This window comes from Battus philenor, unplaced genomic scaffold, assembly GCF_028537555.1.
Source record: "Battus philenor isolate CCGP_79_NKW_IND1 unplaced genomic scaffold, ilBatPhil1.0.hap1 SCAF_35, whole genome shotgun sequence".
In the NCBI taxonomy this organism is placed as follows: Eukaryota; Metazoa; Arthropoda; class Insecta; order Lepidoptera; family Papilionidae; genus Battus; species Battus philenor.
Window position 1 is genome coordinate 342,199 of NW_027181699.1, and position 72,089 is coordinate 414,287.

Below are 72,089 nucleotides of genomic sequence, written 5' to 3' on the forward strand. Positions count from 1 at the left end.
TAGCACCGCTTACGTTTAGTGGTAGGTGGAGCAGGTGGGGTTTCCCAACCATGTACTTCCAATAGCCACCTTTTTACTATTTACGGAATTGCGTTGACGTTGGTTCGATGTTTTTGATGACTTTCAACAAGTTCCGTTGCAAGTTGTCGCAAGAATAGACGCCTCACGTGAGTACGTACATTTTTTTGTGTTCGCTTTGTGAACAACCAATGCATTTATGCATGTAATATTCAAAAAATGAAAAAATAATGCTAATGGCCAACGTTTGGTTCTCCTTCCAACATTATATGTCCCACACAATTGGTCATTAGTATCTACTCTACCCTTTGTGCTATTATTAATAAGTAATTATAGCAGGCTTATTCTTATCACCAGACACTGGGTCAATGTCTGCATTGAAGACAGTAATATCACAGATTTATTTGGCTTTGGTATATAGGATACCATGCTCATTGTTTTTTTGAAATCCAAAGAGGGAACTGGTTGGAATTTTGGTCATCAGGTACATCCAGTAGCCAATGTGCAATACGTTCATCTCTTGCATCCATGTTTGATAACTGAGGAATAAAAAAAGACCTATGTAAATAACATATTTGTACGAAAAATACAAAAAAAAATCTAAACCAGTAAAACGGTAGAAATTATCATTTACTATAATATTTCATTCAAAGTTATATCAATATCTAAATAAAAACAATAGAATATAAAAAGCTTACCTTTCTCAAAACAGTTACGTAAGTACTCGCACGGGGTCACGGCTCAAGAGAGCAGCGGCGTGGTCTTCACCTGCAGCGGCGTAAACGGTACTAAAGTATGTTCTTTAGCGCATATTAGGAGGCTAGCGGGCACACGGGGAGGTTCCAACCGTTGCCAGTGCATTTTTTCGATACGCGAAAATGCGTTGACCCCATGCGAGCAGTTAAGGGTTAAATACATTGATTGCGTTAATAACTATTTTTAATATTTCAGTACATTTCAATAAACCATTGACTCATCAGACAACCAAAATAATAAGAATACGACGATCCCAGTCGTTAAATTTTTATAGTTTATTGCCATATACTGTCAATTAATCTTTAAAGGTCCTATTAACACTTGATCAAGTAGCTTTTACACGTTTATACATAAAGTCGTATTCTTACATCTGTTATTACTTCTAGCCTCATAAAGAGTACTTATAAAAATCCATTATAAATATCACTTAATACATTTAAACCCTAAAACTTATTTATATTTCACACCTCTTGATAATATTATGAGATCTTTACATATAAAAAATATTTCCAATGTAAAATTGTGTAATACAAACATTAATAAAAATTGTAAAACAAAATTATTTGAATGGTTACAGAACAAAACCATCTGTTATATTTGTTTAGATGTGTCTCAAGTGATATTATTGTACGTAATATCGTTTGTCGAAAACGTTCAATGTTAATATTGTTCTAATTTGCATTATCCAGCTCACACAACAAATTATCAAAGGGAACACTGTCAAGTATCTGACCCTATAACTGTAACTATTCCAACAATTTTTTTTAACGACGTTGAGTAAAGGTGATAAAGATTGTGCTCCATTGCTGTTTACCGCTCTTTTAATCGTAGTTGCGATGGCTCCTTTATGAAATAACCATAACATTATAGCATTAACAGTAAACTCTCATTTAATTACTCCAACTTTTTGAGACTGACTGAGGTATGTGGGTGACCGGGGGCGTGACCTATCCGGCGCCTTCGTACCGAATATTCACTTTTAGGTATCACACCGCCGCGTTGGTCACATGTGACCTCATGAGGTTTTTTTAAAATATCTACGGAACCCAGTTGCTGATCAAAACATTTCTCATATCAAAATTCATATTTTGCCCTAACACTTTTATTTCCGTCAAAAAGATTTTTTTGTAATTTTTGTCATTTATACTACCGGCAGAGAACGTGTTAAGAAGTCAATTGTAGTACACGTAAATATAAATAATAATCACAAACCCAGTGTCATCTTAAAACATGCAAGTTCTTTGGATTTAATGATCGAAGCTTATACCTGTTCTAGGTTTTCCGAGAAGGATCTGTCGTAAGAATATGTTGCCAGTATACACTAAGCAATTTCGCTACTAAACTAGAGAGGTTCGAGGTACCGCCGTTCATATTACTCCTTCTTGTATCTTCATGTATACCCGTCATCATGTTAGAATTGATAACGTTGCTCATCTGATCCTGCAACCACTTTTGTCTTTCTCCAGAACTCGATGCTGCAATTGATCCACTAGCTGCAAGTTTTGATTGGTACGTCGGTTTGAATAACGTCATTAACGTTCCATACAGTCTTTCTCGCTTCTTATTCAAAAGCTCTAAATTTTTATGCGCCTCTAACTTTGCCTTCTTCAACTTTTCACACTTCTCTTTCATAAACTCTTTTCTTAATTCCACGTATTCACAGTTTCTACACCTTTTCGGAAACCGATCAGTGTCAGGCTCAATGTCTCGAGAAGTGCTGGGAAAGTTTTCAACTCCCCATGTACGTTTTACGGAAGATGGGCCAGGAGTTATATTATCTCTTTTTTAAGGAAGTGTCCGAACCACCATTTTGCTTGCAGGAATACAACTTATAACTGGCGGTGGCCTTTCAATACTAAAAGGAAGAGGTGGAGGAGGCGTATTAAATATTGATTGCATAGGTGCAGGCACGTCTTCTGGAGGAGGAGGTGGTGGTGGTAAAATATTAACTTTTTTATGATGGGCTAGAGCATGAGGAGGTAGTTCTGCAGTTCTATAAAAATGTTGTTCCTCAAAAACTGAAGCATGAACATATTTGCAATTAGGAAGTGTGCAAACAGAATTTTGAAAATTTCTACAGAATGTATAAACACCAAATAGTTGTGATATTTTTTTTTTTTTTTATTTATTTAGTTGCACCAACAAAGCAATCACTATACATATACAATATTATTCTAACATAAAAATAATTGGTAAGTGTTGCTTCACTTATAGGTACAAACAACATGCATTTTATAAAGCAACAAAATTTTGGAAAAAAAAAAACAAATAACAATATTAATTTAAAATAAATTACATTGCTTAATATACAAATTAAAAAAGTAAAAACAACATCAATTGTGGATAAAATGGGAACATAATTGAAATTTAGTCACAGATAATAATTGATTAATGAAATAAAAATAAAATGGATTAATTAAATAGAATTAAAATTGATTAAAATTTATATCAAATGAAATACAAATATTGAATTTAAATGTGTGCAGACTATTAGAAAATATATCAATAACTTTATCAGATTTTTTTTGTTTATTATTACATAAAGAAGTTTCGAGGCATAGATTATGAATATTGTTATAATTTCTGAGCATTCTGTTAAGAGGAGAGTAATGCCCCAAATTAGTGCGAGCAGGTTTTGCAGAAAATGGCTTATACTTTAATGATCTTGGCATTCTCCTGGGGATAGTAAAATTAATCTGAGACAATAGATGAGGGGCATCAGTTTTACCATTGACTAGCTTATACAGAAACATGTTATCTAATTGCTTTCTTCGATTAAATAAAGATGTTAAGTGAAAGTGTTTCAAACGATCATCATAAGAGGGTAGGGATTTTGCTAAGTTGCAGCTATATGATAGGTGCCACAGAAATCTCTTTTGTATGTTTTCTATGCGTTTTATATATATATCGTAATGTGGGTTCCACACAACGCTACAATATTCTAGGCCACTACGAACAAGAGCAGTGTAGATCACAATTTTAGTGGTTGGTTTTATAAAATCCCTACAGTTTCGCAAGACGAATCCCAAGGCTTTAAATCCTTTTTTAACAACGTGCTCTATGTGTAAGTTAAAACATAGTTTAGTATCGAGAATGACACCTAAGTCCCGGACGTGAGTTGTTTCGTATAGTGGCTCGCTGTTAATATAGTAAGTTGTAGTAAGTGGCTCAATTTTTTTTCTGGTATATCGGACTTTACAACATTTTGATACATTTAAACTCATACCGTTAAAATCACACCATGACACAAGGCTATTTAAATCCTGTTGAAGCAATGATCTATCCTCATCTGTGTCAACCCTTCTAAAAAATTTCAAGTCATCAGCAAACATATAGAATTTCGTATTTTTAAAACAATTACCAATATCATTAATGAAAATATTGAATAAAAGAGGGCCGAAATGGGAGCCTTGTGGGACCCCAGAAATGGCAGTGAATGGCTCCGAACTATGTCCACCTATTACAACTATGGATTTTCTATTCATTAAGTAGGAATTCCACCATTTAAGAAAAACCCCGGCGATTCCTAGCGATGCAAGTTTATTCAGCAACATAATGTGACTCACTCCGTCGAAGGCCTTGCTGAAATCAGTGTATATTGCGTCGTAAGAATGGCCTTTGTCAACTCCCTCAACAAGGTCCTCGACAAAGGAAGTCAAATTTGTTGCCGTAGAACGAGTTTTTATGAATCCATGCTGTTCAGATACTATTTGTTGTTTTATATGCCATGAAAGAGTAGGATACAGTAATTTTTCAAAAACTTTAGCAAATATTGGCTGTAAAGATATGGGTCTATAATTTTTAACGAAGCTAGCATCGCCACTCTTATGCAATGGTATTATTAAAGCGGTCTTCCATGCAGTCGGATACGAGCCAGAGCGTAAAGAGCTATTGAAAATCATGGATAATGGTTCTGCTAATGCGCTAGCACATCGCACGACAAAAATTGAAGGTAAACCATCAGAACCAGCTCCTTTGGTAGCATCAAGTCTTTTTAACACTCTATAGACTTGATCCTTAGTAACCGATGTTATAGTCAAAGAGTTCGGGGCAGAGTCTATATGAGATGGGCTAGGGACCGTGGCAATATTAGGCGCCTTATTGTAGGAAGAGGAAAACTGTGACGCAAAAAGGTTACATATATCTAATCCGGTACTTGCAATAATACCATCGTGGGACATTTCTGCAGGAAAAGTAGTATTGGCTCCTCTTTTGCGTTTAAGGAAGGACCATATTAATTTAGGATTCGATGACACTGATAACTCGAGCCTATCAAGATATGTTTTATAATTAGATTTTAACAGTTTAGTGCTTCTTTCACGCAATAGGTCAAACGTAAGTAAGTCTCGAGGGTTGCTATATTTTCGGTATTTTAATCTGAATTTATTTTTTTCTTTGAGCACTTTAATTAATGAAGATGAGAACCAAAAGGGATACTTGCAATTGTTGTTGCGGGGTCTAACTTTAGGGACATGTTTACTAATTGCTAGCTTAAGTATTTTATAGAACTTAGCGACCATATCGTCCACCGTTATGCACGTCGAGAGTTCGTCTGACCAGGAAGTACCGTTAAGGTCACTTATTATTTTTTGAAAATCTGCTTTGTAGAAGAGAAATTTCTCTTCGCATTTTTCTGGAAGGAGTTTAGTGTACTCGGACGTAAAAAAGAATTCTAGGGGTGGGTGTAGAGGGTCTATTATTGATAATGGATTAGCAGATACTTGTAATTGGGGGATAGATACGTTACTCAATAGAAGATCGAGTATTTTATTTTTATTATTGTTATAACAGTTGTATTGGGATAGATTATTTTGTGACATAAAGTCAATGACCATGTTGTTCAGGTTACTGTTAGAGGTTTCCGCTGCTAATGCAACGGTGTTCGTTCGTTTCCAGCTCAAACTACTCAAGTTGAAGTCGCCCAGAATAATTGTATCGCCACTATGGTTTGATAAAATGCTATTTGTGTTCATGATAAAATGATTAAGTATATTCTGTTGGACAGGCGGAGGTAAGTAAACGCTACAAATATATAAGATCTTGTTTTTTCCCGTTTTATCAAGCATTTCAATCTTAACCCATAAATCTTCGCAATCCGATTCGCTCGAATGTAAGCGATACGATTTGAGGTGTTTAGCAACTGCTATTAATACGCCCCCACCGTCTTTTTTCTTGTGAAATCCACTACTTTCACGATCGCGCCTAAAGACTGTATATCTGTCATCAAACAGCTCATTGTCATGAACGCCACTATTCAACCATGTTTCTGTAAAAACTATTATATCGAAATAACTGCACACAATACTTAAGTAACAAAATGCAATTTTAGCGTAGTTATGACAAACGATTAAGTGTCTCTAAATTTTTCACATAAACATAATTTGACTCTTCATTTTTTCGCATAAAAACTCTTCCATCTCGAATCCATACGAATTTATATTTTAATTCTTTAGCCTTACTACGAGCAGCAGCATGTAAGGCCTTATTTTCAGGTGTGAGGTGTTCTACTACATAGACGGGACTCTTCTTACTTCCGCCTATGCCCAAATGACTGGTGTTTAATTTGTCATCTTTATTGTTTTTATTAAATTTGCTCGTAGCGGCTAAAAACTCGTCGCGCAGCCGTGGGCTGCTAAATTTCACCAAGATAGAGCGAGGTCTAGGACTTGAACGATTTATCTTCGCTAATCTAGAGCAGACATGAATCTCGGCTTCATTCAGTGGACATTTGATTACCTTACCGAGTTGCTGTACCGTTTTAATTAGGTTTTCTTGCTTGCTCTCCGGGACACACTGAATCTCGACGTTGGAGGAGCGTGACTGTTGATCGAAATGCTCCATCCGTGACGCTAATACTAGGTTGGCAGCTCGCAGAGATTCATTTTCTACTCTTATACTCTCAATTTTAGCGGCCTGTGCAGCGGTCTCGTTCTTAACTTTTTCTAGCTCCTCGTTGAAGTAAGAGACAGATGATTCGATAGATGTTAAAGCGATTCGAACATCAGATAGTTGAGGGTTTATTTTGTTCTGAAAGAAGTTATGCAACTCCTCCCTCATTAGGTCGCGAATATCGTCGGCTGAGAGGCACGAGCAGCTAGCGTGACGTGCCTTGCTGCGCTGGGTCACGAAGTCAGGCTGTGGTGAGTAGATGGTGGCCCGAACTGGTGTGTTAGTATTATCTCCACCTTTCCGATCTTTACTCCGACACAGCACACAAATCCAGTGAGATAAGGCCTCATTGCTCATTGCATCGTAATCCGATTGCGTTAAATTCATGCAGTAAAAATGGTACTTCGCACTGCAGCGGGTACATTGCAACGTAGGTATATCTTTTAGAGTACTAAGGCACCCGGCGCAATCATTAGAGCTAGCCATGGTGTGTATAGCCGATTATGAATAGGGCGATACAAAAAAAAAAATACTATAAAAGATTATATGTTCAAGTAGCTGTGAACGCAGCACCGCTTGTTCAAGTCGTCTAAACGATGCACGACGCACGACGCTAGCGCGAGCGGTGACCGATGACTCAACGCTATCGAGCGAACTGCGAGTTGTCGTAGGTCAGGGTTTTCGCCCGTTATTAAAACTATTTTGAACTTTATTTGTTTATATCTTCAAAAGTAGGAAGAATTTTCAAAAACCGTTTTCACTGTATGGTAGCTCTTTCCACTGCTCACAAAAGTTTCACAATTTAATTGCGTGACGAACACTTTTTACTGATTAAAAATTAAAAATTTGCGGAGGTGAGTAAAACAGATGTTGCTTATTCGAGTTACGGACGACGAATCACACTTATGGCTAAACTTGCAGGTTCTAAGTCGCATGCATTTCCCTCTAATGAAATTCCTACATATTGGTCTTGACTTTTCTATTTCTTCATCATCACTTGGTTTGTTATCATTCGAATGATGATTCATGCTCTCTGAGGATTCTTCACTAGGGCTTTGATATTCTATGTCCTCAATTTCCTTCTTCAAAGTTAAGTTCATATTTGGTAGCTTATCTGGTGGAGGTGGATCTATCTAAAGGTAAAGGTGGCTGAACTTCTGGCTTTGCTCTTTCTTGTTTACTTATTTGACAAGGAGCCTCTGATGAAGTAGATGGTGTTCCACGATTTGTTGTTCCATTATGATCTTTTTTGGATTTAATGAATTTTTTCATTTTTTCGGAACCAAGTTGCGTTTCATGCAGGATATCTTCCACACTGTCTTTTGTACACTTTGCCGACCCTGCCTGCGTAACCTTCATTTACTTGGGTTATCCTCAGAACACACAGCGTGTACAAATACATACATACGCGCGCGTCTCACTCCCTCTTGGTCCGGCCGCACATCAACGCACATGCAAGCCCGCCGTAATAAACTCTCGCTCCGACGCGCCTACCTTTGTACAGTGGTTGTGTGAACAATAAATTAGGATTTTCTCAATTGCATCCGTTTATTTCATTTCACCACCACATAGTTATAAGGTAAAAGTTGTAACTAATTTTATATTTCTAAGTTTGTACTTTCTTACTGCCTTTTGTTACTGTTTATCTGCAATAAAGAAAAATAAATAAATAACAAAATTGACGTTCATTTTCAATTTATTTTGCCCCAAAATTTGATTTTCTCTCTGTATACAATTACATACATTACTTTCAAACGTCAAACTTTATTAAGGGAATTTTGTAAGTGAATTATCTGTAAACTTTTGGACATATTATGAGATTCTAAGCTTCCACCTGTAACAGTAATAATTCAAATTTGTTGAATAACGTTGATTTAAACTTTTAGTATCTATAAGATACTAAAATGAAACCTCCAAATTGAAACGCCGTCATGAAGTGGAGCTGAAAAACGGTCTAAAAAAATGCAAAAGAAGATGCTGGCAAAAAACAAGAAGGGGATATTTTAAAATTTCTATCTCCTGTCGATTTAAATCTAGATGATATTGAGGAATCTGAGAATAAAAATGAAGTAAACAAAATAGAAAAAAATATCCATGAGATATGAAAGATTGATATTGAACAAATTAAAATTAAAAAAGTTAAAACTAGTTGTGGTAATGGTGGAGTAAAAATTTCTGATCATCGGCATGTGGCCAACAATATTTACAGATAGCATTAGAATGTATTTAATTGAGATGGGTTCTTCAATGATACAATATATGGATCGTAGTTTTGAAGAAATTACTTTAAAAAATGGAGAGAAAAGAAAACTTACTAAAGGTTGGTTTTTTAAAAAAATGACAAATGGTGAAGCTGTTTCAAGAATGCGGATGTGCTACTCGCCTTCTAAAAAGCCTTTGTATTGTTTCTGTTGCCGCCTTTTCCCACAACAGTCGCAGATGGAAGAAGGAATTAGAAAGAAGTATTCAATGATTAGAAAAGGCTTTCTCCTCGTGTTGCAAATATGAGTCAAGTAATGGTCATCAACAATCGCTAATTATGTGGAAGCAACTGGAACTGCGCCATCGTACAGGAAAATCGATAAATACAATAACGCAAGAGAGAATCAAAAAAGAGAAGAATAAGTGGAGGGAAATTCTCACTCGAATTCTAGATGTTATACGTTTTCTAGCAAAACAAAATCTGGCGCTGCGTGGACACCGGGAATTATATCAAAATGACATTTCTCAGAATAAAGGAAATTTCCTAGAGTTTATTTTATTGTTGTCCAAGTATGACCCTGTACTTAGGGAACATATGCTTCGAATTAATATTGGCGAAAATCGAACAACTTACTGGTCGCCAGAAACTCAAAACGAATTAATTGATTTATTGAGAGGATATGTAAGAAGCCGCATTATAAAGCGTGTGAAAGAGATAAAATATTTTTCTGTAATATTTGACAGCACTCCTGTAGATCAAACTTCACAAGTATTAAGATATGTAGTAATGGAGAACAATCGTGTAACTGTTGAGGAGTCCTTTATTGATTTTTTAGACACTAAGGACAAAAACGCCGCTAATATAACAAAAATGATCTTAGACAAACAAAAGTCAGATGGACTGAACATAATGGATTGTAGAGGTCAAGGATATGACAACGCGGCTGTGATGAGAGGACAACACTCTGGCGTTCAAAAAAGAATATCAGATATAAATTCAAAAGCTCAGTTTATCGCATGTTCCAATTACAGTTTAAATTTGGCCGGGATACATGCTGCTAATGCAGAAGTAAATTCAGTGACTTTCCTTGGCACGTTGGATCGTTTGCACGCATTCTTTTCTACTTCTATTGATCGGTGGGATATATTAACCAATACCACAGGCTTAAGCTAACTAAAACGTTTAATCGAAACCCGCTGGAGCGCAAGAGGAGATGCTGTTAGATTAGTAAAAACAAACTTTATGAAGATATTAGAATCACGTATAATACGAATAAAATAAATTATCTTTCTGTTCAAATTGATTTCAGAAACGAAACCTGATTTTAAAAATATTCAAATCTATGCGGTTTTAATGGTATACTAAAAGTTTATTTTCGCGCTAGTCGGAAAATTAATCCGTCAAATTTATTATTTTTCCAAATATTTTAAGCCAAATCTATTTTAAAAACATCTTTAAATCTTATTCTGTATAACCGAAGTGTAATGTAGCTGACGCGCGTGCGTGTATCAGAGCGTGAATTTGTGTGACGATGGGGTGGGCGTTGCTTCTATTCTGCAGTGCGGCGATGGCCGATTGTGAGTCCGTGTGAATAATTGTGTAATTGTTCGGGTATGTTGAACTGGCCCACGAGCAGGCTTACAAAAACCGAGTGAAGTCTGTATTTTTGGAGGCAGTCTGGCGGCCTTCCACGAAAACAACGAATGCCGCTCCCACTGAGGAGTCCTCAAGCTTGCTCCCATCAGTGTATATATTCAAAGCATGGGGATATAGGTTGGAGTTTAATACGATCTCTAGAGGGGAAAAGAACAAAAATGGATACTCTGGTAGCGGGGTGCAATAATTTGTGTGGTGATGTAGGGCGTTCTAGAATTGTATCACGAGGTAAAAGATGAGAGACGCCGGTATGTTTTGTGAGTTCCAGTGCCTGCACCGCCCGAACTTTGAGGTCGAGTGGGGTGAGTTCTGCGAGTGCTAGAGCGGCTGTGGTGGACATGGTTTTGAACGCCCGTGTGATCTTGTTGGCAAAGCCTCGTTGCATACTTAACAACGGCCTTATTATCCCTTTTTTAGTGCCGCTGGCCTTTACTAAGCGCGGAGTTGGTTAAATCTTGAAGATCATCAACGCGAGTGTGGTGTGTAATGAGCAAGACATAATAGAGTTTTGTTTCTTAAATCTTTCATTCAAAATAAATGTGATGTAATGGACGAGGAAGGGATGATTCGCCTTTGTACTACAGCATTTAAGCCAGAGGATATTTCTGAAGCCAAAAGTTTGCTGTTTAGCTCACTAAAAATAAAGAAGACAAAAGTTAATCGTAAACGAGAGGGAAAAAGTCAACGTGAGTTGGAAGATATTATAAGCACAATAAAAGAAGTAGACCCGGAAGAATTGCCGAAATTTGTAGCTCGAGATTTACAAAAACTGCCGCCTGTAACGTTTGATCATATTGACGTTACTCGCCTGTTAAAGGATTTATTATTATTACGGAACGAGATCGAGAACATTAAAGACAACTGTGTAGATAAGAATACCTTTTTAAAACTACAAGATGAGTTTACGAACGTAAAACAACGTAAGTATCGATAACGATTTTGAGCGCAATAATTACGTGAACAAAATGCGGGGTACTACTAAAGAAGTAGACAGTTTTAATTGTGATAGCGACCCTATAGGCATAATTCATGTACCACAAGAGTCGATGACCCCAAACAAAGGAACATTGGAATCGTCGCTGTTGAATAGTAGTGCAGGTAAGTCGTTACCTATTCATAATAAGCGTTTAGCGTCCCTCCCGCACGCGCAGACCAATGCACTACCTATCCTTTTTCCAAATTCATCAGCACAGTGCGTGGAGGCCGCGACCTTAGTTACGAACGGCGAAACCGCAGTGCGAGCCTCATCGGCCGTAAGAGTATCGGCTACAAAGAAGATAGATACAAATGTTATGGAAAACAGGGAATTAGCGTGTGAGCTGAATACTAATCAGTTAAGTATGGCTGATATATTACGTAAAAAAGGCGATAGTTGGAAGGATAAGGAAAAAAATGAAGGATGGGAAGTTGTGCAACGAAAGAGATATAGAAACCGTTTTATAGGTGAAAAAGGTACATGCATGGATACAGAGCTAAAGTTCCGCGCTGCGGATCTAAAGGTTCCTCTGTTTATAAATAATGTGCACACAGATACGTGCGAAAATGATATTATTACTTACATAAAGGATAAAACAAATATAGATGTTACTTTACAAAAAATTAAGGCCAGACAACAGAAAGAGTACAACTCGTATAAGATTTTTGTTCCTAAACATAAGTTAAGTATGTTTTTGAACTGTAACTTGTGGCCTGACGGTATATCATTCCGCCGCTTTGTTGACTTTCGCCTACGCAGGCAAAACAACAAAGATACGTGTTCAAAGGGAGGCGTTACTGAAACATAAAAATTATGAACGATACGACACTAATTAGTTTTAATTGCCGATCACTGAAACGATCAATGGAGTGCGTTCGATCCCTCTGCCAAAAAGCTGACATCATTGCTCTGCAGGAGACATGGCTTCTACCGAATGAAATTCAGGAACTAAGTACCGTGAACAAGGCTTTTGGATACGCAGGTAAATCTGCGGTAGACACTTCAGCTGGACTTTTACGGGGACGTCCATACGGCGGTGTGGCCCTTTTATGGAATAATTCGAGATTCGAGCGCGTCTCGATTATTGCGTGTGAGAGTGATCGAATCGTTGCAATTAAAGTGAGTGTTATGGGTCGTACCATGCTAGTGTTTTCAGTCTACATGCCGACGGACTCATCAGAAAATCTTGTGGAGTATGTAGAATGTTTAAGTGAGATAGTTGCCGTTGTGGAAACTAACAATATTGAATGTGTGTATGTTTTGGGAGACTTTAATGCACATCCGGGGGAGCCTTTTTATCAGGAATTAATAAGTTTTTGCTCTGAGCAAAACTGGGAGTGCATCGATTTAAACACATTAGGCTCAACATCTAACTCATACACCTTTGTTAGCGATATAAATGGTAGCCGACGTTGGCTCGATCACTGTTTGGTCACCGAGGCCGCGAGTGGTTCCGTAACTCAAGTTAAGATACTTTATGACGTTTACTGGTCGGACCACTTCCCATTGGAAATCCACTGTGATGTGTCCACTTTTCAAAAGACAGCGGAGCCGCCGCGAGCTTCTAAAAACAAAATTGTATGGGGGGAGCGTGATGCTAAGCAGATTGAAAAATACGCCAATTACTGTAATGAAAAGTTGAAATTAATTGACTTTCCTCACGCTCTTCACCACTGTTGTGATTTTATTTGTACAAATAGTAGCACAGAACATACAAAGGCTATTGATGACTTGTATAACAAAATAATAGTGACGTTGCAAAAGGCCGCTAATGTTAGCTTCCGTGCTAGTCAAGGTGGGAATAGCAGAAGCGGGGGCAGGCCCATAGCTGGGTGGAACCAGTATGTTCGTGATGCTCACCGGGATGCCAGGCAAAAGTTCTTAAACTGGGTATGGTACGGACGACCTCAGCAGGGCCGCATATACAATGATATGTATGTCTCTAAAAAAGTATTTAAAGAAAAATTGAAGTATTGTCAAAAAAATAAAGAGTTAATAAAAATGAATATTTTAGCATGTAGTCATAAAAATAAAGATTTTCGAGGATTTTGGAAGCATACAAAAAACATGAGCCCGAAGCTAGGCGTACCGGCGAGCATCGAGGGCATACACGATCCCAAGGAAATAGCTAATCTGTTCAGCTTAAATTTCCAAGTGCAATCGCCTTTAAAAACACAGGTTGAAGATGTTGAAGTCGTCGTGTCCGGTGTGCCGAAACGTATTAGCGCTAAAGAGGTGGAATTATTAGTAAAAGGAATGACGCGAGGCAAGTCACCGGGGCATGATGGCCTCAGCATCGAGCATTTTTTGTATGCCGGGCCCCACCTCCCGAGACTGTTGAGTTTGTTGTATACCATATGTATTAGACATTCGTATCTGCCGGCCGATCTAATGCGTTCGGTCGTGGTTCCCATTATTAAGAATAAGACGGGCGACTTAGGGGATAAGAACAACTATCGGCCGATCACATTGGCTACTACTGCAGCGAAGATACTTGACGGTTTGATTGAGGGACAACTTAAGCGCTACTTAGTCCTGCACGACGCTCAGTTTGGCTTCAGGCCACATTTATCTACAGAGTGTGCTATTTTGACCCTCAAACATACTGTCAAGTATTACACGGATCGGAAAACAGCTGTCTATGCTGCATTCCTGGACTGCTCCAAAGCATTTGATCTGGTTAGGTACGACATTTTATGGCCTAAGTTAGTCGATTCTGGTGTGCCAGGTGAATATATTAACATTTTAAAATTTTGGTATGGCCACCAAACTAACCAGGTCAAATGGCTGGACCAGTTTTCCCGCACGTACAGGTTGGAATGCGGGGTGAGGCAGGGCGGTCTGACCTCGCCCTTGCTTTTTAATCTGTACATAAATCAGCTAATCGTTGGGCTCGGCAGTGCCGGTGTCGGCTGCTATATTGATGGTTGTTGTATAAACAGCATCAGTTATGCGGACGACATGGTGTTGCTGAGTCCGTCGGTGGCTGCTTTGAGAAGGCTGATGGCTATATGTGAGGGGTACGCGAGGTCCCATGGCCTTTCGTACAATGTAAATAAGACAGAACTCCTTGTGTTCCAAACAAAAAATCACAAGGTCACTCAGGTACCGCCCATTAAACTTAATGGCGAACCGTTAAAAAGAGTGTCGTCTTTCAAGTACCTCGGCCATGTGGTTACTGAGGACTTGAAAGATGACAAAGATATTGAAAGAGAGCGGAGGGCGATGGCAGTTCGCTGTAATATGTTGGCCCGCAGATTTGCACGATGTAGCACAGAGGTGAAGATCACCCTGTTTAAGGCGTACTGCCAGACATTGTACACGTGCAATCTGTGGGTCAGCTACACGCAGCGGACTTTCAGTGCCCTCCGTATACAATATAATAATGGTCTTAGGATGTTGTTGGGGCTTCCACGTCACTGCAGCGCGTCCGAGATGTTTGCGCTAACGCGCACCGACGGGTTTCACACCGTATTGCGCAAACGGACCGCATCACTTCTGCACAGAGTACGTGGAAGCACCAACGACATTCTACGACAAATTAGTGATAAGCCTGACTGCCCTATTCTGCGACACTGGCTGCGTGTTCATGTTCACGTAGCCGGCACGAGTACGGGCAAATATTTAAATTAATTAATTACATATATTTTATTGTAAAACCAATATGGACAAACGTCTGAAATAAATGATAAATAAATAAAATAAAAATAAATAAATCTAGTTAAACAGAAAAATGAGCCATTATTAAAAAAAATTCTAGCGAAAATCCATATCAGGTGTTTCGTTTATACTTTATAAGAATAAGAGATGATTTTAAAATAGTTTTGGCTTAAATTATATTAAGAAAGAATAAATATAACGAATTTATTAACTCACTTGCTTGAAAATCTACATTCGGTGTCCCATTGATACTGCATAGATTTGAATTTATTTCAAAATCAGGTTTTGTTTCTGAAGTTAATTTAAACAGAAAAATGAGATATTTTTTAAAAAATTAGAGCCAAAATCTATATCAGGTGTTTCGTTTATACTTTATAAGATTTAAAGACGTTTTTAAAATGTTGTTGGTTTAAAATACATTAAAAAATAATAAATATGACAAAACCTGATTTCCAAAAAATTTTAAAATCTGCATTATCAATGGGACCCTGAATGTAGATGTTCATTCTAGTCGGTTAATAAATTCATATTTTTCTTTTTTAATTGATTTTAGCCAAAACTATTTTAAAAATTTCTTCAAAACTTATACAGTCTAAAAGAAACACCAGATATTGATTTTCGCTCCAATTTTTTAATAATCGCTCATTCTTCTATTTAAATTGATTTCAAAAACAAAACCTGATTTTAATATATATATTCAAATGTATATATTATCAATGGAACCCTGAATGTAGATGTTCACGCTAGTCGGTTAATAAATTCGTCATATTTTTCTTTTTTAATTGCTTTTAGCCAAAACTATTTTAAAAACTTCTTCGAAACTTATACAGTCTAAAAGAAACACCAGATATTTATTTTCGCTCCAATTTTTTAATTATCGCTTATTCTTCTATTTATATTGATTTCAAAAACAAAACCTGATTTTAATATACATTCAAATGTATACATTATCAATGGGACGCTGAATGTAGATGTTCACGCTAGTAGGTTAATAAATTCGTGATATTTCTCTTTTTTAATTGATTTTAGATTTTGTAAAGGATGCATAGAAATTGCCGCTAAGAAAATGTGTCCAGAAGCAGCAAAAAAGTTTTAGAAAATTCAACTGAATCGTATGACTATCCAAAGACGAATTATTTCTTTGTCAGGATTTTTGGTTGTTTGCGGAACAATTAATTGAAAAAACTAAGATCTCTAAATTTTTTCATCAGCACTCGACGAATCCACTGATATTAGTACCACAGCTCAACTTCTCATATTCATACGAGGTGTTACTCAAGATTTTGAAGTCTTAGAAGAGTTATTAGGAATGTGTTCATTGAAAGGTCAAACCAAAGGAGTTGATATACTCAATGTAGTTTTGAATGAGTGTTCAAAAACTAATTTGGACTTATCAGAATTATCGGGAGTTGCGACTGAAGGTGCTCCTTCGATGATTGGTGTCAATTCTGGGCTTGTTACTTTGCTGAATAAGCATCTGCAAGAAAAAATATAAACGCTGAAAATCTCATGCAGTTTCACTGCATTATACACCAAGAAGCTCTCTGTTCTAAAAAATTGAATTTTAAAATGTCATAAAAGTGGTAGTTTCGACACAGACAATTCAAACAATTCCTTGATGACATCGAAAGCGAATACGGAGATTTACTGTATTATACAGAAGTAAGGTGGCTAAGGCGTGGATTGCCACTGGAACGATTTCTAAATTTAATAGAAGAAATTGGAATATTTCTGGTGGAAAAGCAAAGGGATGTCCCGGAACTTAAATATCCTGATTAGTTGTGTGATTTGGCTTTTTAGTTGACATTACAAATCATTTGGATGTGAACACACGGCTTCAAGGCAAAAATAAACTGATATCCCAACTCTACGCCCATGTATCCTTTCAAGGCAAGTTGACACTTTTTAGATCACAATTGAATTCTGCAAATCATTTTCCGAATTATAAGAAAATGGCTGAAAAATTCAACAAAACTGCGATTAATTTCAGTTATATAGAAAAGCTAGATATTTTGATTCAATCTTTTCAAGACAGATTATCGGAGTTTAAAAAAGTGAAACATCTGTTGGACATATTGAGCAATCCTTTCACGATTTCAGTTGCAAATGCGCCAGAGTCAATGCAGTTAGAAATTATCGACATTCAAAATTTACGCAACAAATTCAACGAAGGAGACTTGCTGAACTTTTACCGCTGCATTGATAAAAATATGTACGAAGAGTTGCCCATAAACGCTGTGAAATGTACCAGCTTATTTGGTTCTACCTTCTTCTATGTGAACAAGATTTTTCAATAATAAATAATAATAAGCACAAAAAAAGAAATCGCCTTGCAAATGAAAGTTTGGAAGCAGTTTTAGGTGTTGCTACAAATTAATTTGAGCCAAATATAAAACAGATTGTAAGCACCATGCAGTGCCACGTTTCAAATTAATAAATTATTTTTCAATTTTAATAAATTATTATCAATTCTTTATTGTCTTTAAAACCTATACTTCTGGCGGCCGCCCCCCATCAGTTCATAACTTGACCGAGTTCCTAAGTCTTAATAAATCTACGTAATATTTTAGGGCTTTTCATAGTTTTATTTTTAAAGCAAATCTTTAGTATCTGCAAAGATATAAATGTCACTATATCTATAAAAATAGTTATATTAAATCTGTTTATGGAAATTCCATGTGGACGAAGTCGCAGGCACAGCTAGTTACTAAATATAAGTACAACGAAGTAAAGATAAGTTCCTTTTCCTTTTACAGTATAAATAATTTTTTATAAGCGATAGTAGAGCTTTGATTAAATTAGTAATAATAATTTTTAAAAAATGCCCGACTGTGTTTATTGTGGATTCTTGTCAGACCAGAACGCATTGTTAGGGAAGTTTAATTTGATTGTAGTTCTTATCAAAGATAGAGTCTTCTAGCATTCTTCACATGACTTTCCCAATCCGGTGAAGAAAATATGCAACGACCTGAGCCGAGGCTTCAGTGACCTTCTTCATCTCCCCAGTTCCTTGATTTTTTATTCTCAAAGAACACTTTCAAAATCTAGGTGATTTCAGTGGAGCCCCTGCAACCACTTTTTTTACTATATTCTCAAAACATGGCAAAAATGTGAAGATTAGATCTAACAATGGAAATTTTCTTTGCAGCTGAATTTCAACCACTAAGTAATAGTCGTGTTTCGATATTTTAAACGTCTGATTTTTTTAACCCATTTGCTTTGCTGCCCAAATGACATTTGCAGATTTCGCGGATGCGAGGGGGCAGGGAGCTGAGGTCACTTAGTTTAACACCTCTTTTCAGGTAGCAAAGCTAAAGGGCTCTCTAAGAAGCCTCGGCTCGGGCCGATATATATTACAATTTCACCGGATTGTGAGGCCGCTGAGCTCTTAGATCGCTTCATCGGACGCTCCATGGAGTATTTAGACTCAAGGGTACCAGCGAGGGGACCTTTCTCGTTACTCATCGAAAATATCTGTTTAGCATGCAACCGTTTTTGAACTGCGCCGGCGCAAGTCTCGACTCGTTGTACCGAATATGGAATTTGCACATTTTTGAAAATTGAGATTAAAATTAGTTTCTGCCTACATTGATTAGTGAAGTCAAATCAACATTTTATTTCTTAATAATCGAAAGTGAACTACTATGTTCACGCCAACGTAGACGCCCATCGAGTATCTTATGGAATCCTGCTCGACCACTTTGGGAAACATTATTGTGAATAACAACATAATTAATTGAATAACTAGCCCCGTATTGTTCTTTATAACAAAAATTTTAATGAAGAAATACATTAAAAGTTATTTTTAAATTATGAGAGGAACATGTTATAAAATAGATCCTCCATACACGTCGTAATGATCTTAGAATAGTTCTCCGTCTGTCTGTTAACAAATTAAATGAAGCACTCTCTCAATCCGCTTTGTTTTTGTCATTTATTATAGAATGTCGGAGTTATGACATTTGGGGGAAACTCTATAATACTACCTATTACGATTCTCATTCAACTAACCATCTTATTAAGCGTAAATTAGATTTTTAAAAGATTGAGCTGACAGACTTTGTACAGATGAAAGTAAAAATGATAATATAATATTATGACATAATGATAATATTTAGTTATCTGTCTCAATATTTAACAACGTTTACTTACAAAAATTACCTTTTTGTAACATTAATAAAGCGATTATATTTTAGTGTTTCTGTATACTCAACGTCTAAATCACTATTATACGTCTTCTCACAAAGATCGTCGCTTAGTACGTGATCTACTAGTTTTGCATAAAATATTGAATGGCCAAATTTCTTGTAGGAATCTTTTAGAGTTTATTAGGCTGCTGGTTCCGTGCCATTTGCCTCAACGCCCTATGGAAGCCATCTTGCGTGGGCCTTATTATGGGACATGTTTTGGGTTACACTCTATCTCACGAAAGTGCAGTTCTAGTAACAGAATATTTCGTCAATAGTCACTGATACCTTTCGCGGCTCTTATTTAGAAGCGATCTTTTTAATTCACTGTATCTATACCAGATTTTCAATTAAGTATTTTTAAGCAAACAGCATTGAAGAAAATTGCGCGGTGGAAATATTTTCAAATTAAGAGCTCCTTTGGTGTCATAAGTCAGATGTTTCCGCTACCCGTGTGGAGTTGCCAGACCTTCCATCAGGCGCGTCCCCCGGTTGGCGGATAGGGGTACGCCACTCAAATATGGGTGGTATCGGATATGTTCCGGCATGGACCAAAACTGGTAGGGTTGGAGGCGTACCATCAGTTTTTTCGAGAACTGAGAAACGGCCAAGGACTTGTAGTGATCTCACTATCACTAGTCACTTTGTTATTTAAATTGTTTTTTATCAAAATTGTTGTTTGCCAAAATTTATATTTACATTTATTATTGTACAAAAGATTTTATTTACATTTATTTACAATATCTTGTGTAACCTAGTCATTTCTACAACTTAAACTAATAAATAGATAAATATTATAAAATATGAAAAACATTGTAAACTTACCTAAATTCATTTCAACTATATTTACTTGTAATTGTTTATGTGTATTTAATAAATAAATATTCGAGGTTCAAACTGACAAATCGACTTTGTACGCAACATTTATTTTAGTAGTTTAGCTGCGACATTTGCTTGCCGGCCGGCTATGTAGGTCACGGCCCGCCGTCGCCCGCGCAGCCCCTGCTCACTCCGTGCGGCGGCTGAGCCGGCGCGGGATCCAGTCTCGGTACTATTTTGACGCGGAGCGCATGTCAGTTTGCCCCTCAACTTTCTCGCATAAATACGTTGTTTCGTTTGGTTCTAGTATAAGTTTTCCCATTCTGCTAAAATCAATCTCTGCTTGCCTCGCACCTTCTATTCTTCTAAAAAGCTTTGCTACGTATCTATCTGGCTTGCTTTAGTGGTGACCACCTTTGGAACAAAATGGCGAATGAGGAGAACGAGAACAAAGGATCGGGTGAACAGGTGCTGAATCGCGTCGCGGTAAAAGTACCGCCGTTCTACGCGGCAAAGCCAAAACTGTGGTTTGCGACGTTGGAGAGCCAGTTTGTTTTAGCTAATATAACGTCCAATGCAACAAAGTATCATCATGCAGTCTTACAGCTGGAACCGCGGTATGCGGAAATCGTCGAAGATATTGTTGAGGGCCCGGCCGCGACGAATAAATACGAAACCCTGAAAAATGAACTCATCAAGCGGTTGTCTGCGTCTCGGGAGCGACAGGTACAGCAATTGCTTCACCATGAAGAGCTGGGTGACGGCAAGCCATCACAGTTCCTGCGTCGGTTAAAGAGCCTGGCCGGTTCTGGTGTACCGGATGATCTGCTCAGAACCCTCTGGGCCAGTCGTCTGCCTAGCAGTGTGCAGCCCATCATCGCGTCTCAGGCCAAAATGACGCTGAATGAAGTCGCCGAGCTCGCAGATCAGGTCCTAGATGCGGTGTCACCGACCTCTCAGGTTGCAGGAATTTCCGTAATTCGCGGTCAAAATCAAAAAATCGGAATTTCTCAAAACGTCGAGGTCGTTCATCATCATCATCCACTAGGTCTCACTAAAACTATAGAAAGTTCTCAATCTGTTGGTACCATAGCAAGTTCGCGGACTCAGCAAATAAGTGTGTCAAGCCCTGCGATTTTACGGGAAACGCAAAAGGCAGTCTGTGATGGCGGCCGACGACTGCTCGACTACCGGTCGCCTATTCGTCACGGATAAACGAACTAAACTACAGTTACTAGTCGATACAGGAAGTGACTTGAGTGTGTTTCCCCGTAAATATTTAAAACAATATCGCTCAAAAACAAATTTCGAGTTGTGTGCTGCGAATGGCTCAATTATTCACACTTACGGTTTTTACAACTTAGTGCTTAATCTAGGCTTGCGCCGTGACTTTTCATGGAATTTTATTGTAGCTGACGTTACGAGGGCGATAATAGGCTTTGATTTCCTTTCACACTACAATATTATGGTAGATGTACGAAACCAGCGACTCATCGACGGCGACACAACGCTCGCGACTGTAGCGTCACTCGCGAATACTAACGAGAGTATTTCTTCAGTGAAGGTGGTATCTGGTCACTCGGTGTATCACGACATACTTGCCAAATTCCCTGAAGTCACTCGTCCACACGGCGTTCATCGCACACTGACTCACAACACAGTTCACCACATCCGCACTACACCTGGGCCACCGGTCTCTTGCACACCACGCAGGCTTGCGCCTGATAAACTTAAGATTGCCAAGTCGGAGTTTGAGGCGATGTTGCAGAACAGTACCTGCCGTCCTTCGGAGTCTGCATGGGCTTCACCCCTCCACCTAGCCCCCAAGAAGGACAACGGGTGGCGTCCTTGTGGGGATTACCGCATGCTGAATGCCCGAACTGTACCCGACAGGTACCCCATCAAACACATACACGACTTTTCCCATTGTTTGTCAGGTTGCACAATCTTTTCTACCATTGACCTTGTAAAAGCCTACAACCAGATCCCCGTGCATCCGGATGACATCGCGAAGACAGCCATCACGACGCCGTTAGGTCTGTACGAATTTCCGTACATGACGTTCGGACTTCGTAATGCCGGACAGACGTTTCAGCGCTTCGTCGATAAGATGCTACGGGGCCTGGATTTCACCTACGCTTACCTGGACGATTTTCTTGTCTTTTCTAGGGACCAGAAGACGCACGAAGATCACTTGCGACAACTTTTCGCCAGGCTGAAGCAGTACGGCATGGTCGTCAATACGGCCAAATGTAACAAACATTTGGCGCGCCGGAAGTCACTTTTTTTGGTTACCGCATTTCAGGTAAAGGTACCACACCGCTACCGGCGAAGGTTGAGGCGATCAAGGTCTTCCCTGTCCCTAAAACTGTGAAAGAACTTCGTAGGTTCCTCGGGATGGTAAACTTTTACCGCAGGTTCATCCCAAGTGCAGCTTCACAACAAGCTCCTCTCAACGCGCTTCTCACAGGATCAGTGAAAGGCTCACATCCTGTTGATATCACTGGACAGTCGCTCGAGGCTTTTGAGACATGTAAAGAAGGCCTATGTCAGGCCGCCTTGCTGGCTCATCCCAGCTGTGACGCTAGATTAGCGCTTGTCACCGATGCGTCCGATAAGGCTATTGGCGCCGTCTTGCAGCAGCAGTCGAGGAACTATAGGTCGTGGGAGCCACTAGCATTTTTCTCTCGTGGGCCGAGTTCTTCTCAGCAAAAATTCTCGCCCTACGACCGAGAGCTGCTCGCCATATATGAAAGTATAAAATACTTTCGCCACATGCTCGAGGCCCGAGTCTTCACGGTCTATACAGACCATAAGCCGCTGATTTACGCTTTTCACAATAGGAAAGAAAACTGCTCGCCCAGACAGTTCCGGCAACTGGATCTGATCGCGCAGTTTACCACCGATATACAGCACATATCCAGTAAAGACAATGTGGTGGCCGATACCCTCTCGCGAGTTGCAGAAATTTCCCAGCCAGTAGATCCGGAGCAGCTGGCAGTCGCTCAGCACTCCGATCCAGAGCTCACTCAACTCGCAGAAGGCTCCACGTCACTGTGCCTGAAAAAACTTAAGGTTCCAGGCTGCCACACGGAGCTGTTCTGCGACGTCAGTACCAACGTGGTACGGCCCTTCGTCCCCAAGATGCTACGGAGACGGGTATTTGAGAGCCTTCATTCTCTCAGTCACCCCGGGGCTAATGCAACAGCCAAACTAGTCTCCGAGCGTTACTTGTGGCCAGAGGTAAAAAAAGACTGCAGGAGCTGGGTGCGAACGTGTTTAGCGTGTCAGCGTTCGAAAATTACACGCCACACAAGCGCTCCCGTTGGCACCTTCAAACTTCCTGCAGCCCGTTTCAAGTTCGTCCATATCGACCTGGTAGGACCATTGCCTCTGTCACAAGGTTTTAGGTATTGTCTCACCGCCATCGACCGCTTTACGCGTTGGCCTGAGGCAATTCCTTTGGCAGATATTTCAGCCGAGACAGTGGCACGGGCCCTACTCAGTGGCTGGATATCCCGATTTGGTTGTCCTGCTGACATCGTGACCGATCGTGGCAGGCAGTTTGAATCCGCGTTATTTAAGAATCTTGCACGCATTTCTGGATTCAACCACCGCCGTACCACAGCCTATCATCCGGCCTGCAATGGTCTCGTGGAAAGATTCCATCGACAGTTGAAGTCTGCCATAGTCTGTCACAGTGATGGGAATTGGGTAGAATCTCTCCCGCTTGTTTTGTTGGGTGTTCGAAGTGCCTACAAGGAAGACCTGCACGCTACCTCAGCTGAGCTAGTATATGGCGAACCACTACGCCTGCCAGGTGAATTTTTTGACTCAAAGGCCGACTATACCCTTGACTTGATGGAGTTTACGTCAAGACTACGGAGTATAGTTCAGAGCTTGAAGTCTTCACCTGCAGCTCGCCATAGTGGTACGCGTCCGACGTTAGTTTTTAAGGAGTTAGCCACTTGCAGTCACGTATTCTTGCGTGACTGTACTGTCGGCGGTACCTTAAAACCCGCGTATACCGGACCGTACGAGGTGCTTCAGCGTGACGATAAAGTTTTCGCTATCCTGGTCAATGGTAAAAAAGCCACAGTATCGGTAGACCGAGTTAAGCCCGCTTACATACTACGAGACACAGACACCACTCCACGCACACCTACTAAACACACAACACACACAGCAACACATTCAACTAATTCCACTCTTACAACACAGACACAATCAAATGACACGCAAACACGATACAAAAACACATGTGACACGCTCAGGAAACCAGAGCTCACCAGATCCTGAGAAAAATACTCACACTACGCGATCTGGACGAAAAGTAAGGTTTCCTAACTATTATCGCCCTTGACGGTCTCAAGGGGGGGCTGATGTAGTGATCTCACTATCACTAGTCACTTTGTTATTTAAATTGTTTTTTTTTTATCAAAATTGTTGTTTGCCAAAATTTATATTTACATTTATTATTGTACAAAAGATTTTATTTTCCTTTATTTTAAAAAACAAGCGTCGTGGCGACGCTTCGGCGTCTGCCGCTGGGCCCTTAACATCTGGGGCCCAAAACTTTAAAGAGCCGGAGGTGCCGGGCTGACCCACAGGCCCGGTACGTGATAATCGCGGGCGATTTATGCGCTCCGCCTGCATGGAGATGAGTACGGCCGGTGAAAGCGAGGGTGGATCGGACGCCTCTCGCGCATCGGTCGGACCTGGTGAGCCCTCAAGGGCCGGTAAGAGGAAGTCCAAGCCCCCGAGCCCTGGCGCTGTGGCCGCAAAATATGCGGCTGCTTCTGCCCAGGAGACCGAGGGCACGGAAACCGTCGGCGGGACCGACAGTGAGGAGGAGGGACCCTTCGATCCCTCCGTGCAGCTTTCGCGCACTAGGTCGAAGAAAGGGCTCCCGAGATAGGAACAGTTGTCTCGCGAAATGCAAGCGTGTGCTGATCCCCGGCAACATGCAGAGGCCAACCTCCTGACTATTGAGAAGGTGACGGACCAGTTCAGCAACCTCAAGGGCACATACGTGCATGGCCTGAGGCTCCCTCTCCCTTAAATGGGGGATAGGCTGCTACGTGTCTCCCAGCAGGTCTCTCGCCGACTACGAGGAGTACCTGGACAGGGTGGCGGACTACGCTGCGGCCTGCCTTCCCTGTCCGTTGATCGTCCTTGGAGACTTCAACGCCCATAGATAATAAAAAATAAACAGATACGAAAAATAAATAAAATGTCAAACGTAAAAATTGTAAAACTCTGCACGGAAGGAGAAGGAAGTGAGACGATGTATGGAAAGGAATGAAAGACATTGAAAAGGACAAAAGATGAGCATGGAAATTAGGGCTTAATTTAATTTTAATTTCTAACAAATGCGCCTCTTCTGGTAAGTAAATACATCTCTTCTAGCAATAACTGATCGTTTTAGATGATACCAAACGGAATAATAACATGCTTAAATGAATAAATAAAGAAGTTATGTCTACGTTGTTGTCCACAGCGATTTGTCTGTATTTTTTTTTATCAAAAATTCAATTCACCTTTTCTTAAAATATATTCTGACGTTACAAAGCATTATTGCTGAACTTAATTAATAGTTGAATTTCGTGAAATGATACGTCTGGGAAATTTTATTTGCAATGAAGTCTTTATTTCAGTGACTGTTGCATCAATTCGAAAACACATGCCAATGATATACACAGGTGTTCAAACATTTTCGTGTTAAAAAAAAACATATTTAGAGAATTTATTTTCGGTCTGGATCTACTTTTATTTACAGAATATACAATATTTGTTTTCCATTTTTAAAAAACAACAGCAACGTAGACAAACGTATACAACACTAGAGGAAATCTTTAAATTTGTACGTTAGTTGAGAAAAACATGAGACAACGAATAAGGGGACCAGAAAGTAATGTCGCTTTCTTAAGTTAAATTCAAACGACTACATTTTCAACGAGTTTTTATTTCTAATCAATATATTCACCTTCGTTATCAACAACCTTTTGCCATCTAGTATACAAATTTTCAATCCCGAAGCGGTATTAATCAATCGGTTTTTCTGTAAAATGTGTCGACAGAAATGATGTTACTTTCCGGTCCCCCTAATATATAATATAATAGTATACATTTTCTGACTCATATATAAATAGAAAGTGGTAGCAAATCAACGACAAAGAAGCTTCCAGAGGAGGGGCGGCAGCGTCCTCGGCGTATCACAGTACCATAGTGCGATCGCTAACCCGCCTGCCAAGTGTGGTGATACATACATATATACTTTTGTGGGAGGCCTACACCTTGCAGTGGGCGTTTGCGGGTTGAAACGACAAACAAGTTTCCAGAGGGTGGGCAGCAGTGTCCTCTGCGTATCAAAATACCACATTGCGATCGGCAATCCGCCTGCCAAGCGTGGCGATTATGGTATATCCCCTTATAGATATCGTTGGGCGTCTATAAACTGAAACAACAAAATATGTAGATAATAAGAAAGGCAGTATACGGTAATTATAAAGACAATAAACAATAGGAACAACACATAGTATAGTGACTAGGAGTTTTTTCCCGAAAGATGTGGTCCAGTTATGAAAAATATCCAGATCAAAAGGTCTGTGCTAACTATTGTATTGTATTGTATTTATTTATTTAATATTCTTTATTGTACACGATAAGATACATAATATACAGATACAATAATATACAGAAAAGTACAATGGGCGGTCATATCACACAAGGCAATCTCTTACAGACAACCATAGTAAAGAAAAGATAATAGTACTTATAAAGGGTAGTTCACGTGTACAAAAAAAATACATATTCACAAACAAATGAACATAAATATACAAAAACACATATACTTATAATTAAAAAGGTTTAATACATATTATAAATATAATACAATAATAAATAAAAACATCAAACTGATTTGGATCGCACTTGCCTCGAATAAAATAAAGAAACAGTGGAAGAAAAAGTAATGAATGAAGGTATAAATAATCATAGATCTAGTAAATAATTTTTAAACATTTTCTTAAAAATAGGTAGTGACTTGGCACGTCTTATTGTCAGCGGTAAATCATTCCACAATCGAACGGCCTGCGTGGTGAAAGATTTGGCCATAAACGAGGAAGAATGCGCCGGTATTTTTAATTTCAGATTATCTGATGATTTCAAAGACCTCTCATGTGTATGATGAAGAAATTGAAACCTTGATTTGAGATAAGAGGGAGTGAGTGGATTGAAAAGAATATTATAGAGTAGATAAAGTATGTGAGCATTCCGGCGAAGCCTTATGGGTAACCAATTGAGCTTAGCGCGAAATTCCGAAACATGATCATATTTTCGGAGGCCAAATATGAAGCGAATACAAAAGTTATGAAGGCGCTCGTTTATTTAGTTGGTTTTCAGTGAGGTCTAGATAGCTGACATCTGCGTAATCAAGGATGGGGAAAAGGAGTGACTGTGCAAGAGAAATTTTAGTAGTAGTAGGTAAAAAGTAGCTAAGACGTCGCAAAGACCTTGCTGATGCAAATAGTTTACGGCTCATTTCCCGAACCTGTGGACCCCATGAAAGCAGTTTATCGAAATGAATGCCAAGGTTTTTAACTGTCTCACTGAAAGGAATCACAGTGCCGTTACAAGCTACGGATGGCAATAACGCCCAGTTTAGTTTGGATAGCATTCTACTGCTGCCGATCACAATGGCCTGCGTTTTAGATGAATTGACGGCTAACCCATAGGCCTTGCTCCACTTGCAGATGCTGTCCATATCACAGTTTATATTATATTAAGAGAACTCAATATTCCGAGCAGAATATCAAAATCGACGGTATTGAAGGCATTACTGAAATCAAGGAGAGCAAGAACTGTTAACTTACCCTGCTCCATACCTTGTCTGATGTCATCTGTAATATTAACTAGAGTAGTGGTAGTGCTGTGACCTGGTCGAAAACCGGATTGAATGGGATTAAGGAGATTATTTTTAGACAGGAATTTACAGAGTTGAGTATGGATTAAACGTTCTAAGACCTTGGACAGAAATGGCAGGATTGATATAGGTCGAAAATCCGACAGGGTAGACGGGTTAGACTTTTTAGGAATGGGAGTGATTTGAGCATTTTTCCAAACTATTGGGAAGGTCTCACTAGTGATAGAGAAGTTAAGGACATGGCAAATAATTGGTAAGATTATGTCGAGGATGGGGAGGATCATTTTGCGACCAACACAGTCACTTCCCACTGCATTTGAAGAAATTGACATAATGCTACTCTCAACATCACATGCAGTAAACGGTTCGAAAGTAAAGAACGAATAGCTGGAAGGGCTACGGTTAGACAAATGCCTAAGAGTATTTTCTTTGGATGCGTCACCAAGTATGGATGAAGCAGAGAAATGATTATTAAGAGAGTTTAAGTCAATATTTCTCGGAAAAAGGTTCTGTTTTGATTTACCTATTCCTAATGACTTTAGAAATTTCCAGACCCTAGCTGGGTCTTGATTTTCAAGTGATTTATGAATATAACGGTGCTGTGCATACCTACATACCTTCCTGCAGTGATTCCTAATTGCGGTATACCTTTCCCAATTAGCATCAGTTGGGCGGAATTTGTATCTAGATTTTGCAGCGGCTTTTTTAGCTAATAAACCTTTGATGTCGCTAGTGAGCCAAGGCGAAGGAAGATGTTTCAGTTTGATCAACCGAAAAGGAGCGTGGACGTCATAAAGTTGGATCAGCTTATTGTTGAAAAAATGTACTTTATGGTCGATACAGTTTGAGCCGAAGAGCAGATTCCAATCAATTTTTTAGTATCACTGTTTAGTTTTTCTGCATTCGTACCATCAAAATCTCGTCTAAGAAGTGTTCTATGAGTAGCCTTTGGAGGTCGAATACGATAGGATAGGAAAAGTACATCGTGATATGAGAAATTATCAGCAGAGCATTGACCATATTTAGCCACATGATCACAGCAGGACACTAATATCAGATCAAGAAAAGAAGGAGAACAGTTAGGAAAATGGTGAGTGGCAGCAAGTGGGAGGATAGGGAGCTGGCACGACTGAACGGTGTTATGACGAGAGGAAGAACGGGAATCTTTCTTAAGGAGACAGGTGTTAAAGTCACCCATGATTATGCTGTGACTATACGAAGGTACGAATTTCTCTAGGAGAACCTCCAAAGATGAGAAATAGTCTATTCGAAGTGAGGGATAGTAGTAAACGCCAAGAAGAACTTTGGTGTGCGAAAGTTCCACCTCTAATAAGAGATGCTCACCAGCATTTGGGAGCAGTGCCTGTGGTGACGCACTAATCACGGTATATGGTAAGTGAGAACGGATGTAAATGGCAACACCACCACCACCACCCGTTACGCGATCATTTCGGATGAGATGGAATCCAGGAAGAGAATAAGAGGTAGAGGAAAGACAAGGTTTCAACTAAGATTCGGAGACGAGGATAGCGTTTATATAACAGGTTGTCAAATATCTCCCTTCCGCTTTTTTGCTCTTTATTTAATGCTTTATAAAAAGTGTTACAGTGATCGGATTTAGTTCAAATATGCGCCGTTTTGTTCGATAATCTGTTTCCATCTAGACGGCAACTTTATAATACCTCCCTTGTAGAAGCCCCCTTCCTTATTTGCGAAGAACTCGGACAGCCACTTTTCACAAACCTCTTTTGAGTTCAACTTTACACCACCAAGGGCGTTCGCCATGGACAGGAACAGGTGGTAATCACTTGGCGCTATGTCCGGGCTATATGGTGGATGTGATAAAACCTCACATCCGAGCTCCCGCAGCTTCTGACCAGTCATCAACGAAGTGTGTGGTTTGGCGTTGTCCTGGTGGAACACTACACCCTTCCTGTTGGCCAATTCTGGACGCTTCTGGTCGATCGCCTGCTTCAAGCGGTCCAGTTGTTCGCAGTAGATGGTAGAATTAAGCGTCTGGCCATATGAGAGCAGCTCATAGTGGATGATTCCCTTCCAATCCCACCAAACACACAGCAAAACCTTCCTGGCCGTCAATCCCGGCTTGGCCACTGTTTGGGACGATTCACCGGCCTTCGACCACGACCGTTTTCGCTTGATATTGTCGTATGTGATCCATTTTTCGTCGCCAGTCACCATCCGCTTCAAGAATGGGTCGAGTTCGTTCCGTTTCAGCAGCATATCGCAGGCGTTGATTCGGTCCAGAAGGTTTTTTTGCGTCAAATCATGCGGCACCCAAACATCAAGCTTTTTTTTGTATCCAGCCTTCTGCAGATGGTTTAAAATGGTTTGGTGACTAACTTCCATCTCCTGGGCGATGTCACGAGATGCCACATGCCGGTCTAACTCGATGTAGTCCATGATTTGATCGGTATTTGTCGTCACAGGTCTTCCGCCGGCTGGCTTATCCATGGTGTCGTTTTCGCCGGCTCTGAATCGTCGAAACCATTCCTCCGCGGTTCGAAGTGATAGAGTACCATCCCCCAAAACACCATTAATCTCACGGAACGTTTCTCTAGCGGATTTGCCTTTAATGAAGGAAAACTTTAAAATAGCGCGAATTTCGGCGTTAGTGAACTCCATGTTTACACGTCTATAACTGTTGAACGCAATATCCAAACTTATCATGCATAGCGTCGTTTTGTAGGTTATGACAATTAATCCATATGGTGACATAGAAGAAACGAATGTCATAATACAAGAGGAACTGACTGAACTAAGTACAAACGAAAAACTAAAGGTTCAGTTTAATAACGGATATCAGCAATTCTGGCTGCAAAACAACATACCCGTTACTTATCCCGTATTATGGAATATAGCTATGAAATTTATAATTTCCTTTCCATCGTCATACCTAGTGGAAAGGGGGTTCAGAGCTGTTACCAATCTCCTAACGAAAAAAAAAACAGACTGGACATCATTAGCCGAGGAGATTTAAGATTAACCCTTACAAAATTGACGCCAAATGTTGATAATTTATTTTTATTGTTGATCCTGTGGAACTCTTAATCCAAAATCACCGTGTATGATGGATGGTAAATGTTCAAAACGATATCCACGGACATTAACATCGGAAACAATTACTGGTAATGACGGTTATCCCCTGTATTGTCGCCGATCGACAGCAGACAATGAAAGATCAACAATTGTCAAATTAAATCAACAAGATATTGAAGTAGATAATCGTTGGATTGTTCCATATTCACCCATTTTATCAAAGACCTTCAAAGCACACATCAACGTTGAATCTTGCCATTCAGTGAAATCTATTAAATACATTTGCAAATATGTAACCAAAGGGAGTATTATGGCTGTGATTGGAATTGGTGCAGAGAATTCTAATGATGAAGTTACCCAATAACAAATGGGCCGCTATGTTAGTAGTAATGAAGCAGTTTGGCAAATATTTTCTTATCCTTTTCATGAAAGACACCCTGCTGTTGTTCACTTAGCTGTGCATTTAGAAAATGGAAAAAAAGTGTATTTTACAGAACAAAACGCAGTACAAAAAGCTGCTCAATCACCAACTACTACATTAACCAGTTGTTTTGAGACATGCCAAAACGATTATTTTGCACAAACATTGCTATATTTTGAAATGCCAAAATATTATACATGGAATCAATCCTCAAGGAGATTAAGACGACGGAAACAAGGAAAACCAGTTCCAGCATACCCCGATATGTATTCCACCGATGTGATTGGTCAAATTTATTAAGTACATTCAAGCAATGATGAATGTTTATATTTACGACTACTATTAGTCAATGTATGCGGCCCAATATCTTTCCAACGTTTACGAACTGTTGATGGTGAATTGTGTGGATCTTACAGAGAAGCCTGTCAACGTTTGCAATTGTTAGAAAATGACGACGAATGACGCTCATTGGGATCAAACTCTCAATGATGCTGTAATATCATCATACGCTCATCAAATACGAACATTGTTTTCTATAATCATATCTACATGCTTCCCATCAAACCCAATTGATTTGTGGATCAAGTACAAAGATTATATGTGTGATGATATTTTGAATCAAATACGGAATAGAATGGGAATTCCAAATATACAAATCAATGAAGAAATCTACAATGAAGCATTGATTTCAATTGAGGACATGTGCTTGATGATGTCAAACAAACTATTAATTCAATTAGGCCTGACCGCGTCCAATCGTCCAATGCATGATGCTTTTAATGTAAGACAGGGTCATACAAAAACATCGATAAATTAAAGAAAGTGACCAACATAGCATATCGAATTTGTAAGTTGATGTGGCAGTATGCATATCAATTAGCACGCGGAAGAGGTGGTCGATGGGTTTTAAGATTTTGAAATGAGGAACACAGACCAGCGACATGATATATCCACCTACATGGTGGATAGGTCGCTTCCAACAGGTCCTATTTAAACCCTCTGGGAGAGGCTATTGTCCAGCTGTGGACTTATGATTGAAATCATAATCATCAATTTTTCAAGTCAAATTATAAGAAAAAGATTAATCATGGAATCTAACTTGGCTAACCAGCATTCAGCAACCACGAAACATCTTCTTGTGTAATATCTCTCAGCCGGAGACACAGATATGTTAACAGTGATGACATACGGCTGTAAGAAGTAGTCTCTCAGTTTGGGCGGCATAGGCAAGCTCACAATTGCTAACGATATTGATGGAAGAAAATAAATCATAAAAATATTAAACGTGAAAATTATCGAACACTGGACGGAAGGCGAAGGAAGTAAGGCGATGTACGGTACGAAAGTATGTAAAGGATTGAAGTACATTGAAAAGGACGAAAGATGACTATGGAAATTAATTAAAATTATTTGAAAAATTATAATTTAATTAATAACCCAGCCCTCCTTTGACGAGTTGAACGAGAAGCTTCAAAACCGGCGACAAAAGAAAATCTCAAAATTGCTTTACGAGCCTTTTAGAGGTATAAACTTCGGATTTCGAAAGTAAGCTATAAGTCCGACTTGCCACCGCGGCTGCCGATCTGGTAATTTGTACCGACGGTAGCCGCATAGAGGACAAGGTGGGTGCGGCGTCCCGCATGACGCAGAGTTGCATACAAAGAAACTCAAGTTGGGCGACTTCTGCACTGTATACCAGGCGGAGCTGCTGGCTCTAGCGGAAGCATCGGGGTACGCGGCCAGCGGGTCCGCGCAGGCATGCGCGCCATAATGAGCGACTCGCGGTCCGCCCTCGAAACTGTCGCAAGATCGGAAACCCTCCATCCCTTAGCGGTAAGAGTTAAAGAGAATTGTATGGAAGCAAGAGAAAATGGCAAGAGCGTTAGTTTCTATTGGGTGAAAGCGCACGCGGGAACGGAGGGAAACGAAAGGGCGGACCAACTGGCCAAGGACGCGATCCTAAAGAGTAAAAGGCGACCAGAATATGAGGAATGCACTATCTCATACGTCAAGCGACAGCTTAGGCTGGGAACGCTTGACGTATAGAATAGCAGGTACATGAATGGAACGTCGGCATCGACAATGCGTAAGTTCTTACCGGGCGCCGTCGCGACCTACCGCGCGCTCCGTAGCATGGAGGTGGACGCGGTCTTGGTCCAGCTCTTCACGGGGTACGGGGGGTTCTCTAAGTACCTTCATAGGTTTAAGCTCAGGGAGGACCCCTCGTGCTTCTGTGAACCGGGCGTGGACCAGACCGTGATCCACCTGGTAGCAGAATGTCCCGCATTTGGAGGGCTCCGGTACGAGACCGAATGCCGGATAGGAAAAATGATTGAGGAGGCCACACTCAAAAAGATATTGTGAATTATGGAAGACGAGGACGAAAATAGAAAATTCATGTGAAAAAATTGTTAAGAAATAAAAAACCTTGTTCCCCACAAAATAGTGGTGGAAGGAGAGGTCCCAATAGCGGAGGCCTCGTAAAAAAAAGTAAGCTATATAGCTCAGAAAATTAGTATAGGAAAGGCCACATAGAACGTGGTACAAATTGCCGCTGGGGCCTCAAGGCTTCAGTGCCATTTGGTCCGCGTGTGACTGCGTGTTAATCACGAATGATCTTCTTAAGGTCTTCGGAAGACGCTGGATGCAAACCATGTCCTAATAATCTTATTAAAAAGCTACAGTAGAGGCTCATGTCTAGCAGGGAACGTCCTAAGGCAGAAGTGATAATAAAATAAAGTCTATGTTTCCGTATTCGTTTCACATTTTCCTTTATGATGCTAACATTATCCCGGCGCATTCAAGTATGCATCAGGTACTTTTACAATAGAGTGAATAGATGCCAGCATAGAAGGCTTTATCAGTAACAAGATTGCAAATGCGCATAAAAGTTAAAAAAGGAAACCATAAATTTGATATGATTTTCGAAAAAAAAACTTTAATTTATATGTATTCGTTTATTTTTATTTTATTTATCAGGGATTGACATCAAAATTTATGTACAATGCAAAATTGTGTTAAAAGCACTGAATTCATTACAATTTCGATAACGATCAACCACAACATGCGCAAAGTTTAAAAAATATATAAATAATTAAATATGCAATTAAAACTGGATAAATAACTGTAATAAGTAAATAAAATATATTAGAGAAACCGAAAAGTAATGTCGTTTGTGTCGACATGTTTTACAGAAAAACCGATTGATTTGTTACCGCCCAGGCATTGAAAATATGTATACTAGATAGGAAAAGGTTGTTGATAATGAAGGTGTATATTTTGTTGGTTAGAAGTAAAAACTTGTTAAAACGTAGTCGTGTGAATTTAACTTAAAAAAGCGATATTACTTTCCGGTACCTCTAATACATCATTATTTCATCATCATCAGTAAGACGTCTCCTGCACATAGATCGAGGTTGAAGCCTTTTTAAGTTCATACATAGAGTCTAGAAGTGTGAGTGTAGCTAGTAAAGTAGTCAACTTGAGTAAAATTTTATGTAAAAATAATTTTTGTCTGTATGTCCTTTATAGATTCCTAAACTATGCATTATTTGATGATCTTTAGCGACGTTGTTGTGCATTAGCCTACGAAGGTTTCTAAGTACAATACAGTTTCTAAGTAAGGTAGTAGTATACGTGTGGTGCCACTGTCCTTCCTATGAATTTCATATATTGCCGTGACAGTTCAAACTGTTTCGAATTAAAAAGAGAACAGCGAATGAATGATGACGTTTTCTGTTGTCTTGTTCATGTATTAAAAATAAAAACGAAAAAAGATTTTTTTTAAATTCCACGCGGACGAAGCCGCGAGGCACCGCTATATTAAAGTGTACCAAATGGCATCTTTTTGAAAAGTACGGTATGTACGAGTATGGCACGCACCCAAATGAAGTAGTGTATAGTAATTGGGATTACGAAAAGGAAGTATAATATAGTAATATAGTAAAATAACAAAAACGTAGAAAAGTAGATGTGTAAATAAATAATTTAAATTTAGAATAAGTGTAGAAATTAACAAAATGAAGACCAAGAACGTGTCGCTTTGACATTAAAATAAGAAGTAAAAAATAAAAATGAGATAAATTTTGTTAACGAAACCAAAAATCTACAAAACTTCTTGCCTTATATAACAGGTAGTCAAATATCTCCCTTCCGCCTTTTTGTCTTTTGAATTTCGCGGCTATGTACAAAGCGCTACAGAGCTCGTATCTGGCAATACTATACATTATTTGAAAGGTCTTGACATAACCTACAAAACGACGCTATGCATGATTAGTTTGGATATTGCGTTCAACAGTTATAGACGTGTAAACATGGAGTTCACTAACGCCGAAATTCGCGCTATTTTAAAGTTTTCCTTCGTTAAAAGCAAATCCGCTAGAGAAACGTTCCGTGAGATTAATGGTGTTTTGGGGGATGGTACTCTATCACTTCGAACCGCGGAGGAATGGTTTCGACGATTCAGAGCCGGCGAAAACGACACCATGGATAAGCCAGCCGGCGGAAGACCTGTGACGACAAATACCGATCAAATCATGGACTACATCGAGTTAGACCGGCATGTGGCATCTCGTGACATCGCCCAGGAGATGGGAGTTAGTCACCAAACCATTTTAAACCATCTGCAGAAGACTGGATACAAAAAAAAGCTTGATGTTTGGGTGCCGCATGATTTGACGCAAAAAAACCTTCTGGACCGAATCAACGCCTGCGATATGCTGCTGAAACGGAACGAACTCTCGACCCATTCTTGAAGCGGATGGTGACTGGCGACGAAAAATGGATCACATACGACAATATCAAGCGAAAACGGTCGTGGTCGAAGGCCGGTGAATCGTCCCAAACAGTGGCCAAGCCGGGATTGACGGCCAGGAAGGTTTTGCTGTATGTTTGGTGGGATTGGAAGTGAATCATCCCTTATGAGCTGCTCCCATATGGCCAGACGCTTAATAATACCATCTACTGCGAACAACTGGACCGCTTGAAGCAGGCGATCCACCAGAAGCGTCCAGAATTGGCCAACAGGATGGGTGTAGTGTTCCACCAGGACAACGCCAGACCACACACTTCGTTGATGACTGGTCAGAAGCTACGGGAGCTCGGATGGGAGGTTTTATCACATCCACCATATAGCCCGGACATAGCGCTAAGTGATTACCATCTGTTCCTGTCCATGGCGAACGCCCTTGGTGGTGTAAAGTTGAACTCAAAAGAGGTTTGTGAAAAGTGGCTGTCCGAGTTCTTCGCAAATAAGGAGGGGGGCTTCTACGAGGGAGGTATTATGAAGTTGCCGTCTAGATGGAAACAGATTATCGAACAAAACGGCGCATATTTGAACTAAATTCGATCACTGTAACACTTTTTATAAAGCATTGAATAAAGAGCAAAAAAGCGGAAGGGAGATATTTGACAACCTGTTATAAAGACTAACAATAGACGATAGAGGTTAAAGGTGGCAAAAAAACAATATCTAATAATACGTCCAAGTGTAAGTACGTTAATCAAAAGTACCAAAATAGTTAAATTTAAATCGGAACGTTCACTGCTAGACATAGGCATCCACCACAGATTAACAAAAGGGGCGGTTTGAAACGACCTACATCACAGTCTTCCGACGACCTTAAGAAAATCGTCATGTTTATCTTGTGGGCAGATGTCTGAAACTTAAGACGCCAGCGGCCTTCTGTTCAATTCAACTTACCAATCTGCTAAGCAATTGCTGTTACTTTCTCGTCAGATTCCGTCTCGCAGAGAAATGCCGAGCTTATCTATAAACTTATTCAAGGTTCAGGGTGTAGAGTTTATGTTTGTAATTTAAATCGTCACTGGTAATTGTCGACGTGATACTTACGGACTTAGTAAACAAATAAAATAATTTACAAGGAATGCTGTTTATTAAAAAAACAAAACTTTTTGAAGCGTTACTACGTGAATTGTTAACCGAAACGTTAGTAGCGCAGTTACAAATGTGAGGGTTGCGAATACGCTTTTGCTTAAACACCGCTCCGTAATGAGCCGCATAGTTTGTACAGAATTTAATAAGTTAACCTTTTACTAGTCTTTGCCTGAAACTGTTCAAGTTTTAATTAGGCAATTACTTTAACAGAGATACGAGAATTCACCAAACTGAAGCTAAAACGAGAGTACTTTGAAAATAACCGGAAACTCAATAATTTACTCGTGTACGGAATCACATCAAGAAAAAAATTATATGAAACAATTTCTTTGAGATTTCACCTTTGATTCAATAAGTGTAGTTCAAATTAAATACGAGATTTGTCCTTTTATGCCCAAATGATAAATCTAACATGACGAATAATTATTTTATACAAAACGATAGAGTTGAGAAGAGTGTGCGTTATTGAAATACAGAGTGATTGTTTATAGGTCTACGTTTCAAGCCGTGAATGTTTTGCTCGTTTGCCTGTAGAAACTTTTACATATATTTTCATTCAACCTGTATAAGGTAATCAGTGAAATATGTTACATTAATTAAATTATTTTTAGGACAGGCTTATAATTTCTGCCGGCATAAAGTCTACAGGGCCTGATAGTAAACAGTAAATAATTTTCATAAGTAGTAATGCGAATTTTCAAAACGTTCCATTTTATTTATTATTTTCATTGACAACTACATTTCTAAATCCATTGAATATTAATTTGAGAGAGAAATGAGCTATACATTTATACCTTTAAAGATTTTATGACCATAACCAATAGTTAACTTCAAAAAACAAATCAAAATTAAGTTACCATTTATAGGCCTTCCCATAAAATGAAAAATTATAATTATGTATAAATTTAAATATTATTTCAATGTATATATTGAACATTATCGTTTCAGTTGAAGGTCCAAAGCTGGACAAAGGCTTCACCCTATAGATTTTCAATAAGAAGAATATTAGTATTGTAATAATTTTAGTATGTGCTTTGTCATTATGTCGTAAACAACATAAGCCAAACTAGATTGCAATAGATGCTTGTATTAAAGTGAACAACATTGATTTTTGGCATAGTTTATTTGTGTATAATTTTTTTTACGTGGCTTTCTAAAAGAAATCCTGGTATTTATGGCTTGACAATTGATTATGACTGAATGAACTAAGAAAATTAAGATAATAGAAAGCAAACAGCTAATCCATGACGTTGTGTAAATTTCAGAATAAAAAAACTGTAGGATATTTATAAGCAAAAACATATGTATTCATTGAATCGTAAGTGTTTTTAGTGGTGTTAGTAGTGGTTACAAATCTGAAAGACGTGTGCAATATAAAATGTTAACTATTTCAGATTCTAAGGAATAAGAAATTTGAACTATGAAATCTAAAGCTAGCTCAATACTGATTATTACTGTTTTTTTTTTTTTTAAAAATAGGAATAAAAATTCACTTCTAAGGTTGAATCTTTAAAAAATTGATTTCTTCGAATTCCTAAGCGTCATAATGGTTGACGGAGATGTCAACTGACATAAAACTAGAATTTTGTTACACGTCCCCGCATGTTATACATTTTCCATTAAAATGTATGAAATGCAAAGTCCCTTGAAATGAGAATCGCGGCACGATAATAATACGAAGCATTTCACTTTTGAGTGAAACGTCTCAAGAGCAGCGCTCGGTAGCGCTGCAAGCGCTTTTTGCTGTAAATTCGCGAAACATAACTGTGAATACTACAATCTAGAAAACAGACATAAATATAACTTGCCATCAAAATCATGTATTTTAATATTCTTATGTTTATTTTTTTTACAAAATAAGCGTTAACCACCGTCTAATGTACACGAGAAGAGAAACGTGAAAGGACGCGATTGAAAATATCGCACATGAGATTGTAGTGATCTCACTACCACTAGTCACTTTATTTAAATTGTTATTTGTCAAAATTTTTATTTACATTTATTTTAATAAAAAAGATTTTATTTACATAAACCTAAACACCTAAATTAATTTCAATTGTATCTACTTATAATTGTATATATGTATTCAATAAATAAATATTCTAGGGTCAAACTGACATTGTACGCAACGTTTATTTTAGCAGTCTAGCTGCGACATATGCTTGCCGGCCGGCTATGTAGGTCACGGCCCGCCGCGCCCGCGCAACCCCCGCTCGCGCAGTGCAGCGGCTGCGCCGGCGCGGAATCTAGTCCCGGTACGATTTTGACGCGGAGCGCATGTCAGTTTGCCCCTCAACTTTCTCGCAAAAATACATTGGTTTTAGTACAAGTTTTCCCATTCTGCCCTCGCACCTTCTATTATTTTAAAAAGCTTGCTACGTACCCACGCACGCCCGCTTTAGTGGTGACCACCTTTGGAACAAATGGCGAATGAGGAGAACAAGAACAAAGGATCGGATGAACACGGAATTTCGGGTACGTCTTCTGGTGGATCTAGTGAGATAGCCGCATTGACCCGACAAATACAAGCATTGACGGAAAAAGTCGACCGTATGTCGCGGTCAAAGTCAAAAAATCGGAATTTCTCAAAACGTCGAGGTCGTTCATCAGCATCATCCACTAGGTCTCACTCAAACTATAGAAAGTTCCCAATCTGTTGGTACCATAGCAAGTTCGCGGACTCAGCAAATAAGTGTGTCAAGCCCTGCGATTTTACGGGAAACGCAAAAGGCAGTCGGTGATGGCGACCGACGACTGCCCGACTACCGGTCGCCTATTCGTCACGGATAAACGAACTAAACTACAGTTATTAGTCGATACAGGAAGTGACTTGTGTGTGTTTCCCCGTAAATATTTAAAACAATATCGCTCAAAAACAAATTTCGAGTTGTGTGCTGCGAATGGCTCAATTATTCACACTTACGGTTTTTACAACTTAGTGCTTAATCTAGGCTTGCGCCGTGACTTTTCGTGGAATTTTATTGTAGCTGACGTTACGAGGGCGATAATAGGCGTTGATTTCCTTTCACACTACAATATTATGGTAGATGTACGAAACCAGCGACTCATCGACGGCGTCACAACGCTCGCGACTGTAGCGTCACTCGCGAATACTAACGAGAGCATTTCTTCGGTGAAGGTGATATCTGGTCACTCGGTGTATCACGACATACTTGCCAAATTCCCTGAAGTCACTCGCCCACACGGCGTTCATCGCACACTGACTCACAACACAGTTCACCACATCCGCACTACACCTGGGCCACCGGTCTCTTGCACACCACGCAGGCTTGCGCCTGATAAACTTAAGATTGCCAAGTCGGAGTTTGAGGCTATGTTGCAGAACGGTACCTGCCGTCCTTCAGAGTCTGCATGGGCTTCACCCCTCCACCTAGCCCCCAAGAAGGACAACGGGTGGCATCCTTGTGGGGATTACCGCATGCTGAATGCCCGAACTGTACCCGACAGGTACCCCATCAAACACATACACGACTTTTCCCATTGTTTGTCAGGTTGCACAATCTTTTCTACCATTGACCTGGTAAAAGCCTACAACCAGATCCCCGTGCATCCGGATGACATCGCGAAGACAGCCATCACGACGCCGTTCGGTCTGTACGAATTTCCTTATATGACGTTCGGACTTCGTAATGCCGGACAGACGTTTCAGCGCTTCGTCGATGAGATGCTACGGGGCCTGGATTTCACCTACGCTTACCTGGACGATTTTCTTGTATTTTCTAGGGACCAGAAGACGCACGAAGATCACTTGCGACAACTTTTCGCCAGGCTGAAGCAGTACGGCATGGTCGTCAATACGGCCAAATGTGTGTTTGGCGCGCCGGAAGTCACTTTTTTGGGCTATCGCATTTCAGGTAAAGGTACCACACCGCTGCCGGCGAAGGTTGAGGCGATCAAGGTTTTCCCTGTCCCTAAAACAGTGAAAGAACTTCGTAGGTTCCTCGGGATGGTAAACTTTTACCGAAGGTTCATCCCAAGTGCAGCTTCACAACAAGCTCCTCTCAACGCGCTTCTCACAGGATCAGTGAAAGGCTCACATCCTGTTGATATCACTGGACAGTCGCTCGAGGCTTTTGAGACATGTAAAGAAGGCCTATGTCAGGCCGCCTTGCTGGCTCATCCCAGCTGTGACGCTAGATTAGCGCTTGTCACCGACGCGTCCGATAAGGCTATTGGCGCCGTCTTGCAGCAGCAGTCGAGGAACGATAGGTCGTGGGAGCCACTAGCATTTTTCTCTCGTGGGCTGAGTTCTTCTCAGCAAAAATACTCGCCCTACGACCGAGAGCTGCTCGCCGTATATGAAAGTATAAAATACTTTCGCCACATGCTCGAGGCCCGAGTCTTCACGGTCTATACAGACCATAAGCCGCTGATTTACGCTTTTCACAATAGGAAAGAAAACTGCTCGCCCAGACAGTTCCGGCACCTGGATCTGATCGCGCAGTTTACCACCGATATACAGCACATATCCGGTAAAGACAATGTGGTGGCCGATACCCTCTCGCGAGTTGCAGAAATTTCCCAGCCAGTAGATCCGGAGCAGCTGGCAGTCGCTCAGCACTCCGATCCAGAGCTCACTCAACTCGCAGAAGGCTCCACGTCACTGTGCCTGAAAAAACTTAAGGTTCCAGGCTGCCACACGGAGCTGTTCTGCGACGTCAGTACCAACGTGGTACGGCCCTTCGTCCCCAAGATCCTACGGAGACGGGTATTTGAGAGCCTTCATTCTCTCAGTCACCCCGGGGCTAATGCAACAGCCAAACTAGTCTCCGAGCGTTACGTGTGGCCAGAGGTAAAAAAAGATTGCAGGAGCTGGGTGCGAACGTGTTTAGCGTGTCAGCGTTCGAAAATTACACGCCACACAAGCGCTCCCGTTGGCACCTTCAAACTTCCTGCAGCTCGTTTCAAGTTCGTCCATATCGACCTGGTAGGACCATTGCCTCTGTCACAAGGTTTTAGGTATTGTCTCACCGCCATCGACCGCTTTACGCGTTGGCCTGAGGCAATTCCTTTGGCAGATATTTCAGCCGAGACAGTGGCACGAGCCCTACTCAGTGGCTGGATATCCCGATTTGGTTGTCCTGCTGACATCGTTACCGATCGTGGCAGGCAGTTTGAATCCGCGTTATTTAAGAATCTTTCACGCATTTCTGGATTCAACCACCGCCGTACCACTGCCTATCATCCGGCCTGCAATGGTCTGGTGGAAAGATTCCATCGACAGTTGAAGTCTGCCATAGTCTGTCACGGTGATGTGAATTGGGTAGAATCTCTCCCGCTTGTTTTGTTGGGTGTTCGAAGTGCCTACAAGGAAGACCTGCACGCTACCTCAGCTGAGCTAGTATATGGCGAACCACTACGCCTGCCAGGTGAATTTTTTGACTCAAAGGTCGACTATACCCTAGACTTGATGGAGTTTACGTCAAGACTACGGAGTATAATTCAGAGCTTGAAGCCTTCACCTGCAGCTCGCCATAGTGGTACGCGTCCGACGTTCGTTTTTAAGGAGTTAGCCACTTGCAGTCACGTATTCTTGCGTGACTGTACTGTCGGCGGTACCTTAAAACCCGCGTATACCGGACCGTACGAGGTGCTTCAGCGTGACGATAAAGTTTTCGCTATCCTGGTCAATGGTAAAAAAGTCACAGTATCGGTAGACCGAATTAAGCCCGCTTACATACTACGTGACACAGACACCACTCCATGCACACCTACTAAACACACAACACACACAGCAACACATTCAACTAATTCCACTCTTACAACACAGACACAATCACATGACACACGCAAACACGATACAAAAACACATGTGACACGCTCAGGAAACCAGAGCTCACCAGATCCTGAGAAAAATACTCACACTACGCGATCTGGACGAAAAGTAAGGTTTCCTAACTATTATCGCCCTTGACGGTCTCAAGGGGGGGCTGATGTAGTGATCTCACTACCACTAGTCACTTTATTTAAATTGTTATTTGTCAAAATTTTTATTTACATTTATTTTAATAAAAAAGATTTTATTTACATAAACCTAAACACCTAAATTAATTTCAATTGTATCTACTTATAATTGTATATATGTATTCAATAAATAAATATTCTAGGGTCAAACTGACATTGTACGCAACGTTTATTTTAGCAGTCTAGCTGCGACATATGCTTGCCGGCCGGCTATGTAGGTCACGGCCCGCCGCGCCCGCGCAACCCCCGCTCGCGCAGTGCAGCGGCTGCGCCGGCGCGGAATCTAGTCCCGGTACGATTTTGACGCGGAGCGCATGTCAGTTTGCCCCTCAACTTTCTCGCAAAAATACATTGGTTTTAGTACAAGTTTTCCCATTCTGCCCTCGCACCTTCTATTATTTTAAAAAGCTTGCTACGTACCCACGCACGCACGCTTTAAGATATTTAGAACAGATGGATACACGTTTGTACCTGTGGAGGATGTGACAAGTATTAACGAGCACACTAAAATTATCCTTAAATAAACAACATTTATTAATTTTACTAAATACTTTGAATAGTTTATTTAGGTAATTTGTGTGGGTTAACAGAAGAATGCAACAAGACATTAGATAAAATTGGTACTAGATTCAATTTGAGTTTCCTTTTTATGCTTTTTATATAGTAGTTGTAATGGAGTAGGCGTTTGTCTTCCAACTCACCTGATGGAAAGTGTAGCTGAAGACGAAGGTGGTACACGCCCATCCAAAAGAAATCTGTTTACTCTACTCTTAAAGGCTTCAGAGTTTAACTCATCAGGAAAAATAGACCCAGGCAGGTCGTTCCAAATCTTAGCGACTCTCACCAAAAACGTACTGTCAAACCGTGTAGTTTGACTTTTGGGTATGTCAACAACGTATGGATGAAGCTTTGATGCTTCAACTGGACAACGAGTGTCATAAGATGTTCTAAAATATCAACAGATAGCATTCTTCTTTCGGATGTAGTAATGATCTAAGAGAAGCTATTGGAAGGGATTGAATGAGGCTCTTTAAGATCCTGGAGTGAAGATCACAGACCAGAAAGCTCGGCGTAGAAAATCAATCAAGAACTTAGATAGACGACCTTCTTGCATTCGTCCTATAAAAAGTCATATCTAGTGGAAAACCAACTTGTCATTGAGACGTTAAACTGTCCGGTCGTGTTTGCATTACTCCTCAATATAAAACATATATAAATTGTGATTTGAACTTATTCTTGTGGTAAACCGAACGTTCACAGTTTCTAGGATAAAATAAGTGTCCTGTAAAGTGTTCGCGTGTGGACTTGTGAGATCTTTAATGACTTGTTAATACTCACTGCTAAACAAGCAAAACTATTGTAATAGACTTATCTTAGTATTATAGTGAACTTCTACAACTTCTAGGACAAGTGTTCTATAAACTATAGGCGAACATACATGTGGGGTTTTTTTCTCTTTTGAAATAATTGCAAAACAATCGTTTCCCGTTTTTTTATTTTTATTTTATCTTACTGCGTTCTTCAATATTACATATTTAACGCCTGCAAATCTTGTCATTGCTCATAGTTTTATTCAAGTGCCTGTAATTTTTTTAATAGTAAAACATGGATTGTTGTAAATGCAAAAAAGTTTTAGCAGAAAAAGATGTTATTGAGTGTTCTGCATGTAGCATGTATATGCACTATTCATGTGTGGATCTTTCGGAATAAGACATTAAGAAAATCCTTCCCATGAACAGGATAAAATGGAAGTGTCCTACATGTAAAGCCAAGAAGCTTACTAATACAACGCCAGGGACTCCAATACCCAAACTCAAGAATTGTACAGCATCCATGTTGAGCATCGACACGGAAACCTTAACCGGATATATGGATGCCAAGCTGAATAACCTGCGACAGCAGGGACAAGAGGACTTAAGATCAGCAATCCAAAGTGTCACTGATATTTTCATGGAACACATACTTAAGCTTGGGAAGCGCGTTGATGCTTGTGAAGAACGCATAAAGGAACTTGAGCAAGTCGCCGTATTGTTTAACAATCCAGATCTCACCTTATTGAAGGAAAATAATGAGCTTCGTATTGACCTGTTAACCACCAAGTTTGACGACCTAGACCAGGCATCTCGCAGCTGCAAGTTAGAAATACAGAATATCCCTGAAAGGAAGGCTAAAAATTTAGTCTATCTATTGCAAGAAATTGAAAAATGATCGGTGTAGAAATCAGGGAAAGTGACATAAAATCTGTCCATCGCGTTGCTCCAGGAAAACCAAGGGATCGCCCAAAGAACATTGTTCAGCAATTGACTACGCGGCGACTTCGTGATGACGCGGTTGCGGCGGCGCGCGCTCGTCACACCCTTCACATCACTAACTTGTTGGGTTCTGCCAGCAGCGCGGCCACTACTGTTACACAGAATACTTGGTTCTACATAAATGAACACTTGACCCTAAAACATAAAATGTTATACAGCGATGCTCGACAATGTGCGAGCGATCTAAAGGGTTCATTTCGTTTGGATTAAAAAAGGCTGTATTCTTCTACGAAAGTCCGAAAGTTCACGTGTAATTCACATCCGCCGTGCTGGTCATTTAGACAAAATCTGACTATTTAATTTTAGTTGTATGCTTTTATGTTTATACCTGTTGTGTGTTTGGTTTGGTATTGTGAGTCACGGGTCAATATATATACATTTAGTAAGAAAGGAGATGGGAAGGAAAGATAGTATGTGTGTACATTTGATATGGCAGAAGAGCAAGTTAATAATCATAATAATCGTAATTTGGCTTATGGAATGTTATTTATACTTATTTAGTAGCTTTTATTTAAATTCGCTATTTACTATTAGAATTATGGAGGTTTGAAATCAAAACTAACAGATTTAAGGTTAAATTTACTTACTTGTGCCTACGACATTGTAGTTTTGGTCGAAACCTGGTTAACAGTCATGATATTAGATTCCGAAATTCAAACTGATGCCTACGTCTTGTTCCGACGTGATCTTAGCAGCACATCCTCTCATAAAAAAGGGGTGGAGGTGTACTCGTTTTGGTAAAGAGATCAATTCACGTCATTAGAAAGAAAGACCTCGTGATGCGATCACTGATGTAGCTACGCTGTTATGTCATACCATGTCTGTCATAAATGTCATGAGCTTAAAGCAGGCAAATTTAATTTTAAACGAAAACTATCGAATTCTGGATTTAGTTCTATGTAATATAACCTGACTGTTCAGTAAATGGCTCTCATGACCCAATTTTGCGGGCGGAAAATACATTTCTTTAAAGCAAACTACGATCGTGTCAATGCAGCGATATTGGATGTAGATTGGGAATCGGAATTGAATTCTCCCACCATTGACGTAGCGATAGACCATTCCTATAATCATATTTTGTCTATTGTCTACTCTCATGTCCCATTGAGCAAAATTAAATGTGATAAATTTCCTTTTTCGTTTTCCAATAGCCTAATTTATACCCTGAGACGCGAGCGCAAATTATGGTCGCGCTGGAAAACTTATAGATCTTTACGTGATTACCAAGAGTTTTCCCTTCTAAGAAAACGCGTTGAACTGCTTATATCTGAATGCCACAATAAATACCTGGATAATGTCGAAACCTCATTAAAAACGAATGTCAAATATTTCTGGAAATATGCGTCAGAGTTGAAAGATACGAATACAGGCTATCCTACAGTAATGAAACTAGGTAACGAAATTTCTAATGATCCCTTTGTTATTACTGACATGTTTTCACGCCATTTAAGGTATGTGTTTGAGGTGCTGCCCTCTGGAGCGTATTCTTTGGGACAACCCCCGGATGACAGCGTTTCGTGTATAAATCTGCATGACATTGGCGTGACACAGTCGGAAGTTCGCGCAGCTCTCAGAAATATTGATGCCAGCAAAGGCGCCGCACTATGGTGCAATAAGGTAAATATCATATAAAAATTCAATAACTTTTTATTTAGTAGGAATATTGACATGAAATTTGAAATAGGTATAGATGAATAAGTAGAGATTTAAATATATAAAAAAATATTTTATATTGTTTAAAATAATTAATATAGTCACGTAAAAAATGTTTATAACATTGGAACAAACGAAACTTTACAAGCAAAAATAATTCATCATAATTATGTATAAATTATAAAATTATTATTATCAACTAGATATATTCACTAAATATGTATGTATCAACAAAAAAAAATTAACACCTAACATAAATGTCCGATCGTGTAAGATGTCTATAAATAAAATAACTAAGAATAACAGTGATTTAATACGACAATTATAATTAAATAGGTGAATATATTATTAACTTACTTTATAAAAATTACAAAATAATATTCTAATTCATAGTAATATAAAAAAATATGTTTAAATAAACATCTTTGTTGTCAAACAATTACAAGAAGAAAAGCCTTGAGCAACACTGTGACCTCTACATGTGTTTTGTAGACCCGGAAAAGGCCTTTGATCGCGTACCAAGATCTGCCCTTAAGACACTATTCGAGAAATATGGATGTCCTCTGAAATTCGTAAATTTAATGCGTCAATTTCATGAAGGCATGATGGTCCGTGTATGCCACGAAAATGACTATACAGAAGAGTTTAATGTAACAAGCGGAGTGAAAAAAGGCTGTGTAATGGCTCCAACCCTATTTACTACATACTTTGCTGCGGTTATGAAGGATGCCCTTAGGAACTGCAATGATAGTGTTTCATTAAATGTTCGCACGGACAAGAGTGTACATGACCTTACCCATTTCAGAGTAAAACATAAAGTCCATCAGACCTCTGTGCTGTAAATTCTTTATGCAGACGATGTTTGCCTTATGGCTGACAGTATGGAGAATCTGCAAAGATATCTGCGCGAATCGCAAAAGCCGCTGCTGCTTTTGATAAACTGAACCAAAGAGAACTTGCCGTTTATAGAGCAATCACACTACCTCTGCTTCTGAATGCCTCGGAGACCTGGTGTCTGTACAAGGGTGACATCAGACGTCTTGACGTCTTACGCATGAAGTGTCTCCGTGACATCCTTCGTTTGCAATGGCAGAATCGTGTCTCTAACTCTGAAGTTCTTCGTCGGACTTTAATGACCAGTATAGAGAGTCAGAAAAATACGGTCACAATTTTTAAAATCTGTTGTTAATTTTAGGTCATCGTTATATGAAATGTTTTTGCGATATTAATCCTTTGCGGTCGACGACATTTTCGGTCGGGTAAGGTCGATGATTTTCACTAATGCGTCGGATACGTTACAGGTACAATGAAATTACGAAAGGACATCAACAGTGTAGGAACCTTCTGAAGTACTTCTTAAGTTGAAGCTAACGTAATGTAACATAAACCCATAAACAAATGGTAGATTCAAGTATCGTCGCACTTTGTATACTTGGTTACCCAGATCACCAGTGACCTGCAACGGTGATTTTGAGGCAATATGGGGTTCAATCATCACAATCATAGCTGTAAGACATCCACTGCTTAATGTGGCATACATTGACATAGATTTCCAACTGGACTGGTTGGAAGCAGCTTGTCAGCATCTTCCAAGGATCTTACTTAACCTGTTGTGTGTCCACCTAGTGGGTGCACATCCTTCCATGCGCTTGTTGGTTCGTGGTCTCCACTCAAGAAAAAGCCTTAGCGTACTATGGTGCATCTAGGTTAATATCATCTCATAATTCATTTTCGTCTGATATGTCGTACGATATAAATAATCTATGGTATATAGAGGTGAAACTATGTAGTTTTTTTTTTATTGACAAGGTATTTCTCTGTAATTATTTATTAATAATGAGACCACAAAGTTGCGGAATTTTTAAACAGAAGTTTTTTGAAAAAATCTGAGACAGCTTCAAACCATCGTTAACATATCTTTTACGTAAAATATTTACAATATTATATTTTTATATCCATGAGAAACTATTTGAAGTATTTATTAAATAAAAATTATAATAAAATATCAATAATAAATATTTAAAAAAAATGGAGAAATAAAATACACTGCAACCGAAAAAAATAAAAATTGTCGTTAAAGTTTTAGTTAGCGCTGATTGCCGCTGATTAGAAATTACGATTTTTATATTTGCTAAACTATCTACTTTCAGAATCGGCAATAAAATCTTGTCAATATTTGCCCCATTTTTTGTAATTCACTTTCAAAGAGAGCGCGACGGAGACTAAAAATTACTTAATTAATCAAGCTGCCTACAGTTTTATTTTTATTTACATGCTTATTATTATGTAGTAATGGTTTTCAAAAAGTATAAATATAGGCATAAGAGTATATAATATTTTATGTACATTTTATGTATATATATAGGTATGTTGTACGTACTTGTACTATAGGTACCTATCTAAGTCGTACTCATTACATAATAAAACCACGATTATATTTTTCCGGTTACATATACAGTAGAGACATACTTAACCACAACTGTAATAGTTAAAATATATTATCAATTTTTATCACTTTTACCTCATTTCTATTCATTTATATATCAGATCGGGGACAAAATTGCACACGTTACAATAAATAATGCCGTGTGATTTTAAAATTCGTATAAATAGCTGTAAAATGATTATTTCAATATTAGTGCCCTTTAAGTGTACACTAAATATACTTAGGTATATTGTGACAGTTTTCTTCGTGCAATTGAATTTAAAGTGAATTCTTATGTCTACACCAAAGATCAAAATTAAAAACCTGCGTATCGCTTTCATTGAACATGGAAAACATATTTCTACAGCAGTCTTATTGAAACGACAATTTTAACCTAATCGAAACGCAATCTACTTGTGCCAAAGCTAATGTTCAAAAATCTTTGTTGCCCAAATTCAAATCTAAATGGAGAGATTAGACGTCAGAGACGTCAGAGACTACTACACTTACTGGATCAAAAAGAGGAAGGCCTTGCAAAGATTATGAAGCATCATGTGAGGTTACAAAGAAAAGAAAGGCAACAAAATTAATGAGAGATTCAGGGGTAGATCAGATAAGTTTCTCTCATTTACAAGCACCGAGCAAACACCACAAGCAACTATTATTGAAAAATTGCGGAATTGATGAGCAGTCTTTAGACTTGGCTTGAAAATGACGGACAACAAGTAATGAATTTTTCAACAGACGTGGCCTTAGCATTTTTTATAGATTTAAATATACAGAGAGATAATTATCAATTAATGAAAAAGTGCAAAATACTTCCGGCTCACAGTAAAATATTGACAGCAAAATATGAATGTTATCCTGACGGGGTATCTGTAACGGCTACTAAGTCAAATGTTGGACTTCAAAATCTTCTTAATCATACGGTACAAAGAATTTTAAAAATTGATTCTGTCAGTGTTTTAAATACTCTTGATTTGATATTATATATGAAATGGTGATGCGATGGATCATCCGGCCAGGCAGAATATAAACAAATTTTGTCTGGAGAAAGTAAACTCATATCGGATGCCAATCTTTTTATCGCTTCCTTGGTTCCTATTAAATTGATGCATCCTCTAAATAATAAAATAGTACGGGTAAATCCATCACCATTTTCTAATAGGTATTGCCGTCCTATATCAATAGAATTCTCTAAAGAAACTCCGGAAAAAACTAGAGAGGTTATTTCAGGAATCGAAAATGAAATTTCTATGCTTCAACCTACTCAAGTAATAATTTCTGAACATACGACAGTTTCTGTAAGATACAACATGTTTTTGACTATGATTGACGGGAAAGTAACGCAAGTATTGACAGAGACTCCATCTTCTTCAACGTGCTCCATTTGTTTATCAAAGCCTACAGAAATGAATAATCTACAATAGGTTCAAGCTAAACAAGACAGACAAGATGCGTACAAATTCGGACTATCAACACTTCATTGCTGGATTCGATTTATGGAATGTATATTACATATCTTCTTCTATATAATATAAAAATGAATCGCAAAATGCGTTGGTAAGCGCATAACTCAACAAGGCCTGGACCAATTTGGCCAATTCTTTTTTTTAAATGTTCGTTGAAGTTCAAGGATGGTTTTCACAGCGAGAAAAATTCGAATAATTGCCGCAGAAACCCTAAAAACAGCCTTTTTCTTTTTTCCATATATATTGGTCGATTAATACATTCGTCTTAGTGTTCAGTTTTGATTGCTTTTAATAAAAAAAATATTGAAAAGACAACTTCTATTTCAAGCAGTATAAACGAAACACCTGATATTGTTTTGCGCTTCAAGATTTTCTAAGAAAGTCTCATTTTCTTCTGAAATTGATATTAGAGACGTAACGTAACTTTTAAATTTTTAAATCTATGCCGTACCAATATAACGCTGTGTGGAGGTTTTTAAGCTGGTCGATTAATACATTCGTCTTAGTTTTCAGTTTTGTTTCCTTTTAATAAAAAATATTAAAAAGACAACTTCATATTTCAAGCAGTATAAACGAAACACCTGATGTTGATTTTCGCTTCAAGATTTTCTAAGAAAGTCTCATTTTCTTCTGAAATTGATATTAGTGACGTAACCTAACTTTTAAATTTTTAAATCTATGCCGTATCAATGTAACGCTGTGTGGAGATTTTTTAGCTGGTCGATTAATACATTAGTCTTAGTTTTCAGTTTTGTTTGCTTTTAATAAAAAATATTAAAAAGACAACTTCATATTTCAAGTAGTATAAACAAAACACCTGATGTTGATTTTCGCTTCAAGATTTTCTAAGAAAGTCTCATTTTCTTCTGAAATTGATATAAGAGACGTAACGTAACTTTTAAATTTTTAAATCTATGCCGTACCAATGTAACGCTGTGTGGAGGTTTTTAAGCTGGTCGATTAATACATTCGTCTTAGTTTTCAGTTTTGTTTGCTTTTAATAAAAAATATTAAAAAGACAACTTCATATTTCAAGCAGTATAAACGAAACACCTGATGTTGATTTTCGCTTCAAGATTTTCTAAGAAAGTCTCATTTTCTTCTGAAATTGATATTAGTGACGTAACCTAACTTTTAAATTTTTAAATCTATGCCGTATCAATGTAACGCTAGGTGGAGATTTTTCGCTGGACGATTAATACATTCGTCTTAGTTTTCAGTTTTGTTTGCTTTTAATAAAAAAATATAAAAAAGACAACTTCAAATTTCAAGCAGTATAAACGAAATACCTGATATTGTTTTGCGCTTCAAGATTTCTGAGAAAGTCTCATTTTTTTCTGAAATTGATATTAGAGACGTAACCTAACTTTTAAATTTTTAAATCTATGCCGTATCAATGTAACGCTGTGTGGAGATTTTTTAGCTGATCGATTAATACGTTCGTCTTAGTTTTCAGTTTTGTTTGCTTTTAATAAAAAATATTAAAAAGACAACTTCATATTTCAAGCAGTATAAACGAAACACCTGATGTTGATTTTCGCTTCAAGATTTTCTAAGAAAGTCTCATTTTCTTCTGAAATTGATATTAGTGACGTAACCTAACTTTTAAATTTTTAAATCTATGCCGTATCAATGTAACGCTGTGTGGAGATTTTTTAGCTGGTCGATTAATACATTAGTCTTAGTTTTCAGTTTTGTTTGCTTTTAATAAAAAATATTAAAAAGACAACTTCATATTTCAAGTAGTATAAACAAAACACCTGATGTTGATTTTCGCTTCAAGATTTTCTAAGAAAGTCTCATTTTCTTCTGAAATTGATATAAGAGACGTAATGTAACTTTTAAATTTTTAAATCTATGCCGTACCAATGTAACGCTGTGTGGAGGTTTTTAAGCTGGTCGATTAATACATTCGTCTTAGTTTTCAGTTTTGTTAGCTTTTAATAAAAAATATTAAAAAGACAACTTCATATTTCAAGCAGTATAAACGAAACACCTGATGTTGATTTTCGCTTCAAGATTTTCTAAGAAAGTCTCATTTTCTTCTGAAATTGATATTAGTGACGTAACCTAACTTTTAAATTTTTAAATCTATGCTGTATCAATGTAACGCTAGGTGGAGATTTTTCGCTGGATGATTAATACGTTCGTCTTAGTTTTCAGTTTTGTTTGCTTTTAATAAAAAATATTAAAAAGACAACTTCATATTTCAAGCAGTATAAACGAAACACCTGATGTTGATTTTCGCTTCAAGATTTCTGAGAAAGTCTCATTTTTTTCTGAAATTGATATTAGAGACGTAACCTAACTTTTAAATTTTTAAATCTATGCCGTATCAATGTAACGCTGTGTGGAGATTTTTTAGCTGGTCGATTAATATATTCGTCTTAATTTTCAGTTTTGATTGCTTTTAATACAAAAATATTGAACAGAAAACTTCTATTTCAAGCAATATAAACGAAACACCTGATGTTGATTTTCGCTTCAAGATTTTCTAAGAAAGTCTTAAATTACTCCTGAAATTGATATTGGAGACGTAACCTAACTTTGAAATTTTTAAATCTATGCCGTATCTATGTAACGCTGTGTGGAGATTTTTTAGCTGATCGATTAATACGTTCGTCTTAGTTTTCAGTTTTGATTGCTTTTAATACAAAAATATTGAACAGACAACTTCTATTTCAAGCAATATAAACGAAACACCTGATGTTGATTTTCGCTTCAAGATTTTCTAAGAAAGTCTTAAATTACTCCTGAAATTGATATTGGAGACGTAACCTAACTTTGAAATTTTTAAACCTATGCCGTATCAATGTAACGCTGTGTGGAGATTTTTTAGCTGATCGATTAATACGTTCGTCTTAGTTTTCAGTTTTGTTTGCTTTTAATAAAAAATATTAAAAAGACAACTTCATATTTCAAGCAGTATAAACGAAACACCTGATGTTGATTTTCGCTTCAAGATTTTCTAAGAAAGTCTCATTTTCTTCTGAAATTGATATTAGTAACGTAACCTAACTTTTAAATTTTTAAATCTATGCTGTATCAATGTAACGCTAGGTGGAGATTTTTCGCTGGACGATTAATACATTCGTCTTAGTTTTCAGTTTTGATTGCTTTTAATAAAAAAAAATAAAAAAGACAACTTCAAATTTCAAGCAGTATAAACGAAATACCTGATATTGTTTTGCGCTTCAAGATTTCTGAGAAAGTCTCATTTTTTTCTGAAATTGATATTAGAGACGTAACCTAACTTTTAAATTTTTAAATCTATGCCGTATCAATGTAACGCTGTGTGGAGATTTTTTAGCTGATCGATTAATACGTTCGTCTTAGTTTTCAGTTTTGTTTGCTTTTAATAAAAAATATTAAAAAGACAACTTCATATTTCAAGCAGTATAAACGAAACACCTGATGTTGATTTTCGCTTCAAGATTTTCTAAGAAAGTCTCATTTTCTTCTGAAATTGATATTAGTGACGTAACCTAACTTTTAAATTTTTAAATCTATGCTGTATCAATGTAACGCTAGGTGGAGATTTTTCGCTGGACGATTAATACATTCGTCTTAGTTTTCAGTTTTGATTGCTTTTAATAAAAAAATATAAAAAACACAACTTCAAATTTCAAGCAGTATAAACGAAACACCTGATATTGTTTTGCGCTTCAAGATTTTCTAAAAAAGTCTCATTGTCTTCTGAAATTGATATTAGAGACGTAACGTAACTTTTTAAATTTAAATCTATGCCGTACCAATATAACGCTAGGTGGAGATTTTTCAGCCGGTTGATTAATATATTCGTCTTAGTTTTCAGTTTTGATTGCTTTTAATACAAAAATATTGAAAAGACAACTTCTATTTCAAGCAATATAAACGAAACACCTGATGTTGATTTTCGCTTCAAGATTTTCTAAGAAAGTCTTAAATTACTCCTGAAATTGATATTAGAGACGTAACCTAACTTTGAAATTTTTAAATCTATGTCGTATCAATGTAACGCTTGGTGGAGATTTTTTAGCTTGTTAGTTTTATTAGACATGAAACAAATTGTTCGCAAAAGAAGCCGCCGACAGGGTGCTCGTGTTTAATAACTGCCGCCACTGCGCTGTCTGGCCGCTCCTAAACTATATATACGCGAATTAGTTTTATTCTACATGAAACAAAATTGTTCGCAAAAGAAACTGCCGAAAGGGTGCTCGCGTTTAATAACTGCTGCCCCTGCACTAGCAGGCCGCTTCTAAACTTTAAATTAATGAATTAGTTTTATTCGTCATGAAACAAAATGTTCGCAAAAGAATCCGCTGGTAGGGTGCTCGCGTTTAATAACTGCTGCCCCTGCACTAGCAGGCCGCTTCTAAACTTTAAATTACTGAATTAGTTTTATTCGACATGAAACAAAATGTTCGCAAAAGAAACCACCCAAAGGGTGACCGCGTTTAATAACTGCCTCCCCTGCGCTGTCTGGCCACTCCTAAACATTAAATACTAAAATTAAGTTTAATCGACATGAAACAAAATGTTCGCAAAAGAAACTGCCGAAAGGGTGCTCGCGTTTAATAACTGCCTCCCCTGCGCTGTCTAGCCGCTCCTAAACTTTAAATACGTGAATAAGGTTTACTCGACTTGAAACAAAACGTTCGCAAAAGAAATTGCCGAAAGGGTGTTCGCGTTTTATAACTGCTGCCCCTGCACTAGCAGGCCGCTTCTAAACTTTAAATTAATGAATTAGTTTTATTCGACATGAAACAAAATGTTCGCAAAAGAAACCACCCAAAGGGTGACCGCGTTTAATAACTGCCTCCCCTGCGCTGTCTTGCCACTCCTAAACATTAAATACTAAAATTAAGTTTAATCGACATGAAACAAAATGTTCGCAAAAGAAACTGCCGAAAGGGTGCTCGCGTTTAATAACTGCCTCCCCTGCGCTGTCTGGCCACTCCTAAACTTTAAATACTAAAATTAGGTTTATTCGACATGAAACAAAATGTTCCCAAAAGAAACCGCCCGTAGGGTGCTCGCGTTTAATAACTGCCTCCCCTGCGCTGTCTAGCCGCTCCTAAACTTTAAATACGTGAATAAGGTTTACTCGACTTGAAACAAAACGTTCGCAAAAGAAATTGCCGAAAGGGTGTTCGCGTTTTATAACTGCTGCCCCTGCACTAGCAGGCCGCTTCTAAACTTTAAATTAATGAATTAGTTTTATTCGACATGAAACAAAATGTTCGCAAAAGAAACCACCCAAAGGGTGACCGCGTTTAATAACTGCCTCCCCTGCGCTGTCTGGCCACTCCTAAACATTAAATACTAAAATTAAGTTTAATCGACATGAAACAAAATGTTCGCAAAAGAAACTGCCGAAAGGGTGCTCGCGTTTAATAACTGCCTCCCCTGCGCTGTCTAGCCGCTCCTAAACTTTAAATACGTGAATAAGGTTTACTCGACTTGAAACAAAACGTTCGCAAAAGAAATTGCCGAAAGGGTGTTCGCGTTTTATAACTGCTGCCCCTGCACTAGCAGGCCGCTTCTAAACTTTAAATTAATGAATTAGTTTTATTCGACATGAAACAAAATGTTCGCAAAAGAAACCACCCAAAGGGTGACCGCGTTTAATAACTGCCTCCCCTGCGCTGTCTTGCCACTCCTAAACATTAAATACTAAAATTAAGTTTAATCGACATGAAACAAAATGTTCGCAAAAGAAACTGCCGAAAGGGTGCTCGCGTTTAATAACTGCCTCCCCTGCGCTGTCTGGCCACTCCTAAACTTTAAATACTAAAATTAGGTTTATTCGACATGAAACAAAATGTTCCCAAAAGAAACCGCCCGTAGGGTGCTCGCGTTTAATAACTGCCGCCACTGCGCTGTTTGGCCGCACCTAAACTATATATACGCGAATTAGGTTTATTCTACATGAAACAAAATGGTTCGCAAAAGAAACCGCCCATAGGATGCTCGCGTTTAATAACTGCCTCCTCTGCGCTGTCTGGCCACTCCTAAACTTTAAATACTAAAATTATGTTTATTCGACATGAAACAAAATGTTCGCAAAAGAAACTGCCGAAAGGGTGCTCGCGTTTAATAACTGCCTCCCCTGCGCTGTCTGGCCACTCCTAAACTTTAAATACTAAAATTAGGTTTATTCGACATGAAACAAAATGTTCCCAAAAGAAACCGCCCGTAGGGTGCTCGCGTTTAATAACTGCCTCACCTGCGCTGTCTGGCCACTCCTATACTTCAAATATGTGAATTAGGTTTATTCTACATAAAACAAAATTGTTCGCAAAAGAAACCGCCCGTAGGGTGCTCGCGTTTAATAACTGCCTCCCCTGCGCTGTCTGGCCACTCCTAAACTTTAAATACTAAAATTAGGTTTATTCGACATGAAACAAAATGTTCCCAAAAGAAACCGCCCGTAGGGTGCTCGCGTTTAATAACTGCCTCACCTGCGCTGTCTGGCCACTCCTATACTTTAAATATGTGAATTAGGTTTATTCTACATGAAACAAAATTGTTCGCAAAAGAAACCGCCCGTAGGGTGCTCGCGTTTTATAACTGCTGCCCCTGCACTAGCGGGCCGCTTCTAAACTTCAAATATGTAAATTAGGTTTATTCTACATGAAACAAAATTGTTCGCAAAAGAAACCGCCCGTAGGGTGATCGCGTTTTATAACTGCCGCCAATGCGCTGTCTGGCCACTCCTAAACATTAAATACTAAAATTAAGTTTATTCGACATGAAACAAAATGTTCGCAAAAGAATCCGCCCGTAGGGTGCTCGCGTTTAATAACTGCCGCCACTGCGCTGTTTGGCCGCTCCTAAACTATATATACGCGAATTAATTTTATTCTACATGAAAAAAAAAATATTCGCAAAAGAAACTGCCGAAAGGGTGCTCGCGTATAATAACTGCCTCCCCTGCACTAGCAGGCCGCTTCTAAACTTTAAATTAATGAATTAGTTTTATTCGTCATGAAACAAATTGTTCGCAAAAGAAACCGCCCGTAGGGTGCTCGCGTATAATAACTGCCTCCCCTGCACTAGCAGGCCGCTTCTAAACTTTAAATTAATGAATTAGTTTTATTCGTCATGAAACAAATTGTTCGCAAAAGAAACCGCCCGTAGGGTGCTCGCGTTTAATAACTGCCTCCCCTGCGCTGTCTGGCCACACCTAAACATTAAATACTAAAATTAAATTTATTCGACATAAAACAAAACGTTAGCAAAAGAAATTGCCGAAAGGGTGTTCGCGTTTTATAACTGCTGCCCCTGCACTAGCAGGCCGCTTCTAAACTTTAAATTAATGAATTAGTTTTATTCGACATGAAACAAAATGTTCGCAAAAGAATCCGCCCATAGGATGCTCGCGTTTAATAACTGCCGCCACTGCGCTGTCTGGCCGCTCCTAAACTATATATACGCGAATTAGTTTTATTCTACATGAAACAAAATTGTTCGCAAAAGAAACTGCCGAAAGGGTGCTCGCGTTTAATAACTGCTGCCCCTGCACTAGCGGGCCGCTTCTAAACTTTATATTAATGAATTAGTTATATTCGACATGAAACAAAATGTTCGCAAAAGAAACTGCCGAAAGGGTGCTCGCGTTTAATAACTGCTGCCCCTGCACTAGCAGGCCGCTTCTAAACTTTATATTAATGAATTAGTTATATTCGACATGAAACAAAAAGTTCGCAAAAGAAACTGCCGAAAGGGTGCTCGCGTATAATAACTGCCTCCCCTGCACTAGCAGGCCGCTTCTAAACTTTATATTAATGAATTAGTTATATTCGACATGAAACAAAATGTTCGCAAAAGAATCCGCCCGTAGGGTGCTCGCGTTTAATAACTGCCGCCACTGCGCTGTTTGGCCGCTCCTAAACTATATATACGCGAAATAATTTTATTCTACATGAAAAAAAAAATATTCGCAAAAGAAACTGCCGAAAGGGTGCTCGCGTATAATAACTGCCTCCCCTGCACTAGCAGGCCGCTTCTAAACTTTAAATTAATGAATTAGTTTTATTCGTCATGAAACAAATTGTTCGCAAAAGAAACCGCCCGTAGGGTGCTCGCGTATAATAACTGCCTCCCCTGCACTAGCAGGCCGCTTCTAAACTTTAAATTAATGAATTAGTTTTATTCGTCATGAAACAAATTGTTCGCAAAAGAAACCGCCCGTAGGGTGCTCGCGTTTAATAACTGCCTCCCCTGCGCTGTCTGGCCACACCTAAACATTAAATACTAAAATTAAATTTATTCGACATAAAACAAAACGTTAGCAAAAGAAATTGCCGAAAGGGTGTTCGCGTTTTATAACTGCTGCCCCTGCACTAGCAGGCCGCTTCTAAACTTTAAATTAATGAATTAGTTTTATTCGACATGAAACAAAATGTTCGCAAAAGAATCCGCCCATAGGATGCTCGCGTTTAATAACTGCCGCCACTGCGCTGTCTGGCCGCTCCTAAACTATATATACGCGAATTAGTTTTATTCTACATGAAACAAAATTGTTCGCAAAAGAAACTGCCGAAAGGGTGCTCGCGTTTAATAACTGCTGCCCCTGCACTAGCGGGCCGCTTCTAAACTTTATATTAATGAATTAGTTATATTCGACATGAAACAAAATGTTCGCAAAAGAAACTGCCGAAAGGGTGCTCGCGTTTAATAACTGCTGCCCCTGCACTAGCAGGCCGCTTCTAAACTTTATATTAATGAATTAGTTATATTCGACATGAAACAAAAAGTTCGCAAAAGAAACTGCCGAAAGGGTGCTCGCGTATAATAACTGCCTCCCCTGCACTAGCAGGCCGCTTCTAAACTTTATATTAATGAATTAGTTATATTCGACATGAAACAAAATGTTCGCAAAAGAATCCGCCCGTAGGGTGCTCGCGTTTAATAACTGCCGCCACTGCGCTGTTTGGCCGCTCCTAAACTATATATACGCGAATTAATTTTATTCTACATGAAAAAAAAATATTCGCAAAAGAAACTGCCGAAAGGGTGCTCGCGTATAATAACTGCCTCCCCTGCACTAGCAGGCCGCTTCTAAACTTTAAATTAATGAATTAGTTTTATTCGTCATGAAACAAATTGTTCGCAAAAGAAACCGCCCGTAGGGTGCTCGCGTTTAATAACTGCCTCACCTGCGCTGTCTGGCCACTCCTATACTTTAAATATGTGAATTAGGTTTATTCTACATGAAACAAAATTGTTCGCAAAAGAAACTGCCGAAAGGGTGCTCGCGTTTAATAACTGCTGCCCCTGCACTAGCGGGCCGCTTCTAAACTTTATATTAATGAATTAGTTATATTCGACATGAAACAAAATGTTCGCAAAAGAAACTGCCGAAAGGGTGCTCGCGTTTAATAACTGCTGCCCCTGCACTAGCAGGCCGCTTCTAAACTTTATATTAATGAATTAGTTATATTCGACATGAAACAAAATGTTCGCAAAAGAAACTGCCGAAAGGGTGCTCGCGTATAATAACTGCCTCCCCTGCACTAGCAGGCCGCTTCTAAACTTTATATTAATGAATTAGTTATATTCGACATGAAACAAAATGTTCGCAAAAGAATCCGCCCGTAGGGTGCTCGCGTTTAATAACTGCCGCCACTGCGCTGTTTGGCCGCTCCTAAACTATATATACGCGAATTAATTTTATTCTACATGAAAAAAAAATATTCGCAAAAGAAACTGCCGAAAGGGTGCTCGCGTATAATAACTGCCTCCCCTGCACTAGCAGGCCGCTTCTAAACTTTAAATTAATGAATTAGTTTTATTCGTCATGAAACAAATTGTTCGCAAAAGAAACCGCCCGTAGGGTGCTCGCGTTTAATAACTGCCTCACCTGCGCTGTCTGGCCACTCCTATACTTTAAATATGTGAATTAGGTTTATTCTACATGAAACAAAATTGTTCGCAAAAGAAACCGCCCGTAGGGTGCTCGCGTTTAATAACTGCCTCCCCTGCGCTGTCTTGCCACTCCTAAACTTTAAATACTAAAATTAGGTTTATTCGACATGAAACAAAATGTTCCCAAAAGAAACCGCCCGTAGGGTGCTCGCGTTTAATAACTGCCTCCTCTGCGCTGTCTGGCCACTCCTAAACTTTAAATACTAAAATTATGTTTATTCGACATGAAACAAAATGTTCGCAAAAGAAACTGCCGAAAGGGTGCTCGCGTTTAATAACTGCCTCCCCTGCGCTGTCTGGCCACTCCTAAACTTTAAATACTAAAATTAGGTTTATTCGACATGAAACAAAATGTTCCCAAAAGAAACCGCCCGTAGGGTGCTCGCGTTTAATAACTGCCTCACCTGCGCTGTCTGGCCACTCCTAAACTTTAAATACTAAAATTAGGTTTATTCGACATGAAACAAAATGTTCCCAAAAGAAACCGCCCGTAGGGTGCTCGCGTTTAATAACTGCCTCCTCTGCGCTGTCTTGCCACTCCTAAACTTTAAATACTAAAATTAGGTTTATTCAACATGAAACAAAATGTTCCCAAAAGAAACCGCCCGTAGGGTGCTCGCGTTTAATAACTGCCTCCTCTGCGCTGTCTGGCCACTCCTAAACTTTAAATACTAAAATTATGTTTATTCGACATGAAACAAAATGTTCGCAAAAGAAACTGCCGAAAGGGTGCTCGCGTTTAATAACTGCCTCCCCTGCGCTGTCTGGCCACTCCTAAACTTTAAATACTAAAATTAGGTTTATTCGACATGAAACAAAATGTTCCCAAAAGAAACCGCCCGTAGGGTGCTCGCGTTTAATAACTGCCTCACCTGCGCTGTCTGGCCACTCCTATACTTTAAATATGTGAATTAGGTTTATTCTACATGAAACAAAATTGTTCGCAAAAGAAACCGCCCGTAGGGTGCTCGCGTTTTATAACTGCTGCCCCTGCACTAGCAGGCCGCTTCTAAACTTTAAATTACTGAATTAGTTTTATTCGTCATGAAACAAAATGTTCGCAAAAGAATCCGCCCATAGGATGCTCGCGTTTAATAACTGCCGCCACTGCGTTGTCTGGCCGCTTCTAAACTTTAAATAACTGAATTAGGTTAATTCGAGATAAAACAAATCGTTCGCAAAAGAAACCGCCCGTAGGGTGCTCGCGTTTAATAACTGCCTCACCTGCGCTGTCTGGCCACTCCTATACTTTAAATACGTGAATAAGGTTTACTCGACATGAAACAAAATGTTCGCAAAAGAAACTGCCGAAAGGGTGCTCGCGTTTAATAACTGCTGCCCCTGCACTAGCAGGCCGCTTCTAAACTTTGTATTAATGAATTAGTTATATTCGACATGAAACAAAATGTTCGCAAAAGAATCCGCCCGTAGGGTGCTCGCGTTTAATAACTGCCGCCACTGCGTTGTCTGGCCGCTTCTAAACTTTAAATAACTGAATTAGGTTAATTCGAGATAAAACAAATCGTTCGCAAAAGAAACCGCCCGTAGGGTGCTCGCGTTTAATAACTGCCTCCTCTGCGCTGTCTTGCCACTCCTAAACTTTAAATACTAAAATTAGGTTTATTCGACATGAAACAAAATGTTCGCAAAAGAAACCGCCCGTAGGGTGCTCGCGTTTAATAACTGCCGCCACTGCGCTGTCTGGCCGCTCCTAAACTTTAAATACGTGAATTAGGTTTTCTTTACATGAAAAAAAAAATGTTTGCAAAAGAAACCGCCCGTAGGGTGCTCGCGTTTAATAACTGCCGCCATTGCGTTGTCTGGCCGCTTCCAAACTTTAAATAACTGAATTAGGTTAATTCGAGATAAAAGAAATCGTTCGCAAAAGAAACCGCCCGTAGGGTGCTCGTGTTTAATAACTGCCGCCACTGCGCTGTCTGTACTGTACTGTACTGTTTCTGAAGAAGTTGTTGCTGTTAGCCTTGCGGCTTTTACAGCTTCATCTGTATGAGTTCACGGAACGGAGGGGTCCGTGAACTTAAAACTTAACAAAGTTTGAGTGTCGGAACTCGTATCAGGGTTTGGTGGTGAGACGTTGGTGGAGGGCGACGAAGACAAAGCTCTGGAACTCAGGAACATCCCAGTCGGTTCTTCGCAAACACAAATCCGTCGCGACCTTGCTGGCCGGTAGAACGCACGGTTAGTGCGCGTGTGTGATCGGTGTTGCTGGAGTGTAATGCACGAGGAGTTGTGTGATAACGGCAGCGTGGACCACTCGGCAATCTAAGGTAGGATACTGATCCGGATCAATATCCTACATCGGATCGCCCACGCTGTTCGCGGCGGCGACGCCGGGAGACCGGCGCCGTTTATTTATCGAACGGTGAGAGGTGTGGTGCATGGTTTTCGTACATCGCACGCGTGTTTTCGTGCGGTGGGAGGTTGCCAGTGGAGTGGTTGATGTGGTGGGGGAAGTTGTGCTTGTAGAGCTGCGAATGACTGAAGAGTGAGGTGTGTGGTGAGTGGGTTGTGTGAACCCTGTAATAGGATCCGCGAGGACATCTTTAGGACGCCTCACGAGGTTTCTGAAGGAGGAACCGGGGTTGTAGCGGGTTGAATCCGCTATCAGAGGGTTGGGGTGGGCAGAGGCCTTCTCGAAGTATGCTTTGGAGCATGCTTGGAAAAACTCTTGCACGGTTTCTAGTTTGAGGTCACTGTGAATGTCTATATTGCGTTGGAACCATCTAGCACCGGTAGCGAGCCTGGTGAAGCAATTCTGCAGCAACTGTAGGGGACGTAAAACATGAGATGGGGCATGGGCGAATACAACACTTGCATAGGCGAAGACCGGTCTTATGCAAGTTTTGTAGAGAAGGAGCTTGTGTCTGAGGGACAACTTGCTTGAAGAGTTGAGGAGTGGGTAGAGTCTGAACAATATCATGCGGGCTTTATTAGCAACTTCGTTCGCATGTTCGCATTTAATCTAGTGTCAAAGGTGACACCTAGGTATTTAACTGATTTTGACCAGGGGATAGGACGATCGTAGAGGGAGATTACTCCCGGGTTATGTCCCTGTCTAGGTTTGGTTCTGCGGGACAACTTGAAGACGATCGCCTGACTTTTGTCAGGGTTCACGTCAATACGCCACTTGCGAAACCAATCACCTAGTTGAATAGTTGCGCTTTGTACGTGGCGTGTTAGGGTGGTGGGGAATATGCCCGTGGTGAAGAGGGCTGTGTCGTCCGCTAATAGGGCTATTTTAACATTGGGGTGGGTGGGGATGTCACTGGTATACAGCGAGAAGAGTAAGGGGGATAGGCAGGAGCCCTGAGGGACGCCAGCCTTGAGAGGGCGGAGAGAGAAAAGACTGCCGTCTAAACGATATCTAAAGGAACGATTCGACAAGAAGGCTTCAATGATCTTAACAAGCCTATTTTCCACAGCTTATACAATAAGCCGTTGTGCCAGACCTTGTCGAATGCCTTGGCGATATCGAAGAACAGCGCTTGTGACTCGGGAGCGGGGCCTTGCGAAACCATCTAATATGTGTTCCGTAAGTCTGTGTGCTTGATGCACACAAGAGTGTTGGGCTCGGAACCCGAACTGTTCATCGACGATGAGACGGAGGTCGTGGGCTACTTGCTGGAGGCGCTTGAGTAATAAGCGCTCGAATAGCTTACCTAGGGTGCTAAGTAAGCTGATGGGTCGGTAGGAAGACGGGAGGTTTGGTGGTTTTTTGGGTTTTTTGATTCCTATCACAACTGCTTCTTTCCAGGTGTCTGGGAAGGTGCAGCTTGAGATTAGGGAGTTGAAGATGGAGACTAGGAGAATGATTAGGTGGGGAGGGAGCATTTTTAGCATCTTATTAGATATACCATCGGGGCCTGGCGCTGATTTATTTTTCAGCCCATTGATTAAGTCATCAGAGGTTACGGGAGTGATATCGGGACCGGTGTGGGGTTGTATCAACCGTTTTTTAACGGTGATATTAACCTCACGTCGATGACGAGAGTTCACAGGAGTGGATGATAGTGTGCATTGGTTCTCCATGCTGTCTGCCAAACATTCAACCTTATCGATGTCGTCGAACGCAAAGGAGTTGTCGGAGTCGCGAACTAGAGGTGGGGTGGGGACTGTTTTGTCTGCTTTGATACTTCGAGTCAGCTTCCAGAAGGCGACTTGGGAAGGCTCGAGGTCTCCGAGCAGCGTGTCCCACTTTTTGTTTCTATGATCCGCCAGCTGTTTTTTGACCAGCCTTTGTAATTTGCGGAGACGAAGTTTATTTTCGTCAGTCCTATATTTATCATAGAGCCTCAGTGCCCTATTTTTAGCTCTAATAAGCCGACGAATATTGTCCGGAAGAGCGTTGACAAAATCGTTTTTGACAACTATCGTCCGGGAGCAATCTTCGGCGGCCGATTGCATATGATCTGTGAGGGAGTGAATCGCCTGAAGTGCTTCAACTGGCGAATTGAATGAATCAGGTATGCTAACGAGATGCTGGGAGTTCATATCCTTGAGTTTTGTCTCAAGTTTATGCCAGTTAACGCTAGTCTTGGTCACAGGGACTTCGCTAGTGAACTGGCCCAGTTTTAATAGGACCGGTCTATGGTCAGAATCTAGTTCGTGAAGCACATCGAATGATCTGACTAAGAGTGCGACGTTTTTGAACAGGGCTAGGTCTATGGTAGATGGCCTGTGAGTGGGCCGGTTTATGGGGAACCGCGTAGGTGTGGGAGGAGCCATTATGGCAAAGTTTAGTTCTTTAGAGAGTTTAAGGAGCTTACGTCTATTAACATCAGTACGACCACGGTCCCAGCTGTCATGTTTGCAGGTAAAGTCGCCTGCTATCAGTACAGCTGGACCCATTGAAGTAAGTAATTGTAGGTCTGCGGTAACAAGTGGTTTTTTACCGGAAAGGTAAGCAGAAACTAGTATAAGTGGGGGGTGACCTGAAAGTGTTATTCTACAGGTTGAGGCCTCTATGCTAGTAAAGGGAGGAGTGATAAGGGGAGTGCACTGGAGGGACCTCTTGTAGTAGATTAAGGTCCCTCCTCCCCTATTGGGAACTCTATCATTTCTTACTAACTGGTAGTTAGCAATTTTAGGATCGGCCATGGAAGGCTTGAGGTGCGTTTCTTGCAATAATAAAACATCGATATTATGTTTTATTAGGAAGAAAGCAATTTCGTCTTTTTTCGTAGCGGAGCCATCGATGTTAAAGTAGGCGACAGCAATGGAGAAAGGTTTGATTCGACCTTTAAACTCAAGCGTGGCGACGGCAAACAAGAGTCCAAAGGGTGCGGATCAGTGTCCGTGTGAGTGCAAGGAAAGACTTACGGGAAGTCTTCCTCAATGGCCCTAATGAGGTGCTCGTACTCGGCTAAGACGAGTAACTTTGCACCTCCTTTGGCGGCTTTGAACTTCGCCGCGAATTCGAGTATTTCACGAGTATTTACTCGTGCAAGGAAAGCGCCGAGGAACGCAAGGTCGTTCTCGTCGTTGGCAGGCCTCGCTTGTTGCGGGGGATAGGCCTTGACGGGAACGGCGGTCGGGGCACGCGGTTGGGGGACTGAAGGTCCTACTTTAGGGGGAATGACTGCCCCTGCCCGTGGAGGGGTACAAAAGTTTGGCCCATGCTGAGACGGGCGGGGAAGGGGGAGGGGGAAGGGGAGTGGGCGTGGGCGGGGCGGGGGCCGCGGGAGGGGGGGGGCGGAGGGCTCCGCGGGTTATGTCCCCGCGGTGGGCCCGCCGGACGCCGCTTGGGAGCTCAGGCGCACCCACGGTAGTTGGCGGGGTGCCCGAAAGACTGGCACAGGACGCAAGCCGGTGGTTCGGTTGCGTCGCTTTGCCGTGTGCAGTCCTGGGTGCCATGGTCACCTAGGCACTTGACGCACCTTGGCCGCGCATAGCAATTGCGGGCCAAGTGACCGTACAGTTGGCAGCGGTGGCACTGCTCGACTAAGCCCTTCTTATGAGGGGCTTCAAAGGTAAGTCCCGTGAGGGAGCATACCTTTTTTATTTCGAAAAGTTTTTTACCTTCCGCTGAGAGCTCGACTGCGAGCATCACTAGTGGTATCGGCTTTTTGGTACGCGCACTTGTCATGCGCTTTGCACTTACGATCGGTATGCCTTGATTGGCGAGGTCGTCCATGACGGCATCAGTGTAAATTTCCACCGGGATGCCCCGGACAACTACACGGAGGAGACGTTCCTCCGGGAGGGCGAACGTGTGGAACGACAGTCCCACAGTTCTGAGGTGCTTTGTTAGCACACGGAAATCATCCACCGATTGCAGGTGGATTCTAATACCTTGAGAGGTATTTTGTGCCTTCGGGCACGAGATGTTGTGGCTATCTAGCCATGGCGAAAGTTTAGTCCAGGCACCTTTGTCCTGTAGGACGATAGGCGGAGGGGGCTTAACCGAGTTGTTGTTGTCGGTGGCGCTGGGGTTGTTGGTTGATGCGCGGGACGATGGGCGCCCCGAGATCTTTTTCTTAGCAGGTGGCGACGGCGATGGGGGGGAGTCATCCCCCGACGATGCCGAGTCATTCTCTTTCTTGGAGAGACGTTGTGACCTCTTCCTTTAACCTTTCACTAATGTAAAGCCATCTGTGGAGTTGTCACACTCCATGTCGGCTTCTGAGTCCGAACCCGTGCGAGAGCCGTCACTAAGGACGAGGGTGGGGCACGGGGAGAGGGGAAGGGATGCAGGGATAGCGTCGGGGTAAACATGTTGTTCCGGAGAGGCCGGTGAATCAGTATTGTATTTGTTGCAAGCAATATGTGCTGCCCACAATTCTGGGTGTTTCTTGGCAAAATCCGCGAGTTGCTGCAGTGACATGATTCTTGAATAGTAGTTTGGCTTGAGTAAATAAATGAAGGTGTACTTACGCAGCGGCCACTTTGTCTCCCTGCCCGGCGGCAGGGAGTTGGGCGGGCTTTGTATAGTAAGCAGATGAGTTGTGTGTCGTCGCCGGTACAAAAGTGTCCGTAATAAAAACGGCACTAAAAGTGCCGGACGGCGGCGCGCGGCCGGGGGTTGTACCCCCTTGCCGGGTGTTAATATGTATAGTACACTTACACTGTCACTTTAGAATAGAAACAATAATTCCTATCTAGATAAGAATTAATAGCGCGGCCTAACTATGTTAAGACGTTCAATATCGGATCTAAATACTAGTGACTAAAACACTAATAAATCGTGGGGGCCGAGCACGTCAGCCGCACCGAGCGCAACGCGGGGACCCGCAGCTAAGCGGGCGCGCGGCGATACGCGGGGGCGCGCGGCGGCGGCGCGCGGCGGCGGCGCGCGGTAGCGAGGACGCGGCGCGCGACGCGGTGGGCGGGGCGCGACACGACGGGCGACGCGCGAACTAACTCGACGAACGGCACTAACGCGGTCGACAAGTTGTGCAACTTGTCGAGCGGAGCGCGGACGGTGAGTTGCACGGTACGGTCTCGAGCGGGCAGCACTGGTCGCGTGGGGCGCGGACGGAGCGTGCGATCGCTACGAGAGATCGAGCCGAACATGCGCTGTCTGGCCGCTCCTGAACTTTAAATACGTGAATTTGGTTTATTCGACATGAAACAAAATGTTCGCAAAAGAAACCGCCCGTAGGGTGCTCGCGTTTAATAACAGCCGCCCCTACACTAACAGGCCGCTTCTAAACTTTAAATACCTGAATTAGTTTTATTCTACATGGAACAAAATGTTCGTAAAAGAAACCGCCCGTAGGGTGCTCGCGTTTAATAACTGCCACAACTGCGCTGTGTGGCCGCACCTGAACTTTAAATACGTAAATAATGTTAATTCGACATGAAACAAAATGTTCGCAAAAGAAACCGCCCGTAGGGTGCTCGCGAATAATAACTGCCACAACTGCGCTGTGTGGCCGCACCTGAACTTTAAATTCGTAAATTAGGTTTATTCTACATGAAACAAAATGTTCGCAAAAGAAACTGCCCGTAGGGTGCTCGCGTTTATTAACTGCCGCCACTGCGCTGTGTGGCCGCACCTGAACTTTAAATACGTAAATAATGTTAATTCGACATGAAACAAAATGTTCGCAAAAGAAACCGCCCGTAGGGTGCTCGCGTTTAATAACTGCCACAACTGCGCTGTGTGGCCGCACCTGAACTTTAAATACGTAAATAATGTTAATTCGACATGAAACAAAATGTTCGCAAAAGAAACCGCCCGTAGGGTGCTCGCGAATAATAACTGCCACAACTGCGCTGTGTGGCCGCACCTGAACTTTAAATTCGTAAATTAGGTTTATTCTACATGAAACAAAATGTTCGCAAAAGAAACCGCCCGTAGGGTGCTCGCGAATAATAACTGCCACAACTGCGCTGTGTGGCCGCACCTGAACTTTAAATTCGTAAATTAGGTTTATTCGACATGAAACAAAATGTTCGCAAAAGAAACTGCCCGTAGGGTGCTCGCGTTTATTAACTGCCGCCACTGCGCTGTCTGGCCGCTTCTAAACTTTAAATACGTAAATAATGTTAATTCGACATGAAACAAAATGTTCGCAAAAGAAACCGCCCGTAGGGTGCTCGCGTTTAATAACTGCCACAACTGCGCTGTGTGGCCGCACCTGAACTTTAAATACGTAAATAATGTTAATTCGACATGAAACAAAATGTTCGCAAAAGAAACCGCCCGTAGGGTGCTCGCGAATAATAACTGCCACAACTGCGCTGTGTGGCCGCACCTGAACTTTAAATTCGTAAATTAGGTTTATTCTACATGAAACAAAATGTTCGCAAAAGAAACTGCCCGTAGGGTGCTCGCGTTTATTAACTGCCGCCACTGCGCTGTCTGGCCGCTTCTAAACTTTAAATACGTAAATAATGTTAATTCGACATGAAATAAAATGTTCGCAAAAGAAACCGCCCGTAGGGTGCTCGCGTTTAATAACTGCCACAACTGCGCTGTGTGGCCGCACCTGAACTTTAAATACGTAAATTTGGTTTATTCGACATGAAACAAAATGTTCGCAAAAGAAACTGCCCGTAGGGTGCTCGCGTTTATTAACTGCCGCCACTGCGCTGTCTGGCCGCTTCTAAACTTTAAATACGTAAATAATGTTAATTCGACATGAAATAAAATGTTCGCAAAAGAAACCGCCCGTAGGGTGCTCGCGTTTAATAACTGCCACAACTGCGCTGTGTGGCCGCACCTGAACTTTAAATACGTAAATAATGTTAATTCGACATGAAACAAAATGTTCGCAAAAGAAACCGCCCGTAGGGTGCTCGCGAATAATAACTGCCACAACTGCGCTGTGTGGCCGCACCTGAACTTTAAATTCGTAAATTAGGTTTATTCTACATGAAACAAAATGTTCGCAAAAGAAACTGCCCGTAGGGTGCTCGCGTTTATTAACTGCCGCCACTGCGCTGTCTGGCCGCTTCTAAACTTTAAATACGTAAATAATGTTAATTCGACATGAAACAAAATGTTCGCAAAAGAAACCGCCCGTAGGGTGCTCGCGATTAATAACTGCCACAACTGCACTGTGTGGCCGCACCTGAACTTTAAATTCGTAAATTAGGTTTATTCTACATGAAACAAAATGTTCGCAAAAGAAACCGCCCGTAGGGTGCTCGCGATTAATAACTGCCACAACTGCACTGTGTGGCCGCACCTGAACTTTAAATTCGTAAATTAGGTTTATTCTACATGAAACAAAATGTTCGCAAAAGAAACTGCCCGTAGGGTGCTCGCGTTTATTAACTGCCGCCACTGCGCTGTCTGGCCGCTTCTAAACTTTAAATACGTAAATAATGTTAATTCGACATGAAACAAAATGTTCGCAAAAGAAACCGCCCGTAGGGTGCTCGCGATTAATAACTGCCACAACTGCACTGTGTGGCCGCACCTGAACTTTAAATTCGTAAATTAGGTTTATTCTACATGAAACAAAATGTTCGCAAAAGAAACTGCCCGTAGGGTGCTCGCGTTTATTAACTGCCGCCACTGCGCTGTCTGGCCGCTTCTAAACTTTAAATACGTAAATAATGTTAATTCGACATGAAACAAAATGTTCGCAAAAGAAACCGCCCGTAGGGTGCTCGCGATTAATAACTGCCACAACTGCACTGTGTGGCCGCACCTGAACTTTAAATTCGTAAATTAGGTTTATTCTACATGAAACAAAATGTTCGCAAAAGAAACTGCCCGTAGGGTGCTCGCGTTTATTAACTGCCGCCACTGCGCTGTCTGGCCGCTTCTAAACTTTAAATACGTAAATAATGTTAATTCGACATGAAACAAAATGTTCGCAAAAGAAACCGCCCGTAGGGTGCTCGCGATTAATAACTGCCACAACTGCACTGTGTGGCCGCACCTGAACTTTAAATTCGTAAATTAGGTTTATTCTACATGAAACAAAATGTTCGCAAAAGAAACCGCCCGTAGGGTGCTCGCGATTAATAACTGCCACAACTGCACTGTGTGGCCGCACCTGAACTTTAAATTCGTAAATTAGGTTTATTCTACATGAAACAAAATGTTCGCAAAAGAAACTGCCCGTAGGGTGCTCGCGTTTATTAACTGCCGCCACTGCGCTGTCTGGCCGCTTCTAAACTTTAAATACGTAAATAATGTTAATTCGACATGAAACAAAATGTTCGCAAAAGAAACCGCCCGTAGGGTGCTCGCGATTAATAACTGCCACAACTGCACTGTGTGGCCGCACCTGAACTTTAAATTCGTAAATTAGGTTTATTCTACATGAAACAAAATGTTCGCAAAAGAAACTGCCCGTAGGGTGCTCGCGTTTATTAACTGCCGCCACTGCGCTGTCTGGCCGCTTCTAAACTTTAAATACGTAAATAATGTTAATTCGACATGAAAC

At 40.2% G+C, this 72,089-nt stretch overlaps 1 protein-coding gene and 1 pseudogene across 1 annotated transcript; both read right to left on the minus strand.

Moving 5' to 3' along the window:
* Positions 1–1,967: 1,967 nt before the first annotated feature.
* Positions 1,968–8,022, minus strand: LOC137927612 (uncharacterized; annotated as a pseudogene).
* Positions 6,093–7,172, minus strand: LOC137927640 (uncharacterized). Its single transcript, XM_068771392.1, has one exon. The coding sequence runs from the start codon at positions 7,147–7,149 to the stop codon at positions 6,109–6,111; it is 1,041 nt and encodes a 346-aa protein (XP_068627493.1). The 5' UTR covers positions 7,150–7,172; the 3' UTR covers positions 6,093–6,108.
* Positions 8,023–72,089: the final 64,067 nt, after the last annotated feature.

Bases quoted from the DNA above. Each gene is read 5' to 3' on its own strand.
- LOC137927640 (XM_068771392.1), bottom strand. From the start codon at position 7,149: ATGGCTAGCTCTAATGATTGCGCCGGGTGCCTTAGTACTCTAAAAGAT.